This window comes from Maniola hyperantus, chromosome 2 (genome assembly GCF_902806685.2).
Source record: "Maniola hyperantus chromosome 2, iAphHyp1.2, whole genome shotgun sequence".
Lineage (NCBI taxonomy): Eukaryota > Metazoa > Arthropoda > Insecta > Lepidoptera > Nymphalidae > Maniola > Maniola hyperantus.
This window is the reverse complement of record NC_048537.1, coordinates 5,976,329-6,048,417: the sequence shown is the minus strand read 5'-3', so window position 1 is coordinate 6,048,417 and position 72,089 is coordinate 5,976,329. Positions and strand designations below refer to the sequence as shown.

Sequence of the window (72,089 nt, the reverse complement as noted above, 5' to 3'; positions counted from 1 at the left end):
GTAAATATTCAATTTGCTTATTCAATTTTCGTAAGTATCTACCTATTATCTTATTCTTCGCGGTACATCAAAGCTTAGCTGACTACCCATTAGTTCATTGAGAAGGCTTTACGTATCATACTCTAAGAGGAAGTTTGTTCCGCAGTTCAGAGTTTGTGCGGATGCCGGCCGAAGTTGAAATTAGATGTGAGTACAATCACATAATACGTATTTTGTCTACATCAGGGTTGCCTCTTTCCGAAATACACTTATCATTAGAGGTCAATATCAGAGTTTATAAATGCTCAGTAATTGTTCAGCTCACTCTTGATAAATGTCAGGGTTCTCTACCCGAAGGTTACTAATGGAACCCTGTTACACTACCTACGCCTCCGTAGTCCGTCCGTCTGTCCGTCCGTCGCGTCCACCCATCTGTCTGTCAGCGGGTTATATTTCTTGCACCGTTACAAAGTGTGTATTTCTATTGCCGCTATAACAACAAATAATAACAATTTAATCGTCACCATCCAAAGTAAAAAAAAAATGTTACTTCATGTACGATGGTACGAAACCCTTTGTATGTGAGTCTGATTCGCACTTGACCGGTTTTTCTTTAGTGACGAGTCCTCATGCATAAAGTGACCCATCGAGGCTGAGCTCATATTGAGTTTATAAGTTCATACGGAATATACAACGTTAGTTTTAGTTGATTGAATTAATATAAATACAAACATTTCAAAAATATTTAATGAAAATTTAAGAAATTATAAGCTTGTTGTGTTGAGTCGTTATCCTCAAAAAACATGGTTACCCCAAGCTAGCGGCTGTGAGCGAACGGGACGGCTGGCGTCGATCGTGCGCGCTCTCGCTTGCGTGGCTCGAATCAGCTGGTACATGCGCATGCGATCATTCAACTAGGTGTTCAAACTTGCAGAGTTTTAAAACATTTTTGGTCAAAATATAACCCGTAGTAAAAATGATTGCAATCGATTCTGTTACTGATTCTGAACAAACTACTTTCAGGTTTTGCGTATACTAAAACTAAGGTTGTATATCCGCCTTTAAATGAAGCATTACTTATAGGTAAAGTAGGCATATTACTAGGGGGTAGGTATATTCTCTCATAATAAGCATCCCTAATGCCATAATATTATAAATATTTTATTGTCTGTCATGACTTTGCATGCGTAAATAATGCGTCTTTTGTTTTGCTTCAGAAAAAGTTTGCAGATTACGCTCATATAAATTAATTTATGTTTGTGTAAAAAGAGACGGAAAATATATCTCAATGATTACTTACTGGCTCTGAAGTCAACAGTAGAAGAAGCATGTGTAGTGTAAGATCTACAATAGGAGCTTGCTTCACAAAGTTACGAGTGTGTATTGTATATAGTGTGGCAACACATCAGTTGTGTTTATATAAATTGTGTTTTGCGGAGCCTCTTAAATTTGTGGTTTTCTATTATACAATACTATCCTGTGGGAGCTCTTTGATTTTCCGGAATAAAAAGTAGCCTATGTCACTCTCTAGCTCAAACTACCTACCTACTAGTGCAAAAAATCACGTCGATTCGTTGCTGCGTTTGTGACGTGATTGAAGGACAAACAAGTAAATAAAAATACACTTTCACATTTGCAATATGAGAAGTGATTATTTTTACCGATATCATTATTTTTTCATTAGATATTGAAGACTTTAGACTAAACTTAACAGGATTAGATAAGTTTCTTTCGTCCCAAAACATTCCCAGCTATTTGACTATTCTTTTCATATAAAAGAATAGTAAATATATATTTAGGCTGTAGGTGCTTGGTCGTTAATTTATATTTCACTTTATTATTATTGCAATTTCATATACAAAACAATACATCGGATATATAAGAAAAGCATACCTACTATGTGAATTATTTATTAAATCTATGGAAGTGCAAAATATTCATAAATGGCTTAGAATGAGAGTTATAAAATATTCGAGAGAATGTAGCATGAGGGGCGAAAATGGGAAATGCAAATTGGTTGTTGAGCTTTCCCTTACACGTATAAGCCTATAAGCTCTTGAAAAATAGCATTATCTTTTTTACTTCCCTTGTGTGTAATGAAATGTGCTTTACATTAAATTATGACAACCATACTCCTCTAAAGAAAGCTCATGGCCATCCATACGTACTATTTACACTACGTCACTTTACTTAAGTATCATTAATTTACGCGCAACGCCCACTGACGGAGTAGAGTGGCGCCGAGGCACGGCTTTTTAGGATTCCATACCCGAAGGTTGCCAACGGCTACCTATTAGTAAGCTTCCGCTGTCCGTCCGTCTGTCTATCAGTCTGCTGTATCTCATAAAGCGTTATAGTTAGAGAACAAATTTTTTTTACAGAATATCTATGCATTTTTATTGCCGCTACAACAACAAATAATAAAATTTTCAAAATGGCTGCCATCAAAATTTAAATAATTTAAAAAGTGTTATTTCTTGTACGATAGTACGGAGCCCTTCATGTGCGAGTCCGACTCGCACTTGACTGATTTGGCTGGAGACGACGACATAAGAGGAGTTAAGTTAACTTAACGTGTACCTAATAAAAGTATAGCAGGTAATTGTTCCGCCACGGAAGATCAGTAACGTTTCCGCGCAATGGAGCGCTAACCAATAGTTCCTAAACACTACATTTAACAACTACCTAGTCAAGGTAAACGTCGAAATTTCCCACAACACTGCTTAGGCAGCATGTTTCCGTAGTGAGGGTCGTTGAACCATAGAATTAGCCCAATGTTTGCGGTCGAAATAACACTACCTCCCCAAACGAAATATTATGTGCAGGGACGTTAAATGTTTATACTTAGTCAGTAATAATATGAAGTATGAACCTTTAATGCGGTTCAGTATTACCTAATGAGCACGACCAATCAAGTGCAAATTCATTGGGTAAAGAGTGTTACACATACCTTTTAGTTAAGATTTCACAAACGACGCGCGCACAGACAGACAGACAAAAATTCCAAAAAAAAATTGTTTTGGGGTCTATATCGATAAGAATGTTTCCTCTGATTAAAATTTTCAAAATATATTTCATGTACAGAAATCGTTCAGTTAATTAGGTCGCAAAAGCTAATAGTTGTCATAACCGGTTTAAAATTTACATATTGTTACAAGTGTAAATTTTAAACTTTACATTAGTAACATGTAAATTTTAAATGTTACAAATAGCCAGGACTGAGGCTTTGGGTCATTAGAACCGATACAACATTATAAACAATGTTGTTGTACACGGTTTGCCTGTATTTATTAGGTATTATAATTATAATAATTATAGATAGCGCGGGAGCAGTACCCATGGCCCGCTCACGGTATAAACTAAACCAGGCCCAGGCCTTATTGTTACATAAAGTATTCATAATAAATACAGGCACTAGTGACGTACGAGTAGGTACTCATACTCTCAAAATTTAAGCATTGAAGCTGAACCTCTCGAGACGAATGCGTGACACATGCAGTGGTACTACGTGTTGTGTGCGAATGTTTACTCGGCGTACAGTGTGCTAAAATAATATGTACAACCTGTCGGAAATATCTGAGAACCTGGCTTAGTGACGTCATGCAACGCACTTGCGTTGGCACCGGTACTGGATAGGCGAAAACGGGCGAGCTAGGGGAAGCGCATTCTAGCGAGGTGCGCAGATATTTCCAACGAGTTGTACCTAAGTAGCTTTTATTGAGAATTCTGAGGTTTCATACAATTGCTTTTCTAATAGAAAGCTTTAAAGTAGTTAGCGGTCGTCAAGCTTCTCTTCGACAACGATAATACGTTACGAGAAGTGTATTCAGCGGGGTAATTCGCTAACTCAGTGTTCAATGATGAATGACCGAGTGCATGTCCATGATGAGCCATCGAGCTCATTTGATATTTACATTCAATCCATTGAAGGTTTTCTACGAAAAGTCATTTTACTCTTACTCTGTGAAGCAGCAATGTAGAACCAACCATTGTCAAATGAGCTCGGTGGGAACACTGAGTTAGCGAATCAGCATGCGGGGCGAGGAAGGTCACCCTACGATGGACCGACCAAATTAAGTCCGCTGTGGGAGGTCCCTTTCAAATGATAGTAGCCAGCCTGCGCCCAGCTTTTGTTTGTATTGAAATACTTATGTTCTGTAAACGATTTTATGACAGTGACTGTACAGATTCGTAATTTTTGTAAAAGCGAAGCTCACTCATTGCGGACTCGCACCCTCACCCTTTTGTTGTCACAAGTAGTTGCCTACAGGTATATACTAGCACTCGTAAGTATAAATACGTGGGAGGAATGGAATCGTAAAAAATAAAAATTGTATTTTATATTCTTTACTCTATGTTATCCTTTTATTGCATGAAATCAACTCCTTGTAGCTTTTAAATAGTACAGATACTTCCGGTTAAGTAGCTTAGATAATTATTAACAAATAATCTTTTAATAACTGGGGCGTACTCTGAAATTGAATGAATATTCTGGAAAGGAGAAATTAGTCACAGTCGGCGTTTCATGATTGCTGTTACAAGTACCTACCTATTTAGAACTAAGTATTAGCTTTAGGCGAAATCGAAATCGCGAATCCCCAAAGAATTTCCTAATAGTAAAAAGTGTTAGGTACCTACCTAATAACTATTAGTATGTCCGTCAACAGCATGTAAACTATCTTTATTCTTTGTGTCATAATCGTTTCAGCCATAGTGCCAAAAAGTTTTACAAAGCCAAAAAAGGCTCATCTTTTTTATTTATTCCCGATTCCTTTAGCAATTACAATATTATAAATGGATAAATGTAAGAATAGGACTCTGTTATGACATAAATTCTAGTCATTGTAAAATAAAAACCTTTTTTTTAAATTGGAAACATCAGAGAAAAAAAAATTAAAATAATCCACGATATTATAAAAATCATTCTTTGAAACATTGTGCGGTTCTATCGTGAAAATTTAACAGACAGGTTAAGAGAGCTGCAGACAGCTGACACAGTCTTACATAAGTATAAAGTTAAAACAATAAACACTAGTATAAACGTTGCTAAACAGTATAACAATATTATGAAAATGCCAACTATCGTCCTCTAATCTAATTTCAACTTGGAAAAGCGCCCGCACGTAGCCTGCGGAATAAACTTTCTCATACTCGTATATGATGCGGTACCGGTAAGTCTTCTCGATGAACTACTAAGAATTAAGCAGTCGGCTAAGCTCTGAGATATCGCCACGAATAGATAATACGTCAAATAATAATGTTAAGTAACATGTAGATATACAAACATGCAATAAATAAACTCTCATTTCTTCTCGTAAGCTATTTACATAAGTAATTGTTCAAAGGTTTCTTATTTTATCCAGCCTTTATAGATGGGCATAAACCATTTCTAAATATTAAGTAAGTACCCAGTTTAAAGTTATGGAAGATAATATATTTTTAGAAAATGGCTATGTTTTTACAGAAATTAAGTCTTAGTTGCATTTATTTAGCCTTGCATTAAAAAAGTAAGTAAGTTTCCGAAATGATGCCCACGACTTTTGTCCGCGTAGATTAAGGTTTTTAAAACATCCGTGGGAACTTTTTCTTCTGGGATAAAAAGTAGCATATTACTCTACTCCAGACTCAAAGACTAAGTATATTCAATATTCATGCTTAAAACACTTAAATACGTTGATCTGTCGCTGTGTAATTCAAAGACGAAGGCAAGAATATTGGTTTACCAACCCACAGGACCCACTTGGTTTTCCGGGGAAAAAGTAGCCTATCTCACTCTCCAGGTTTTTAATTATAACCAACCAGCACAAAATCACGTCCATCCGTTGCTCTGTTGCGACGTGATTGAAGGAAAAACAAACACACTTTTGCATTTATAATATGGGCAGTGATTTTCCAACTTAATAATGGCAGGAATTATTATAATTTTAATGTATCGAATCCACTGCTGCTAAACATGTACGACGTGCGTTATTGATATTTAAAAGTTTTTTCTTTCAATATAAACCATGTATAAAAACAGTTTTAATTTCCCCTGAGCCGGCGGAAGAGCGCGGGCCTGAGCCAGCAATTTGCCGCGCCCCGTCTCATTATGAATATCGTTGTTCTACTAGCATGGTCCTGACTTTTTCTGACTCAACATAGAGCAGTAATATTAAAATATTTGCCAAATGTACAAATTTTTTTATTTAAATTTGTTTTAGCTCAAAAAAATACATCTTGCTACAGTGGCGATACTCTGTCTCGAAAACCGTAAAAACAGTCAAGTGCGTTTCGGACCACCGTACAAGTTAAAACACTATGTACCTACTTATATTTTTTTAATTTTAATAACGGCCATTTTGAAATTCGCCATCTTGGTTTCTTTTTATTTGTTGTAATATCAGCAAAAGAAATACTCACGTTGTGATCAACTCTCTACCTATTGCTCATGAGATGCAGCCCACTGACAGACAGAGAACAGACGGACTTATGGAGGCTTAGTAATAAGCACGTTGACACGCTTAAGATATGGAAACCTAACAAAGATTTGCAGACAAAGAATGTGATAACTAGATAAGGTGACTGACTGGCTGACTGACTGACTAACTGACCGAACTATCAACGCACAGCTCAAACCGCTGGACATGTCGGGCTGAAATTTGGCATGCAGGTAGCTATTATGACGTAGACATCGGCTAAGAAAGGATTTTTGACAATTTAAGCCTTAAGAGTTACCCCCTTAGGGGTTAAATTTACAAAAAATAGGGATTTGTTTGTGTAGTCCACGCGGACGAAATCGCGAGCATAAGCTGGTATGACATACAACCTTCCAGAGTAGAAATAATAATATACTAAAAATAGCTTGAAAATTCTTAAACGCAGATAAACGAAGATTATAGCTGTTAATAGCAAAAATAGAAAAACTTGACCAAATAAACACGTTTTATAACAAAGTGATAAAAAGACTGCGCTGAAAAGCCAGACAGCTATAAATCAAGAGATAATATCGAAAAGTTAAGGCGCCAGGTCTTACAGAAAATCTCTAGGAAACCCAGCTCTTCGTCCCGTCGTGTTTCCAGGCACATTTAATATAGCTTTAATATTCTCTCTGATGCGAATATACTATATTATAAAAAGCATTCCTAGTATTTACTTTGGTCTGAATCTCTACAAACATTTTATTTATGAAAAAAAATCTAAGACTAGATTGTATCTGTTGTAAGCGTATTTATTGGCGAGGAAAATAAAAATAGTAAAAGAAAAGTGTAGTAATATTTGAAAGGTAAAAATGTTTTGTGATTAAAATATGAAACTCGTACTAACAAAATATTATCCGTACTAATATTATAAATGCAAAAATATCTCTGTTTGTCTGCTAGCTTTTGACGGTCCATCCGTTTAACCGATTTTGACGAAATCTGGTACAGAGATAGATTACATCCCGGCAAAAAGATATAACCTTTATCCGTTCTCGAGATGTACTTACGCACTTTTTTCCCAGAAAATGAATGAGTTCCCACGGGATTTTCAAATAACCTTATACACAGCCGCAGGCATCACCTGTTTTGACAGAGATAGCTTGAATCCTGGACACAGCTATAGGCTTTTTTATCCTGGAAAATCGAAGAGTTCCCACAGGATTTTAACAAAACCTGAATCCACGCAGACTTGCAGTATCTCACTTTTGCGTAGTAGGTAGCTATAACGTGTCTAATCGACTAAGCAATAATGGTTCAAATACATAGTACACCGCGTACACCTACGTACAATATGATACATTGTACGTAGGTGTACGCGTACTTATCTCCTTTGTATTGCCCTTTTATGAAGTTTCCTAAGCCGCAAGCGTGAAAGGCAACCCGCTTTAATGATAGATGGCTCGACTTTCTCATGGTAATATTAGCATGATAAATAACGTGTCCTTATTGAATAGGAGGGCCTTTTTTGGGAATTTGTATAATTCTAACTTCGTGACGAGCGTCGTTATTTCTTCAGACAACTCACTGAAATTCAACTTATCTATCATCATCATGATCAACCCATCGCCGGCTCACAACAGAGCACGGGTCTCCTCTCAGAGTGAGAAGGGTTTTGGCTATAGTCTACCACGCCAGCCATGTGCGGATTTGTAGACTTCACACACTTTATGGAGAATTCTCAGGTATGCAGGTTTCCTCACGATGTTTTCCTTCACCGTAAAAGCAAGTGATATTTTATTGTTTAAAACGCACATACCTACCTAGCTCCGAAAAGTTAGAGGTACGTGCCCGGGATCGAACACCCGACCTCCAATTAGAAAGCGGACGTCCTAACCGCTAGGCTATCGCAACTTATCTACTTATAGGTCTATTTTATTTGAAATTCCAATACAGAAATGTTTTTGAAATATTATACAAACTTACACTAAGACGTACTACTTTAATCCAAATCTACATTTTTCTACCCGACATCGACATCAGCTAGTATTGCAAACACTGTACTGCAGAGTCAGTAAATTTAAATTAAGTGAAAATAACCCTTAAAGGAAATGAATAAATGCAGAATTAACATTGCTGGCTCACAGACTCCCTTTAGCAAATTTATTCTCACAGCCATTACTGACTACAATCCATATCCGAGAGCTTGCTAATGGTTATGAATAAAAATTTATCGCCTACAAAATGACCCTTTATACTGTTAAGCTCTATCTCAATTAAAACGCTATTATGCACTTGATTTGTGGGCGCAGTGGACGCCGTGTGGTACGAACCATTTTCATAATAATATCGAGGTACTTACGCTTAAACTACCTATTCTAATTTTCTTTTGAATCCTTACGAGTCAAGTAAAATAAATTTTTATGAAGCGAAAATAATACTTAATTACAATTGTATTAATATATATTATACTAAAATATAATTCAGGGTATCTCACTCATACCTGTCGCGAAAAGTATATATAAATAAAATAGTAACATCAATAATTACAACAGTAAATTACTATTGACTAAAGTTTCTAAGCTTCCAATATTGTTTTATTGTATTCCCGTTTCAAAATTGCATAGTTTAAAAAAATTGTGTTAATTGGCCTTATTGGCATTGTATTCTAGATATCCCCTAACAAAAACGAAATTTACTGAAAAATTCAGTTTCACACTTGATCCTAAAGTTGGGTGCACATTAACTCGACAGTGCGATCGCTTCTTTTTGGCAGCTGAAATGGCTAATTTCGAACAGTTCAGGCTTTCATCAAGACATGATTGTAGATTTATTTCGTGATTTCACGAGATAATTTAGTGTAAATACTAATTCATCAATATCTTTACTCATGTGGCTGGAGCTAGTTCAGGTAGGACCTATCCGAACGAAATAATTTACGCAAAACGCTAAACTTTGAGCTCCTTTTTTAGAAATAATCCTTGGATTATTTCTAAAAAAGGCCAATATGCGCCCAGCCTTAGAAACTAAAAAAAAACATCCAAAGCTCCACATTTTACACTAAAAGCCGACACGCGGTCGCATGCGATTTTACGTGTATATCCGATTTAGAGCAATTATAGCCGCGTAGGCTTTTTGGTATTTCGGCCTTTTCATCGGCCGAGTCCTGCATACAAGTAGGTAGATGTATGGTATGGTATAGACTAGAATAGAGTATAGACAATAGTGTAGTGCATGTTCGCTCAATGCACTGTAACTGTGGCAGCACACGCTTATCTTAATTGCTTCCCCGGATACGATCAGCCGCGAAATAATCTACAGCGGCTAGAATTGCCGTGACACTTTTTATGGATTCGAGCTATAAAGTCAATGCTCGATTGCATTAAAAGGTCCAATGTAATTTTGTTGGTTTTATTGATGCACATGATGCTGCTAGTTCGTCCGCATGAATTTAGGTTTTTGAAATTCCTGTAAATACCTACCTGTTCTTTATTTTCCCAGGATATTATAAATAAAAGCAAAATCTTTATTTGCAAAAAATATTTGCAAACGACCGAGACAGTGCTCTACAAATCTGCTGTCTCCTTCTAAAGATCGATGTTCATCACTTTTGGCTGCATACTGTAGATATATAGGCACCAGGTTAGCGTGAGACCCAGACCTGCCGAGGGAGTCCCACCCCAGCCCGAGAGCACCGCCGAACCGAGCGTCGCGGCCATCAAAGCCGTGGCGTTCGAGGCGCTCGAAGACGTCTTCCACGCCATCAATAATGGCAGGGAAGACCCGCTCCTGCGCATCCTGGAGGGACTGCGTCGACTCGCAGCCTTCACCGGTGAGGCCCAGCCGACCAGGGACGCCAGACAGGAAGAAGATGAGACACACGCCACATAGATGCCCCGGAGCGCGTCCTCCGCACACGTCGACCACCTTGCTGAGCTTCCCACAAGCGGGTTCCACCCGGCAAGGACGGACCACGACGGCGTGAGGACCGCTCTCAGCTCTCTCTTCCTCACCGAGGGAGAAAGCCCGTAGGCCCATGGGCCAACCCAAGGACCCTGGCGTGGTCACGCTAGGCGGCAGATCCCACACGCAGGAGGCCATCGCCTCGGACGTGTCTCTCCCGCGCCCTTGCGGGCGCGCGAGCTCACTAGGTACTGTCGGGGGCTGTGGACCCCACCCCGATTGCCATCTCAACCTGGCGCACACTATAACTATTCCTAGGTACAAGCTCGAAAAATAATATTATGAACAGGTGACATTTGTTTCTATTGTACCTTTGTTTCTATTTAATAAAAGGCCTGTTAATGTAAGCACTAAAGCAACAGTGTTAATGAAGCCTTTCAGAATATTATTCACCCGTTTTTATCCCTCGATCACCTTAATGGGGTATGATTACGCCAAAGTGGCGCGGGAGGTGACGGTAGCGACAGTGTGTCGCCTCACCATTTACTATAGATCGTTTTATATTTTATGAATACGAATTTTTACATCATTTATGAAAGACTGCGCTCGATACTACTCGATACCTACGGAGGAGAAAATAGCTTAGCTTTCGTTGCGCATTTAGCTCGAACTAAAAGAAAATGGGCGCGTAAAGAAAAACATCACAAGGAAACCTGCATGCCTGAAAGTTCATCATAATGTTTCCAAAGGTGTGTGAAGTTTGCCTGTCTGCACTTGGCCAATAGTGGCCCGACGGATGGGTTGTAATAATTATTAATATACTATATTGTATGCATATTAATTACCTAATAGCTACCTCACCAACATATTATTACCCTTATTATAAATGTGAAAGTGTGTTTGTTTGATGGTTTGTTAGTTTATTGGTTTGTTGGTTTGTCCTTCAATCACGTCGCAACAGTGCAACGGATTGACGTGATTTTTTGCATGAGTATAGATAAAGACCTGGATAGTGAAATAGGCTACTTTTTAACCCGGGAAATCAAAGAGTTCCCACCGAATTTTTAAAAACCTTATTCCACGCGGATGAAGTCGCGAGCATCAGCTAGTAAAATATGAAGGACAAATAATAATAAATTTAATTATTTTGTAAAAATAAGCAAATCATCTGTATAGGCTTTTAAAAGGTCTATAGTTTTGACCTTAAGGCTTAAAATACTATTGCAAACTCTATTTCAATAAAATTAAAACTGTATTATGCAGTGAATACCCGCGCGCCATGTGGTTGGAACGGCTTTCATGAAATATAGCGTTAATCGTCAGTGGATCGATATCATGAATTGTAAGTGAAGGTTCTCTTTACATAAAGTCATATGAAAATATCATAACAGTAGCTACTAGCTACATATCTTACAAGGAAAGTAGGCAATCACTACCCCATATTATAAATAAAAAGGTATGTTTGTTTGCTCATTCTTCAGTCACGCCGCAACAGAGCAACGGGTGGAACTGATTTCTGGCGAGGATATAATTAAAGACCTGGAGAGTGACACAGGCTATTTTTTATCGCAGTCAAGGGCTAACTTGTATGGGAATAAATAAAAAAACTGGAAAATCAAAGACTACTCTCGGGATTTTTAAAAACCTAAATCACGCTGACGAAATTGCAGGCATGATAGATAGATAGAGTTACACAAAACATCATCATCCCATAATTTTGATGCCTCAATCTCAAAGTCTATGCACCGCGCTGGTACTGGTACTCTAAGCTGTATAAGTAATGTATGAACTGTATCAAAAACTAAATCCGTGGATTTAGGTTTTTGAAAATCCGTAAAAAAATGTCCGTCTCCGGGATGTAAGCTATCTTTGTACCCGACAAAATCGGTTAAATGGATGGGCCGTGAAAGAGAAACATACAGAAAGACAGACACACGCTTTCGTATTTAATTTTAGGTATAATATTAGTATGGGTGGATTGGTTATATATATTTTCAGAACCTAAAAACAACTAGTGGCAATGGCCTGAAAAGATGCCCACTACAAACATAACAATAATTGTACTCTACGCATATTATAACTTCAAGATTTACGTACCTAATTGGCATAGCGATAGCACTAATTTTAATGATGCCTTTTTATGCTTAGGCATAATAATTTATCCTCCCTTTTCATATTTTCGCAGTAGGCTCGTTATGGGCGTGATTACACTTAAGTGGCACTGGAGCGGTAGATGTTAAAAAATATGTATTCGGCTTAGTTAATAAAGTCTATGCTATAAACTGTAGTAGCCCCTAAATAAATTTAGAATTAAAAAATATATTTATCGTTAAATTAGATTAACGGTTCAGAAAAAACCAACATTCCATAAAGCCAAAATTCTACAGGTGTAAATAGCGGCGAACACGTCATTCTGAATTGAATATTTACTACCTATCTAGTTACTTATGTAACATTAAAATTAACATTTTCTAAAAATATCGCATCCGTAATACTACTTGAAAATTTTATCCCTATATTTCGTACCATACAATTGATGCACATTTTAAGATGAAGTAAGTATATTCCAATTTCCAATATGAAATTCAAATTTTTGTCACGACTAGAAAATTTATCTAAGGACGTGAAGTTATACACATAGTCGTATATCGTATCGTACAAAATAGTCGATGAATTTTATGGCACCGAATATTTGTTCACAACTACGTCCATGTACGAAGTCCTCAATTATATTATCTTATTATCTCCAATAACTTATTATCTCCAACAATATTATTTTGTTAACTTTTCTCTCTAATAATTTCATCGCCGATATTAATTAAAGCCGAGTTCATAGAAACAGTTGGAACAATAACAAGCAATAGCGAAAAGAGTTTGATAGGATCACAATTTTGAAGAAGGAGATTAAAAACTGCATAAACGCTCGGTTAAAATTATAATACGTTATCTATCTTTTTGTGGGGCCTAAGGCTCAAGGCACACTGTGACAGAGTCAAAGCGACGCGATGTGAAGCGTCAAATCCGCCGAGACCACAGCGTGTCACTAATAGTCTATCAAAATATTGATGCGCGAATAAGCGCCGCGTTACCACACGCGTTTCCCGCAATACGCGTTGAGCCTAAAAAGTTCCCAAAAGTTACAGGCAAAGAGGTATTTCACTTGCGTCGATTTTATTAAATTTGGAAAAGTTTCGCCATCTCATTTTACCCTTTGGTTACCCACACGAAAAATCCGATCCGCTGACTTCTGGTGGAATACATTCTGAAGACAAACAACGTTATTAAACAGTAAGTTTTACAAAGTTAGATAAAGTTAAAGATAAATGGAGAAACTGGATGATTGACATATCAACCTACAGCTGCAGCACACGAGTAGATGTACTCGTGTGGCTGCAGCTCTAACAGCTGGGTCTAGAAACTTGAGATTTTATATTTACCTAGATTCTCTCTGTAATATGGACGCCCACTAAGATAGGATTTTCAGAAACTCCACATGAGCGAAGCGCAGGCGCGTCAGCAAGAAAATATTTTTAAATCCTTTTTCCACGATGGTAATATTTTGTAAACAAAATATTTTTGTTTTTGCCAATATTGGATAGAGATATTAAATGTGAGGCAAAAATCGCCGTTAAATAAGAAAATGGAAAGATTACAACCGATTAAAGCGTACGGTCTATGTAAGAAGACAATGTAAGAGACAATATACCTAAAGGTTTTATGCCCAAGCTAATGTCTCCCCAGAGCTCGCCTCACATTAATAAGGAAGACTTGCCTTAGCTGTTTTTGTGCTAATAATCGACATATTGTGATAAGGTCTTATAATGCTGATTGTAACTCTTTAATACGAATAGCGAGCTAATGAGCAGAAGGTAACTTGAGGTTGTGACTCTGTAGTACAAAAGGAACTACGTCATTCCACCTCTCAAAACCGGCCAAGTGCGAGTCGGGCTCGCGCAACGAGGGTTCCGTACTACAGTCGTATTTTTTCGACATTTTGCAAGATAATTCAAAAGTATGACGCATAAAAATAAATAAAAATCTGTTTTAGAATGCACAAGTGAAGCTCTTTCATATGGTACCCCATTTGATATAGTTATCTCACTTCTAAAATTGAAAATACTAATTATTAGTTCATGACCACAATTTTTTTTTTTTTTTGTGTGATGTAACCACAAATTCACTGTTTTCAGATTTTCCCCCGAATGTCTGCTATAAGACCTACCTATCTGCCAAATTTTATGATTCTAGGCCAACGGAAAGTACCCTGTAGGTTTTTTGACAGACCGACAGACAGACAGACAGACAGACCGACAACAAAGTGATCCTATAAGCGTTCCGTTTTTCCTTTTGAGGTACGGAACTCTAAAAATTACCTCATCATACATTTCATACTTTTCAGGAAACACTGCAATTGAAAGCTATTAGTTACACTATTTATTACTTGTGCGGGGCACATTACGTGCAGTTGACAAATAATTCAATTGCGTGTACATTATTTTGTACAATTAATATTGATATAAAATTGTAAATAACTTAAATCTTTTAAAGCCCCGTTATCCAAGGCCGCGGATACATCTGTAAGTTTTACTGACGTAAGTAGCTTACGTGATTAATTGACGAGACTACTAAGGTTTACATTAGTGGATATTTCGTTATAAGCTACTGACGTGAGTAAAGCTTACAGGTGTATTAGCGGCCTTAGACTTATACCGAAAACATTATCACGCGTAAAATTTAACTCCTCACGCGCCATTTTAAATTTTGTGTCCATGTCAAAAGTACGATTCACAGTCCTTATTTTCCAGGTGAACCGTACTTTTGACGTGACAGTTGACCCATAGAGTTAAAATAGCGTGTGAGGAGTCATTTTGTACGGACTATACTTAGTATGGTTCTTACTGCAACACCTATATCTACAGAATATAAAAATATGTTAAGAAAAGCGAAAAGGTTTACCTATGTCGAGATTAATTTGCCCTCTGAGCGCACCTCCCATTAATTAGGTCAACCACAGCAGCTTTGGGGGGGGGGTGTTTGTGGTGACGATTGATGTATGTCCCGTCCCGACTGAGGCCTCCTTATTATAAATGCTAAAGTGTGTTTGTTTGTTAGTTTGTAGGTTTGTCCTTCAATCACGTCGAAACGGTGCAACGGATTGACGTGATTTTTCAGGGATATAAAGTCCTGAAAAGTGACAGGCTACTTTTTGTCCCGGAAAATCAAAGAGTTCAAACGGGATTTTTCAAAGACCTTAGCTTTTCCTAAGCTTTAGCATTAGCTAAGCTTGGGCTTACTTAAGAGGTAAACTAAAACAAATGCAGAAACTTCTCGGCTTAAATCGTAACCGACGCACTTTGATCTTTTGCCGGCACACATATGTTGATAGGAATGAGTAGCCACAGCCGAAGCATCCCAGCGTTTAGAATGATTAATAACCAGTTACGAAAAGTATAGGTAAAACTAATTTACTGGTTACGGAACACTGATTTTTTTAGCAGGCCTGACCGAAATCTAGGGCTCCATCTACGGTAACTCTTTATCTTTCACTGGTGCAAATCGTGTATTCACTCTTTATCTGGGATAGTGATATTTCGCGAAACTATCAACTTGAGACGACAAGACGTGTTTAAAACAATGGTTTGAATTTAAAATCGTACATTATGAGCTGCTGCTAACCTTAGAGTTTGTTTAAAAAAAAATTATTACACCTAAGATATAATGTACTTATGTAAACTTAATAACACCTCCCATTTCTCCTCCAGGCTGCTCTTTGTGTCTGTCTAGGTCGGTTTTACTAAAATATTTTTTATCTTATGCTCGTAACCACCACTGGCCCCTATTTCCTCTTCCATTTCATTCATTCACTCGCTTTTAGGCACCTCGGTGTGAATATCACCGCTCAACAGACAGACGTGCCATTGTTCAGCATTTCACATTTTTTTCACATTTTTTATCATTGTTAAAAATAAAATGACAAAAAAGCAAAACATTTTTGTGCCCCTTACCTCACTACATATTTTGTAAAAGGTTATAAACGAGCTTTTGACTGTATCTCATTTTAAAGCCATTTATAACTTGACGCGCCGAATATACGAGGATATTATTAATCGAATAAAAATAATCATCAGCACGTAACTTATTTTTCCTAAAAGGTTTTGCCAGTCAATAAATTTAGATTCGGAGATTTTTGGATTTCCATTTCAAATGAGAGTCGATTTTCCCAAAAAGGAAGAATAGAAAGGACGATATCTTTGCTGTATTTACATGAACATTTGATTCGTTCGTGACGTCATTTACGTATAACGCGTAAAGTTTAACTTAGCACGCGCATTTTAACATTTGCCAAATTTTATGTCAAAAGTGCGATTTTAGTCATTATTTTAAAGGTGAACCGTACTTTTTACGTCATGACAGTTGACCCGTAGAGTTAAAATGGCGCGTGAGAAGTCATTTTCTACGGACTATACAGAATTGGTTTTAAACGGCAGGGCGTCCAAATAATCATGAATTTTCACATGTATTTACTTACGAATCGTTTTAATATAATTGCGCAAACAAACAGAATTCTACATTTTCATACTCCATGAATAATTATTATTAAGTAATAAATATATCTTTATCACAATATAGAGTTATTAATCAAAAAGCTCAACGTATTCCAGCATTTTCAAGCAGTTACTTATTATTTCTTGTTGGAAAGTGCTATAATTTTAAAGATTTTTGTAAAGGTATAATATGAAACATTGATCGACTTTGTTACATACATATGTAGCATATGTAGCAAAGTCGATCAATGATCCAAATAAAGATATCAAGCAGCCAGTTATAGTCTCAACAAATGTAGGTCCAAGCTTATGAATACTTAAAAGGTGAGCCATATAAGCAGCGTGCACACTGAAAGGAATAATTGGAATGCTGCCCGTAATAATTTACGAATCCTGTGGAACGTTGAAAAGTATTTGCGAAACGGGGGATGTTCAAAACATCGTGAATTCACCCGTTGAAACAATGGTCGCGCGTAAAGAAAAATAAGTTTCACGGATCGTGCGAGCTTTGGAGCTCTTCGTGTGAGTGAGGGCTTATTGTGATGGAGACATGCGCGGTGTGTGGCCCTGAGAGGGACTTCGCATAGTGACGGCCGGCGTCACGGGGAACGCTCGCCGGGAGCGCGTTCTCCTACCGATCGCCACCACGTTCTAACTTACGTAAGTTAAGGAGAATAATAAATCAACATCATCAACTACCGATGCTAATTATAGGACACAGTTGGACACTTGTGACATGAGTATAAACCAATTATAACAGGATTGATGATAGCGCGCGGGTAAAGTTGTGGAGTGAGCAATCATAAGTGGGTGCTAGATCAGTGTTTAGTTTATTTGACATTTGGGTGTTAAATTGAATAGCTCCGGCTTTTCCACGCAAATCTCATGTAAGTACTAGCTGAATACTGACCCGCCCGGCTTTGCTCGAGTGGATTTTTAAAATCGGTGAGGAGGTTGACTTTACCAACAGCCTGAAATATTTATTGTATTTCGTTATTTTTACCCGAAAGCCCAAATACTAATATCCATGGTTATGACATAGTACACTCTGGTTATGATTTGAAAAATGGCAGAGATTTACACAAACTTCCACCCCCTATCTAACCCCTTTAGGGGTGGAGTTTCCAAAAATCCTTTATTAGCGAGTGTCGACGTCGTAGACACTAGACACACTAAAAGGTAGACTCTACGTCGTAAAATAAACCTACCAGTAAAAATTTCAAGTTCTTAACCCCAGTGGTTTAGATTGTGCGTTGATAGATAAGAGTCAGTCAGTTAGTCACCTATGTCATTGTAGGTTGTGCACAAAAGACACGTTTGATAAAGCTGGGCGGGCTTTGAAAGTTTTTATAAATAGAATTGACAACTTATGCGGCAATAAGCCATCAATAATAAGCAATTGATCAGAGGGAAAAGCTTTACTTACATTATCCTGCTGATTCGCTAAGCTCATTTATAGAATATCTAAACCGTAGGTATGTAATTACAGGAACGGAGATTAAAGTCTTGAATCGTAATTCGTAGTTTTTATTCGTAGTCCATTTTCGTAAGTAGGTAGGTAGTCATTAAGATCGGGGCCCTTTCAATTAATCAATAAAGGTTTTTGTTATCTCCAAATCAATTTGAAACTACTAGATGATGCCCGCGACTTCGTCCGCGTGGATTTAGGTTTTTACAAATCCCGTAGTAACTCTTTGATTTTCCGGGATAAAAAGTAGCCAATGTCCTTCCCCGGGATGCATGCTACATCTCTACCAAATTTCGTCAAAATCGGTTAAACGGAAGGGCCGTGAAAGGCTAGCAGACAGACAGACAAACAGACACACTTTCGCATTTATAATATTAGTATGGATTATCGATGCTAATAATCGTAATCATCTATACCAATATTATGAAGATGTAAAGTTTGTAAGTTTGTTTGTAGGAAGTAATCTCTGGAACTACAGAACCGATTTTGAAAGTTCTTTCACCAATAGAAAGCTACATTATTTGTGAGTGACATAGGCTATATTTTTTAAATTAGAGTTCCCTACGAAAATTGTAATAAGCTATCCGTGCGAAGTCGGGGCGGGTCGATAGTAATAAATAATCCAAATTCCGGACGGCTTAATGTTTTTCGAGGCGCTTTAAATTCGGTCACCAATCGCTTGAATCAACATTGTAAGTAGGTATATTCAGCCCAATCGCCTGACTTAATCAGACGTTTGGGCTGAATATACCTACTTACAAGCGCATATTATGCGCTTCCGGATTTAGGCCACACACCCGTTTAATCATAATAATAATTATACCATGAAATTATATTATAGGAGCACCGTACCTACTGCGTGTACTGCGCTCAAATTAATTACACGAGTGCCTTAAATTTTTAATAGCCTGTGATTACAAATTTGTTGAGCCTTATTATGTGCTACCAGTATTTATGAGCAAAATTTAAGGTAGTGAAGTAAGTAGACTTTTATTTGGTAAATAAATTGATGATTCAAGGAATCACTACATACTTAGACTAATTTACATTAACAGCTTAGAGGACTGCCATCTATGCGAATGGTCATGCGTATATATCTCATACGTTGGAATACTATCGTACATATATTATTCTAGTAAAGGTTCTTTCTATTTAGTTGAAAACAGTTCAGTCAATTTAAGTCACAAAATAGGGGTAAGGTTACATTTATTCGCATAGAGTTAAAATTTTATACGAATGTTCGGAACACCATTATAAAATGACTAGCTGATCCCCGCGGCTTCGCCCGCGTAGATTTAGGTTTTTAAAGATCCCGTATAGCCTATGTCACTCAGGAATAATGTAGCTTTCTACTGGTGAAAGAATTTTTAAAATCGGTTCAGTAGTTCTACAGATTACCCCCTACAAACAAACTTAACGACATTACCTCTTTATATAATACAACGGGCCGTGCAGCAGAAATCGTAATATTTTAATTTCACCATAACTTCAAAACCAAACGTCCAATTTTAATCATTCAAAGACCAAATATTATCTCCATAAACTGTTCTTAGTGATGAAATCATTTATTTTGATAAGGATTAATAGCATGAGTAAAATAAACGCGTTTAAATGTAGTCCAAAAAAAATTCAAGATTTTTAAATAAAAAAATGGTTGCTGTGCCTCACTCGACATAGATGGGTATAGTGTATCGCGGACTTTTTTGTAGATATTTATAAGATCTACAATTAATTAGAACATTTTATGGTTCTATCTTTTATAGTTTAGGCAGCGTACGCAAAATAAGTAACTTTTCTGGTTGATTTTTTACACCTTGTGTCCGAAAAACCCAAATATCTTACGGAACCCTATTTTTTTCCAAAATAAAATATAGCCTATGTTACTCGTGGATAATGTAGCTTTCGAATGGTGAAAGAATTTTTAAAATCGGTCCAGTAGTTTTTGAGCCTATTCAGTACAAACAAACAAACAAACAAACAAACAAACAAACAAACAAAGTTTTCCTCTTTATAATATTATAAGTGTAGAAGTGTAGATATGTGGAAAATCCCCATCGATCCGACATTATGTAAAAAAAGATATTCAAGGTCAGATTTCACAAATATGGGTTTTTGCGTTTTTCAGCCTTACAACTTACAACGGTAAGTTTTATCATAAAAATATATTAAACCAAATTGTAGATCATGCAATCTAAATTAATAAAAATCAATGTTTGTATGTTTGTGTTCTATATACTTTGTAAACCTTCGTCAGATTGTGATGAAGCTTTGGTAGGGTAATCTGAACAATCTGAAGACGCCCGTGAAGGTTTCACAAAAAAATCGTATTTTTAAAAAAATCCTGATGCTGCAGTGTTACTGCCCGCTTAGTTATGCAGATTCTGGAACTATTTACAGTGAATTATTATTGTAGGTACTATGCAACGACTTCCTGATTAGACTCCAAGTCCCAACTCTTCAACCCTGATGATGCAGGGTATAGCAATTGTAACCTATAGGTATTCAGGAACTATGTTGCTGGTGAAATATAATTTTAGGTACCAAACATAGCCTGCATCATTGAACTCCAAGTCCCAACTCCTCCATCCTGATGATATAAGGTCGCCAAGTTTTGTCGAGTTCATTCATAAGTGCTTCCATCCATGGCATCCCCCATTACAGGACCTAGTCAAGATACTTGATATTGGCCTTTTTCATTCGATTATGCGATTACAAGATATCCCTTGACTGAAATCTCACCTGGTGGTAATTAATTGATGCAGTATAAGGGAGTAGTGGGCTAACTAGGAAGAGGTATTGCAGTTTTATTAAACCCACACTCTTCATCGGCTTCCAGCTAAACATGAATGTGGGTTAATGATTTTTTTTGTCATACTCGTATGTAACATAATAAATGCAGAAAGTGAGTCGTTTCAGGAAAGTAAAGCCGGATGGTTAAGCAAGAAGTACTGCGGTAAATTTGTTTCGGGCTCTCCTGAGCGAATTTACTGCACAACTTAGTCCATTAGTGTTTCAAGAACGTACGGTTTTTAACTCGGCCTTGAAAACTTCGTTAATGGCTGCGGCAAAATGTTTTTCGGATTAAAATTTTGTACCAACATTGTAGTTAAACTTTAATGATATCCCACGGGCATCTACTCGAAAAATTTCAGACGGAGTTGGAAGTTGCTGGAATAAAATAAAATGATTTAGATGAAAATGTTTCATTTTAAACAGAAATGAAATGAAAATACTTGTGAATGAATTCACGCGAATCGTAAATATTTTAAGCGAGTGTGACATTATTTAAAATTCTCTCGTTGGATTTTCAACTTCATTGTTTTTTTTTTAAATATTCGTGAAGCATTTATGCTATTCATGATTTGGTTTGGAGCATACTTAGTACTTATTTATGTTACAGATTGGTATGGGAGAATGTAACTCATTTTGTATCACCGAGTAGAAATCCATAGGCACCTGAACTCAAACAAGAAAATCATAAATCTGATTTAAATTTATTGAACTACTAGCTGACGCCCGCGACATACTCTGCTTATATTTAAGTTTTAAAAATTCCATGGGAGCTCTTCGATTTTTCAGGATAAAAAGTAGTAGTAGCCTATGTCACTCTCCAGGTCTTTAGCTAAATCCATGCAAAAAATCACGTCGATGCGTTGCTCCATTGCGACGTGACTGAAGGACAAACTAACAAACCAAGAATCAAACACACTCTCGCATTTATAATATGGGTAGTGATATATAAAGGAATGGGATGGGAATCCAGTCATGATGTTTTAGTACCTAGCCTACAAAACTTATTGACTTTTACTGCAATTAACTTAAAAATAGTTTGTCGATATTACCTACTAATATTCCCCTTTCCTCTCCAATTAAGCGTCAGGCTTGTGCCAGGAGTAGGTACGACAATAGTGCAACGGGCGGGGTTTGAACCGTCGACCTTTCGGTTTTCAGTCCACTCCTATACCGGTTGAGCTATTGAGGCTCTGAGGCGTTGTATCTAATGTGACTCGTACCTACGCCGCCTTTTGTACGTTGATAGTACTATGCCAGAAACATTTATGCAAGTGCTGACATGTACCTACCTACAAAGTTAATCGGTTGAACCATACTCGAACGCATAGGTGACGAACAGACATAGTCAAACATAACATCCTACTTACTAAGTAATATTATAAATGCGAAAGTATGTCTGTCTGTCTGCCTGTCTGCTAGCGTTTCACGGCCTAACAGTTCAACCGATTTTGATGAAATTTGGTACAAGGTTAACTTACATCCCGGTGTAGAACAGGCTACTTTTATCCTGGAAAATTAAAAAGTGCCCACGGGATTTCAAAAACCTAAATCTACGCATCGTCTAGTCTTTTATATAAACTGTAATAGTGACCGCGTTGCCTAACTATGGACCTCATAGGAAAGCTCAGAGTCACTCAGCGGGTGATGGAAGAGCTATGTTTGGAGTTTCTCTATATACCTAATAAACACAATCAAATTAGGAATGAGGAGATCTATATGAGAACCAGAGTAATTAATATAGCTCAGCGGATTGTGAAGCTGAAGTGGCAATGGGTGGGGCACTTGGTTCGGAAAACCGAAAGACATTGGGATCCTAAGGTGGTGGATTGACGACCTTGCACCGGAAGGCGCAGCGTTGGAAGACCCCCACTAGGTGGACGAGTCACAGGGAGCCGCTGGATCCAGGTAATCAGCTGGCAAGGCTGGCGTGAGATACCTACAAGATACCTGTGTCCAGCAGTGGATGTCTATTATTTGGTATGATATGGATGATGATACAAAATTATTTAATAATGTCGAAATTGAAGCAGAATTGCAGCAAGTACTTAAAATCACGTCTGGATAATAGCGCACTCGACACCGTGCGCATAAATGAGTATCTCTTACAAAGCTGGAGCTTAGCGCTTAGTCTACACCTGCAGAATATTACAAACTTAGCACGATGACACTTGGAAGAAGAAACACAAAGTTAAGGTATTAGCATAATAATATATAGGTCAAGTAAAGATCAGCGCGAGAAATGCGCCATTCCAACCGTCCGTCGGCGTCGCAAGCCACTTTCATTTTTTGTATGCAAGCGAGAGTGCCAAAAGTTTTGCGCAGTGCGTCGCTTCCTCTAACTGAATATGTATGGAGTTGAACTTGCCAATTCAAATTCGGCTAGGTACTTCATTCACCACGTCGCGGGATTATTGAATTTTTTATTGAGGAAGAGCATACAAAAAACTGGCTGAACGTGAGCCGCAAATAACCCACTTTTGTTTATTGTATTTTCCACTTTTAGATATTGAACATGAAACCCGTATTTTGTATAAATGAAAGAAATAAAAGATTTAGGGATGTAGGTACTTATATAAAACTTACAGGTGTAATCGTAGCCTTAGATCGTGGTGGTTAGAAACGGGGTTTTCTAATATCAGTAAATCTGCTGTTTGACAAAATAATAATAATAATATATTATGGTAAACTAGATGAAGCCCGCGACTTCGTCTGCGTAGATTTACGTTTTAAAAATCCCGTGGGAACTGTTTAATTTTCCGGGATAAAAAGTAGCCTATGTACTTCCCCGGGATACAAACTATCTCTGTACCAAATTTCGTCAAAATCGGTTGAACGGTTGAGCCGTGAAAATCTGGCAGACAGACAGACAGACAGACACACTTTCGCATTTATAATATTAGTATGGATGGCAAACACAAGGTTATTACGGTACTCGGTAGTAGATAGCTCACTCATTAATATATTTATGGGAGAGAAATCTAAGAGAAGTAGGTATTTTGTAAGCGTTTCCAATTATTACAAAGCGCACGCGTAGTTCAAATACTTATTATCGACATGTCGCGCATAATTTTGTAACTACATGATTACGAAACGAAACTGGAGACGAAAATAAATGAATCAACCTTAAAAAATTTAACAAACTTGAATATTATATTTTATGATTATAAAAGCTCTTACTTTACTATGAGTAAACTCAATTAAAATCAAATAAAAGTTGAAAGATATTTCAAAATTACTTTTCTACCAAAGTACGCTAGAAAGTTTTTCTTGCTCACCCTTTTTCATCTGTTATTTACGCCGGCCGCTCGACCGTTACATTTTACACTTGGTGAAACTCTAAAAACTCTGCTGGTAACTTCACCGGAACGATTCTTCGAAGTTTCTGGAACTTTTTGCCTGTTCAGCAAAAAACACAATTAGGAATGTAAATAGCAGAGGGTTTCCTGAAATTATTTGCACAGAAAATGTTAGTATGATGCTTACAAGTATTATTATTTAAATATGTAGGGTCCTGTAGTTAGGATTGCCCAGCACAGCGCCAACATCGGCTTTAGGACGATAAAGATGGTTAAAAAGTGTTTAAAATTTTTTGCTGCCACCCATTCTGACCGAAACTACACAAAGTTGCTCTGGTGTCTGTTTTGAAAAAACAAAATATACACTAGCTTATGCCCGCGACTTCGTCCGCGTAGACTACACAAATTTCAAACCCCTATTTCACCCCTTTAGGAGTTGAACTTTCAAAAATCCTTTCTTAACAGATGCCTACGTCATGATAGCTATCTGCATACCAAATATCAGTCCGATCCGTCCAGTAGTTTGAGCTGTGCATTGGTAGATCAGTCAGTCAATCAGTCATCTTTTCTTTTTATAATTATATTTAGACTAAGAAATAATTTATTCTACACTCACTAAAATAAACAGTAATTTAAATAGTTTTCTTGCTTGGTTTACGGTAAGCTCTTTTATCTACGAATCTATCTTATGCGCTTTCTTAAAAGATTTTCTCCAATAACAATATTGGGAGATAAAGGGGAAGCTCTAGTGTAACTTTTCAAGTTAAACTAACTGAAAGTCTGTCAAGAATGGCGGGGTTTTTTTTTTGCGCACCAACTTGAAAAGTTACCCTTGTTTCCCTAGAGCTTCTGGTATCATCCCATAGTTTATATATATTCGTTGCCCAATCACGTTGAAAATGCTAAATAAAAATTTAGGTTTTGCGCGTCTGCAGCCAACAAGCCATACTAAACAAACCAATAAATAACGCGTCGACGCGAAAAATTTTGCTTTGAATGGTTAGTACTGCAACAATTTTAAAACATTTTGAGAATTTTACGCCAACACAGCTTTCAATTTTTGTTTTATTTATACTTTTGCCATCATCGTTTCATTTTAACTTTTGATTTAAAAAGTAAAGCAAATTTATTCAAACTGGAACATATATTTTGCTTGAAAAGTTATTTAACATACCAAGAAAACATATTTTGTTGGATCCATTTATTAATTATTGCATTATCGATGAATTTATAAAATGACTAATTTTAGAAGTTGCAGTTGCTATTACTCAATTTTTAATACTATTTTATGTTTTGCATTGAGCTGACTAAGAGACAGAATAACTGAATAATGCATAGTCCCAAAATAATATAGTGCATCATTATTTTGATAAGTTTTTGAAGTTCCGTAAAAAAGTGACTGCGTCACTCTTTACCCTTGTAAACCTATGATCAACTACTTTTACTTTTACCCTACAAACAGAAAGGGAGCTCATGATTCACTAGTAGGCTAATAATAAAATTATGTTTAATAACTAAGACCAGCCATACACGGCAGCTTAAAGCAGTCAGGATGGACTGCTTCAAGCTGCGACTGCATATTGAACTACAGACTTCTACGTACGTACATACACGAACCGCTCAAGAAGTTGCAACTGCTTCGGGCGGTTGGGCGGTCAAGCAGTCGTCTGGCATACACTGACTGCTCAAGCTGTCGACCGCTCTCGCGCAGTTACCTCCGCCCGCGCTCCTCATTCCACGTCGCGCACTCTTCCCGCCCGCATTGAAATTGCTTGAAGCTTGAAGCTGCCATCGAGCAGTTAAGCTAACTGCTCGATGGCAGCTTCAAGCTGTTGACTCTCCCTCTGACTGCAAGAGCAGTCCGTGTATGGCCGGCTTTAAGTAAGGGGGGAATATCATTTGTCAAAATTACGTACCATACATAGGTACCTTATAATATATGCTGAGTATATGACAGGTCGTCGAGATGGCAATCGGGGTGGAGACGCCCCGCACACCCGCACAGCCCCTGTGCTAACCCGGTGCGGGATAGCGCGGGTGATGTGCGAGTGTGCACGGCATCCCGCCGCCCCATACCCCGTCTGCCATCTTGACCTGTCGCGTACTATGTAAGTACAAAATATGTTTATTCTGTAATTCAGGTTTGAATTTATTCTTGTGGGTGGGGTGTGCCGGTGTTTGTATGTTGCGGCAACACCTATCGCCAACGGTTTTAAGCGTAACCTGAACAACGCAGTCAGCATGTAAAAAATAAACAAAAAAGCCATTCGGAAAACACATTTCTTTTACACTAAATGCATTTTACCGCTTGAAAACCGAGTAAAACGTTTTATGTATGGTTCACTTCGCGAGCTTAAGTTTTTCCACATTATTTGTGTTATCTGTTCGGCCATTATGCTTTGCACCAGCCAAAATAGCATTGAAGTTTGTTAAAACCTTTTTAAACTGGGAACATTATCATCATCATGATCAACCCATCACCGGCTCACTACAGAGCACGGGTCTCCTCTCAGAGTGGTTTTGGCCATAGTCTACCACGCTGGCCATGTGCGGATTGGTAGACTTCACACACCTTTGAGAATATTATGGAGAACTCTCAGGCATGCAGGTTTACTCACGGTGTTTTCCTTCACCGTTAAAGCAAGTGATATATTTTAAATGCTTATAACTCACATAACTCTGGAAAGTTACAGGTGCGTTCCCGGGATCTTCGGAGTTATGTGCGTACGTAACTCCGAAAAGTTAGAGGTGCGTGCCCGAGATCGAACCCCCTCCGAACGACCTCCGATTAGAAGGCGGACATCCTAACCACTAGGCTATCACAGCTTACTGGGCACATATCTGACAGAGTTACATTTATGTAAGCGTTGGTTTTGCCATAATATCTAATACTATATCATACCCACGACTTCATCCGCGTGGATTAGGGTTTCAATTATCCCGTGGGAACTTTTTGATTTCGCGGGATAAAAAGTAGCGTATGTCACTCTCCAGGCCATCCATACAAAAAATCAAATCAACACATTGCTCCGTTGCGGCGTGATTGAAGAACAAACCAACAAACACACTTTCGCATTTATAATACTAGTGGTATTTATGGCTGGATAAAGTATTTTTTATTCAAATATGTGCGTATTTCCTGCCTTCAATGACAGGAAGATAAACGGATGTTGCAAAAATAGTCCCCTTATACCCTTTCTATACGCGATCTCTAAAAGGACACTAAATCTCGTTGCTATTGACAAATGACGCTCCTTGTTACAATATCGTATCGCTTCCAGGGCTCGTCGTATTTTATATTCTGTTCCATTTTGATGTCATTCGATCGTATATACGAGTACCCTATTTCATGGTATAATGGTGAATAATGTACGCTTTGGTGTGCTATTGAACATTTCCTTATTTTATGGTTTGTTTCCTCAAATTTTCATGGTGTTCTATTTGGATCTCTGTTTTTATTCCTACTTTATGCTTTTATATCTGCAGCTAGCTAATGTCCGTAACTTAGTCCGCTAGAATTTAGGTCTTTATAAAATCCCTGGAAATTCTTTAGTTTTCCGGGATAAAAAGTAGTCTGTCAATCAACAGGTTTTTGACTATAACACCATCTATATCCATGCAAAAAATTACGTTGATCCATTGCTCCTTTGTTGCGTGTTTAAAGAATAAATCAACATTCAAAAACACGTTTGCATCTATAAGAGGGCTAGTGATTTTTCAATCTACTATAACAGTCTACTTGCAGAGGAATATTTTAATAGTGAAAAATACTGCTCTATTAATCTTTGAAATATGTCTGGTCTTCCCACATATTCGCATAATTTGGCTCCATGGGGAATAGATCGTAAATCACCTCGTGAACCATAGCTTTCGGACAAAAGTCTGTATGTACCTAGATATGATCATGAGGGTCATACACATTATTTCCTAGAATTTATGTAGAGGTACAGCACATACCCATACATATATGTATAAAGTTTGGTAAGGACTCTGAATTATAAGCATCAGGGGGTTTCCAGAGAAAAAAAACTTGAGAATACAATCATGTGAGGCCATCGATATAAATGACGTCAGGCCTTCACAAAAATACTTAATACAAATATCAGTCCAGCCAGATTTGACGGCAAATATTAAAACTGGTAAAAAAGGTAAAGTAAAGTAAATTTCATCAACATGATTATAAGAATTTTCTTTTTCTTTAAACCTCCTTAGCGTGCTATTTCATGCTTCGATTTAGATTATTTCTATAAGTTAGTTATGCCGTCTAGACAGTGAAGTACCGAGGACAATTTGCCAAATATCCTCCGTTTCCCACAAAAGCGGCTATACTCAACTCTCCGGAAATGATGAGCAGAAAGGCATTAAATCTGTCTGAGGCGTTCGATTTGCATTGAGAAAATTGCATTTTCGAATCGGCGGCGACAAGGCGGCGTCTAAAAATGTTTGTAAAAGCTTCCGAAAGCTTTGCTTTCCTCGTAAAACTTAGGTACTTTGTAATATGAAAATCCATTGATGGAAAAATCGCATAACGATTTTGTTACTACTTACTACATCAAACCTCAATAATGTGGCTAATTCTGTTGTACAAAATTCTCTAAACTGCAGGGTGCTCACAGGTGCTCTCCTTTCTTACAGAGAACATTATCAAAGGGATATCAATATATTTTTCAGACCATACATTTCATTTCATTTTAATTTAGACATTGTTTACAACATAGATTAATTGGATTAATAATTATTGGTTTCGCTACGCTCTACGTTTACAACTTACAACAGAATTAGTCACAACAACGTGGCTATAAAAAAGTTTTCAAAGTATTGAAAATAGATTTCATTAAAAAAAACTGCATAATTACTGGCCATCAAGTTTCTGTCATCAATTTCACAAAAAACAAAATTTCCTGTAAGACGTGTAAAATTAATATTAATTTCTCATGTTGTGATTTTCTTTTAGCCTGCTTGTTTGAAAATTTTTAAGTAGCTATTTAAATATTATGTAAATAAATTAAAAGTAAGAAAAACTGTAAAAGGAAAATTTAAAAAATGGCATATTGCTTCGATGACTTGGGGGACTACGCCGTAACACCAATGCTCGTGTCACCCTGCGGCTCAGAGAAATGTTGCCAACCACCACCACTGTGTTATCCTTGCCTACCCCGCTGTCCAAAAGGACAAGTTGTGTACTATTGCGAGAAACCACAAAGTATACAAAGGAAGTCTTCAAAAAACTGTGACAGTTGTTGTCATGAAACACCAAAAGCCGAATCGTATTGTAAGCGTAGATGCTTGTCGCCTTCAAGAGAGGACTGCTGTCCTTCATGCAACAATCCATGCAAACCAATCAAAACAAAATATGTTATACCATGCTACCGTTATGAAGACGGACGAATTGTAAGTTTAAAATTATTCTACATAGCTGTATACACGCCATAATATTTAATTAGTCCTTTCTAATTACAACAACAAACTTAATGAACGGTCAAATTAGATGGATTCGAACTAAATTTAAATCATACAATGATCCTGGAACCAACTTATTTTATGCTTGTAAAAATCGTATTTGTGGTTGGTTTCAGGAACAGTACGTTCCGACGCGACACGGTAGGCTTCCTATTACGGCATACCGTAGAAATGGTATGCAAGACCAAATCCATGGGTACAGAGGGGCACAACGATATTTGTGCGCTGGCAGTATAGGCAGTGACTACCGTGTTTATACTGCAGTGGAACCCATCCGCAGGATATACCCAAAAGTTACACAGGAAATGTTACCCGTTAAAAGGAAAAAAGACAAAAAGTGAATTCGGAATATAAATATTGTAACAATTATATATTTTTTACTATACCATTGTATCTTAAAATAAATCTTGCCTCTGACTACATACTTTTGAGCCAAAAGAATTGATGATTCGGCAGGTAAATCCCCTACCATCCAGTGCGTTAAAGCGGAACGGCCTTCAAGATCAGCAATTTTTAGAAAGCAGTGGAATATCACATATACGCAAATGTTGGAGAAATGCCACATGGAGCGATACTCCATTTATTTTACCCGTCAAACCTATGAAGAAACTTCCTAGTATTGTCTCTAAGAAGCGGTGATCTGATCCGGTGCGTTAATTAATCAATTTTGTCAATAAAGGACATCAGTGGCAGCGACTAATGAATAATGAAATAAGGAAAGGGTTACCCATGCCATTCAAACTTCAAACGGCATTACTTTTCGATGTTTTTAATATAATTTTTATGGGTATTAATTATATTTGAAGACAAGATATGCAACATTAAAAGACGAATGTCAATTTCAGGTACAAAAATTACCGGCGTCTGCATTCAAGCGAAATGGTATGCAAGACCAAGAACATTCTAAGTTATTGGGCACCGCAAACTTTCTTAAACGATGTCCTCGTGACGTAGCGATAGAATGTGAAGTTAGTCCTGTTCCACTGAAAGTAAGAGATCCTATCAAAGTACCTGAATACAACAATCCAATGGAGTGCTGTTCGCTAAAGAAGGAACCTATTGAAGTTTCTTTAGAAGATGTTTTGTATGACTGATACAAATTAAAATTAACACTTATAAAATAAAATGTACGTGTCGTTGAAAATTCATTATACCTACTTGTTCAAATGTTATTAAAACCAGTTGTTTATATTATGAAGAAAGCTGTGACGTCTATAGGCTGTAGTCTCGTTTGATTAAGTTAATATAAATAACATGACTATTTTTCTCTAAATTGAAGTACATAATTTCACCAAATATGCAGATATTATGGTTTTAACTAAGCTGATATCTTGTTCCATGGTTGTAATCGAGAACGTCACAAGGTGGATTTAGACCAAATGAGCGAATGCTTGCTCTATCTCCAAACTATCTTTTTCTTTGGATAAACAGACACAGCGCAATGTGTGTCTCTATTTATCCAAAGATAATTTTACATAGTGGGGATAGTACGAGCATTCACTCGTTTGGTCTAAATCTGGTGTGGTAGTTTTATCATCATTATTAACCGATAGACGTCCACTGCTGAGAGTGTGCTGTGACGTCACTATTCTAGCAACCTTGGGACCACTCCAAGCATAGCTTTCTCTACTTTCTTATGTGGCAGTTTAATTAAGCCCACTTTTAAGCCTTCAGTGTTCAAAATGGTGCTAGGAAGGTCACCAAAAATTTTCTTTTAAATAATTTGTAAGCAAAAAAGTAATAATTTGTATTTGTTGCAGGTTAATCAGCCTACAGTTCTAATGCGCCGCGCATGTGAGGTTGCCGTGGGCGCTCGGCCGAGGCGGAAACCTTTCGCAGTTTCTTCAGTTTGCATAGATCCTGACCAAGAAGTTCATCGTTACCACAGTCAAGATGATCGGGTACATCTTCATAGTTAGTTTATTTATTACTTAGTTTCAAAGAAAACAAATTTTGTCTTTAAGGTCCATTCAAAATTAACTTTTTGTCAAAAGTTCGCGCGTTAGGAATTTCGCCAAATAATTTTTTGTTCATATTTAAAACTAGCTTTTTCTTACAGCTTCGTGTGGATTTAAAATCCCCTAAGATTCTGTGAGTTTTTGCCCCAGTTTGAGCTGTACTTCTACTTCTTCTTTACTCTAGATCTAGGTACTAATATTTTAGTCTAAAAATATTTAAACATACTTGCCAAAGCTAAACTTTTAAATTATTACAAAACCCTAAAATATAAAGATCATAAGATTCTTCGAGATACAAAGTACACGGTAAACATAATATTTGTGAAGAAATTTTTAAGTTAAGTCTAACGTTTTTAATTTTCATACAAAAGCAACAATTCTCTTGAAAATTAATATTCACCTATATCAGGCCGGCACCTGAATTTATTCCCACGCAATATCCTTTGATGCAGCCAAAGCAAAAAGCCGAACGAATGCCGCCACTGATGCCCAGAAGAATTTCAATATTATAAAATCACTTCAGACCTGGAGAAAATGGAACTAATATTAACTATGAAATCAATTTCGATATCTTTCCCTCCAATAAAGATTTCAGCTTTAAAGTAGATATTATAATCTCCTTTTTTTCTTCCTTGAAAGATATTATAAGTAATGAAGTACTTAATACCTTTCTTGACACAATTGTTTTTTAAATGCTCTCTTCTTCCAAAATCTTTAATTAATGGTGACAATATACTACGATTCATTTGATGTACATTAACCCTTTTTATTTAAACATGCAGAATTAAAAGGTGAAATATAAATTAAATGTAATCGTAGCTAAACGTTCGTAGCGTTCCCTTTCTCGGACAAATTACTCACGATTTGACATTACCGCGAGGCTGATTGCTTAGTGTTTTTTACACCGATCGTCCGTCAGACCGCAGTGCTTATTCATTGGTTGCGGCGAGGGTTTAGATGGATTTATTTTCTACTGAAGCTAAAAATACGACCCTTCGTGATTTTCTCTTATTTTCTGGTTGATATTATGTCGGGAGCTGGCGGCATTTATAGCGTAATAACCTCTTAACATATTTGATGTTTTGCGTCGCGCCCTTGCTATTTTTTTCATCAAATAAGACTTGATAAATAAAATATTCAAGCTCACACTTCAATCGGTTTAAAACAAAATAATAACATTAAAACTTTTTAATTAATTAACTTTTTAATTATTTAAATTTTTAATTAAATATACACGTACACCTGCCGTTTTATTTTATAATGCTTACAAAATGAGTTCTCATGCACCATTTTAACTTTATGTGTCATGTGAAAAGTATGATTTTAGTCCTTATTTCAAAGATAAACCGTAGGTACCTTCGACATGACAGTTGACACATACAGTTAATATGGCGTGTGAGAACTCATTATGTACGGACTATAACGATTGATAAAATCAGTTTTATTTTTAAGCAAAAGGTCACTTTAGTACCACGAAATTTAAATTTAGAAAATCTTTGAAAGTCTAAAATTTTCCGTCAACCTAGCAGCATGTTTAGGTCCCTTATTTTAACCCAACTTTTACAGGGCCTGTTTCACAACCACCAGATAAACCTTGTTTTGAAAGTTTTTGTATTGGGAATCGGTGTATCTGAATATTTTTACTTTTTAGTAAATGAAGAAACTAGAGCTATAAATTCCCTTATATTTTTGACCACAATTTTTAAATAAAGAAACTAGAGTGATAAATTCTAGGAGCTTAGAAAATTGGAAAGCAAGATTACACTTCCTTGATAAATTAACGGAAAAAGCAGTAAAACGAAAGAATTTGGACTTAAGATTTTAATTACAAAGTTAATTAGTTTACGTGATTCCAGTTGGATAACTTTGATTTTTATGCAAATATAAGTCGTTTATTTACTTTAAATATCTCAGAGAACGTACCTTAAGATTGTTTTATTGAAAGTAATTGACGTATTTTAACAAATTAATAAAAAAATGATGAAAATAAATCCTGAAACTTTTGGGGTTTTATTCGCTGTTGTAATTTTCTTCATAGTAATAGTCTTATGGAAAGCCCGCACGCTGAAATTTGACCGTGCGATTTTTCTCGCATAATTCTGTGACCTATGAAAATTGAATGAAAATGGTGTGAAACCACACGCATTCCTGAAAAAAAAAACCGGCCAAGTACGAGTCAGACTTAGCACCGAGGGTCCCGTACTACAGTCGTCTGTCCGTCTGTCTGTCTGTCTGTCTGCTAGCTTTTCACGTCCCATCCGTTTAACCGATTTTGATGAAATATATAGAGATAGCTTTCATCCCGGGGAAGGACATAGGCTACTCTTGATCCCGGAAAATTAAAGAGTTCCCACGGGATTTTTAAAAACCTAAATCCACGCGGACGAGGTCCTGATACTTGTTAATATTAGTAGCTTATCGGTTTCTACAAGATATTCTTATCAGTGAACAACAAAGCATAGAATTCGTGCAAGGGGCATCAAATTCGTAAAAAGGTGTAACTTCAACGAATTAAATTTATATATAAATATAAATCGCAATCTGCTTATGATTGCAGCAGTCGTTGCAGTTGTTGGCCAACTCACAGTGGCGTCAGTTACGCTATAATGGAGCATACAGAGTATAATATTTTCTATGCTTTTTCGTTCCCTGATTAGATTAGACTATTTGAGACAATGCTTGACTTAACATACCAGTGGACTAAAAGTGTTTATTTTTTCCATTAGGGTAATTGTTGCTACTACTTCGAGAAAAAGAATACATGCCACTCTACCCAGTCTAGTCCGCAATGTGGGGACTTTGTCCCCGCTACACCGGCGGTGGTGCCACCTCGGGGCTGTTATTTCCAATGTGTTTAATTCCTTTTTTTCTTCATTTAGTTAGGGGCTTTTATACATGTTTACAGGAATTAATCCTAACATTCTGTGATCATTTTTGGTACCTAATGAAAACTAAATATTTTTTGAAACATCCGTTATGATTTAATAAATAAACAAATTTACTATTTTCTGTTGTTTGTTTTGTAGTTGTAAAATATCTAGTTAATTATTTATTTGACGATTACGAAAGGTAATTAACTGTTTTTAGGGTTCCATACCCCAAAAGGAAAAAAATAACAGTTATAGGATCACTTCGTTGTCTGTCTGTCTGTCGTGTCTGTCAAGAAACCTACAGGGTACCTTCCGTTGACCTAGAATCATATGAAATTTGGCAGGTAGGTAGTTCTTATAACACAAGTACCTAAAGGGAAAAAGCCGAAAACCATGAATTTGTGGTTACATAACAAAAAAATTAAAATGTGTTCATGAACAAATAATCAGTATTTACTTTACCACGTGGTAAAATGAAATGATGACGTGGTCATATGAAATGGCTTTAGCTGTACCTACATTCTAAAACAGATTTTTATTAATTTTTATGCATTTTTATTTAACGTGCAAATTATGACTGTAGTACGGAACCCTCGGTGCGCGAGTCTGACTCGCACTTAGCCGGTTTTTAGGTGGCCACTAAAAGTCAAACCATAATCTTGCTATAGGTTCACGCAAGAGTAGTTCTCAAGCATGTCTCACCAGCGACACCAGTGGACAACACCACTGGGATGTCTTTTAGAATTATTATTTTTTGGTAACGACACTACCACCGACTAGTGAAGGTCTATTTTTGAAAATATTTATCCTTACTACGGTGGTCTCGTTACCAAAAAATAATTTAAATGATATCCCAGTGGTGTCGCCCAAAGGTGTCTGATAAGATATGCCCCCAAGTCTCAGCTCACAGGTTTAATCTGTGCAGGAACGTAGCGAGTCTAATGGTCTAATACCTATTCTTAAATGATACTAATGAGGAAACCTATGCAGCTGTTGTGCAACATAATTATGAACATAACGATTGCCTTAGGCGCATCGCCCAAGACGACTTTTTGTAGTGATACGCGCACATCTTGAACGCGATTCAAAATAGCAATATAGAATCGTGACGAACGCTGGCAAAAGTACACGGGCCAGCGACGCATCGCTATTCGCTACTGTATTGCGGCCATATTGCGACAGGTTGCGACCTTTTTGCACCTGTATCGCTGCTGTATCAATGCAAAAAGTCGCAGCAGTTGAAATCTGCAGTGACCCCTAGCACCTTAGCTTAGCTTCATAATAATCTGAGCCATAAACATATTATCTATTTTATTAAAACTCTACGCACACACACATTTTGTATCAGGTCGCATTATTTTGATGAAACTAATAATTTTGATCGATTTTATCAAAATATTGGTTTCATTAAATATACCTACCTACCTATATTACTGCTCACTAAAGAATTTCAATCGAAAATAGGGTTTTTGATCCAAATTATGCAGGATTTTTATTAAAACTCTGCGTAAATATCGTATATTAAACGCGCTTACGACACGAGCTATGTTTCATTGTAAAACAGCCATGACCGAACCATTCCTTTCCGGAGTTCGGTTGCTTTGTGGAATTTGGCCAGCGAGGTATTGATTTTGTCGGAGAGACGATAAAATAGTGCAAAGTGCACACTCGCAGCCAGCGATCTTTATCTTCTACAATTTCGTTTCACGCTTTCAAGTTCGGTGCTTTCTCGGAAATACGTTCAGATTTAGTTACGTAATTTTAAAACGTTTGTGGTTCTTGTACTTACCTATTTTCTTATTTCACAGAACTGTTCTTTTGAACAAAATAATTATAAGATTAGAACGTTTTCAAATAAGCTGCAGTTTCGAAGACCTTTTTGACGCAATGATCACTGTGGCCCTGTCCTGTTATAAGACTACAGTAATCAGAGTGGTCTTTGTGTTGTGGGAGGCTGCGGGTTCGATTCCTGGTCAGCTCAATTGGGGAATTCATAATTTCTAAAGTGAGAGGTCTAATATTATGGGTGACTACGACCATAGTTAGTTACCATCTCTGTATGTGTAATAGAATAAGTACAGAAAGAAATTTTTTCAAGAATATTAATAACTAGATGATGCCCGCGACTTCGTCCGTGTTGTTTAAGGTTTTTAAAAATCACCATAGGAACTCTTTGATCTTCTGGCAAAAGTAGTAAAAAGTAGCCTAAGTCCTTTCCCGGGATTAAAGCTATCGCTATACCAAATATTGTCAAAATCGGTTGAGCGCATGGGCCGTGAAAGGCTAGCAGACAGACAGACAGACATACAAGCTTTCGCATTTATAATATTAGTATAGAAGTATGGATGGATATACTGGATGATGCCCACGACTTGGGTTTAGGTTTTTAACATCCCGTGGGAACTCTTTGATTTTCGGGTAAAAGTAGCCTTTGTCCGTCCCCGTGATGCAAGCTATCTCAGTACCTAGTTACCTAATTTAGTCAAAATCGGTTAATCGTATGAGTTGTGAAAAGGTACACACTTTCGCATTATAATACGAGTAGGTATACAGTACGCAGTCTGTATAAAGTAGGATCTAACTCTAAAAAGAAATAAATTGTGCCTAAGAGTAAAACTTGAATAGTTACACTCGAAGCCCTGTGCCCTGAGCTATGAGGGTAATTTTGCAAGTTATTTGTGCGTAAATCTTTCATCATAGACGGAAAGGGGATGAAAAAAAATCCGTTCCTTTCCCGTCCATACTAATAACTAGAGTAAGGTAGGTACGCACCATTATCGAAGTTACACTATAGAGCCTCAGAAGGTTTATAATGTGATATCATTACCCATATCATAAATGCAAAAGTGTGTTTGTTTGTTGGTTTATCCTTCAATCACGTCGCAACTTAGCAAACAACGTATCGGCGTGTTTTTTTTGCATGGGTAATACTAATTAGTAGTACCTGGAAAGTGGTATAGGCTACTTTTTATCCAGGAATTAAAGAGTTAAAGCTAAATTAAATTAAAGAGTTCCTACGGGATTTTTATAAATTTAAATCCACGTGAACGAAGTGGCGGGCATCAGCTGGTTCTTAATAATTTCCAGCGAAATTTTACATGAATAGCAAAATAAATAAACAAATATTGTTTCAGGCAACTCTCCGCATGGAATTCGAAACAAAATTACCAGGAAAACAGAGGATCGGAGAGACCCGCAATAAAACCTTTATAAACTAGGAGCGTTGTGAAATAACAATAAAAACTACAGTGTTTGTGCAATCATGCAAATCGGGGCGCGGTCGTTCGTTATTGTTTTTGTTTGTCCGTGAGTTTGGGGAGTGTGGGGGCCAATGAGAAGGCGCGGTGGATGCCCGCGCGCACCATGCGGGCCGTAGCGGTGCTGCTCGCCGCCGCGTGCGCCGCCGTCTCTGCGCAAATCGCTTGGACACCCATCTTTCTAGATGGCAGCAGTAAGTAAACTTCTATTCGGATACAAGTAAAGAAAGAAAAAAAATATTAAAACTGTTCTACACATCACATGTTAAGAGTCGGTTAACCATAATGCCTCAAGCAGAAGAAGCGCCTTATGTGGCACAACCCGAAAAAGGTCATAATGCTGTATGCCTTGATACACGAGAGCATATAGCAGCGCTGATTTTCAGCTGGGAACCTGAACCGGGTGACGTGACGTCATGGAACTAGGTAACTTATACTACACAATACTAGCAATAACATTAGTAACACTATTATACTTGACTTAACTAGTAGTTGACTGCGATAGAAGCCTAATGGATATGACGTCGATCTCCTATTCAGAGGGTTCAGGGTTCGATACCAGGCACACACCTCTAACTTTTCGGAGCTATGTGTGTTTTACTTTTAAGTAATTAAATATCACCTGCTAATGGTGAAGGAAACATCTTGAGGAAACCTGTATGTCTGAGAGTTCTACGTGATGTTCTCCCAGAAATGCTGATGATATCAGCAGAGTTTGGTGCTGACATGGCCTCTATGCTCGTGAATTGCATTATGTTTTGAAAAATCTGCGCCTTCTTTGGTTCCTGCAGCCATTTGCCTGTGTCCTTTATAAGCATCGTCGTCATGATCCATTACACGTCTCCTAACATAGACAACTCCGACATAGGTCTTTTGTTCTTCCACACTCCATGGTCTTGCATTGCCAGAATGTAGCGGCTCCCTACGATTTGTCTGTTCACCTAGCGGGGTGCCTGGTAGAGATTGCTCTGATCAATAAGGCCGCCTTTGCATACAATTGTTTTTGTTTTGTTTTTAGTTTCTTTGTTTTTGTCTTGTTTATCTAATATTTTGTGTGCAATAAAGTATCTAAAAGTAAATCTATCTATCTAGTGGGGAATTTGCCAATACTACGCTTTCTGTTACGAGATCGCCATTCCAGCGCTTGGGATCTCAACGTTTAGCAGTTCTTTGCATTATGGGTTACACACATTGCTTCCCTAGAAAAAAGCTATTTTTCACAGGTCAAGTGGACCTTTGGACGCAGTCATCATCAGGCTGCACGTGTCCCGGCGGGAGCGAAGACTGCGCGTGCTGCGTGCGGGACGGAGCATGCCCGTGCGGTGATATCGCACCTACGAGATGCGCTCAGTGTGGCTTGGAACAGTACTGCTCTAACAGTAGGTCTTTTCATTAATTAATTTCCATTTTCTTGCCAAAATCACGTGCACGGCACGGCAGCCGACGTCACGTCGTATTGCCTTGACCAAAAATGCAGCTTATAATGACATTGTATGAAGTAATGCGAAAACCGTACTGCGCCTATAATAATGCGCTCTTTTCAAATCATAAATAGTTACAATATTTTCAATTTAGGTAACAATTCCCTACACTATGTAAGTTAGTACTTGTGGGGAACTCAATGCTTAGCTGGTTGTATCCACTTTGCAATTTTGACGTAATGTTTGACTTATATATTAACCGACTCGCCGTCTACTTTTCTTTGATCAACTTTCATTTACTACTTAACAGAATTTGTATAAATAAGCATTTTAGCTTCGTTTCTTTTTTGTAGTGTGCAACATAACAATAGACTCCCGGGTCCTCAAGAATAAATCAGGCAAAACATTCGGCCAGATCAAGTCTCCATCGATAGAGGGTCCCGGTGCATGTTCTTACGTCCTTCAGCCTGACGCTGGACAGCGGGTGGAGATCCAGCTCTACCGGCTCGTCTCCGTCGGTAGATTTAATGGTTCAAGGTAAAAGTTTCTACCTACTGCAATAATTATGCCAAATGGTAGGTAGGTGATGATGCAGCGTAAGGTGAAGTGCGGCTGCCTAGTAGGTGACTATTCACTCTTCTTTTGAAGGTACTAATTTTATATGTTAATATTTTTTATTTTATACGAACTAACATTTATAGTATAGGTACGTACCAACACATACAACAATAGGTAAAACAACATAGAATATGTACAATTGAGGTATATAGTTCATTTACAAGCGGGAAATCCAATATGACTATATAATATGAATATAAAACTCAAAATACATTGCTCCAAATAAGATTATAAAGTAAGGTAGATACAATGAAACTTTACTTAAAAATAGGAATAAAAAAATTGGATTATCAAGACAGTATTTACCTACACGTCAATAATGAAAAACTAGGTAGGTAATGTGGTTAGTAGGGAATTATCTAGGTACCTAATAAATATTTGCTAGATTTGTTTTCGATGAGAAATTTGATTGCACGAAACATTCTAAACTCGTTAGATAATTACTAATGTGAAGTTTTGTTAATATTATTGAACAAAACTAACACAATATCACAATGTATCTTTAGACTGTGATAATAATATGTAGGAAGACGAACAGTGGCCCTGGTGGATCAACTTAGATTTCTCATACATATGAAACGTAAAACTTAAGACTTGAAAATAGTTTAGATAAACGGTTCAACCCAGTTAAGCTTTGGCGCACAGTTTACGTTATTGTATGGAATAAATCTACAGTATATAGAGGGAACCGAAATTCAATAGGTCACCTAACCTCTCCCAGCCTCAGCCCCGACTAAGTAGGTACCTATACCAAATTATCATCACTTGAATGAAAACAATTATCTTACGTCTCTTAATTAACGGCTCTCTACCAATACAACATAGTCTAAATATACATATAATAGGGAAAGGTGACTGACTGACTGACTGACTGACAGATCTATCAACGCACAGCTCAAACTATTGGACAGATCGGGCTGAAGTATGCAGATAGCTTTTATGACGTAGGAATCCGCTAAAAAAGGGCTTTTGAAAATTCTAAGGCAGTGAAATAGGGGTTTGAAATATATGAAGTCCACGCGGACGAAGTTGCGAGCATAAGCTAGTAAATAAATAAAACTCAAATTCACAGCTGTTAGATCATAAATTATTATAGTTTATATTATATATTATACTAATATATTATATAAACTATTAAACTAAATAATGTGACTCTTAGAATCGCGATATCTCAGAATTGGTAACTCTTAGGAAAAAAATCATAAACCATTTTTGTAGAAATTTTTAAAATCTACAACTTTGGTCTGAGATTTATTTTGATAAAACTTACCGTTTTCCAGAAAAATCCAAAAACCTCAAATTTTAACCTTGGACCCCGAATAACTTTTGTAGCACACAGGATCGATGGGGATTTTTAAAAATTTATTTGTAATGGTAAACCCCAGCTCTCCACCAATATCTCTCTGTGGGAATTATTGTTATTTTAAATGTCTAAATTGACCGGATTAGATATACTGCTATGTAACAATACCATTATGATTTGTAATAATATCTTTAATATTTATTACTATGTAATAATATCATTATGATTATTACCACCGATGATTTTTGAGGTCCGCAATCCATTACCAACATTGTGTTGACATAGATTTCGTAATCCATTACCCGTCATTTGTGGTTTTTGAATAAATTATTGAATTGTTGAATTGACTCGTTCAAATGTTAATAATCGAAATGTTTTCACGGGTAAATACCTATATGTATAACAAAATTCACAATTCAACATCATACTTAATTATAATATGACCTAAGTCTCAACCGTGTTTCTGTACCTTTAAATTATCTTCTAAATATAAAAAAGGAAAACGTGACTGACTGTCTGACTGACTGATCTATCAACGCACAGCTCAAGCTACTAGATAGATCGGGCTGAAATTTGGCATGCAGATAGCTATTATGACGTAAGCATCCACTAAGAAAGGATTTTGGAAAATTCAACCCCTAAGGGGGTGAAATAGAGGTTTGAAAGTTGTGTAGTCCATGCAGACGAAGTCTGCTGCATAAGCTACTAACATATTAGTTATTTATTTATTCCTAAACTAGCGTATGCTCTCATTCTGAGAGGAGACCTGAGCTCAGTAGTGGGTTGGCGTATGTCATGATGATTTGTAAAACAAGTAATTGAAAAGTTTAAAAAAAAACCTAACTGTGGTTTTCTTCATTTTCAGCCCTCGCATAAAAGTGCATGAAATCCGCTATTTTGTATCGAAATATACAAATTGTATACATTTTTGTATTCGTCTTTTAATACCCCACTCGAGGGCTTTGAAAAAAAAATTCAGCCCGCACATTAAAGCGCATAAAGTCCGCCATTTTGAGTTTTTAAGTTAGGTACCCAGTGATATTTGCGCCATCAAGACGAATCTAATGACGTATCATTTATCAAAATCGATTGAGCCGTTAAGCAGTTACAAGCGGACATACATACACACAGGTCAAACATACATATATAACCTTCCTTTGGACTTCGCCGGAGTCGAGTAAATAGGCTTTAGCCTCTCTACCATAGTCCATACTACATAGTGTACTGTACATAGATGTAAACTAGGTACCTATAAGTGGAGTTGAACCCAGTCAGAAAAAAAAATTACATTATTTTATTTAAAAAACATAAATTTCGATTTATAGAGCCAAAAATTTCCTGTAATGCCTAATAATTATAAAGTAGAACTCCATGCCCTCTGTTGACCTTTTCTGGATGGTAAATAAAAATCAATAAAATAAAATATTGATCTAGTTGTATAGGTGGATGGCTGCAGCTGGGCGATGGAAGTGCTGTCCAAGACGCCACGGGCACTGCGCAGACCAGGTTGTGTGGAACCAACGAGCGGTATACCCCACCTGTTGTGCTCTTCGCCGATCACGGAGCTTCGGTACTAGATTTTAGGTAAATATTTCAATTGTAGTTGAAAAAATATATAATTATATTAAATTAGCTGACACGCCCCGGCTTCGCTCGGGTGGCGTTAAGAAAATTGAGGGGGAGGTTGAATTAAATTTTTTTCTCCTTAAGAACCATCCTCGTACTTCAAGGAATATTATAAAAAAAGAATTAGCGAAATCGGTTCAGCGGTTCTCGAGATTTGCTATGAGCAACACATTTGGTGATTCATTTTTCTATTATAGATTTTCTTTACATACTTAACAGATTATGTAGAATATTAGTTGGCAATTAAGTATACCTTGGATACTAGGATTTTGATTATCCTAATTACATGGTTATCCATATGATTAGGATAATGATATAGATATTTGCGTGAAAGTTTCCGATAAATAAATTATTTATTTTAGAATGTAGTAAATAATGTAGTTAATAATATAGTTATAGTTATTATACTTAATACCTACCATCAACGTACAAGAAACTACAGTAGGTACGCGGCAGAAAATATCGACCTTTAGAAAGAGGTTTCGGCCTTCGGATTTGTAGAGCGTTGTCTCTATTGTCTCGGTCACTTATACCTATGTGACGTTTTGTCGATCTCAACGACAGAGACAATGCTCTACAAAACCGCCGTCTCTTTCTAAAGGTCGATGTACATTATTTTCTGCCGCGTAGTGGCAAGCAAGTCGTATTGCAATGCATGCCGGGAATCAGCTAGTTTAAAATACTATTATCTGTAGATGCATACTTAGCTGATATTATGTTATTTTTGTGTTACCGAAATATTTATGTTTATTTGTGTTCGCAAAGTAATAATCTGTAATGGGTATTATTTTATGTTAATTATTAAGTGGGCACTTATGTACGTTCTGTTTATCATTCACCAAATTCTGCCGCTTCATGATTTAAAATACACACATATACACAATTAATATTGAATGTTGCTATTTAACCGAAAATCCGGACATGTAGTTCTGTGGTGGCGTTGAATCCGTATTAAATGGTGTGTTCGTTCATTAGTCGAGGTATTTAAATGAGCGTTAGGTCCATGCTACAACGGACTAGATATCATATTTGGAGTGTGCCTAATATAACATGAACTCATCTAAACGATCAACAAAAGCTAACAGCGAATTAGTACCTAGTAATTTTATTGCAAACTAGCTAAACTAAGCCATTCTAGTAGGTATTTACCTATCTATTTTTTTTTTACAATCCTTTCTTAGTTGGTGGTAGGTACTGTTGGAATGAAGTTGGTTTCCATAATATATATGGAACTACAAACTTAATTCGCTATAATCTACCAAAAGCAAAACAGACAAATCTATAGTACACGACAGGTCGAAATGGCAATCGGGGAGGGAACGCCCTGTACATCCGCACAAGCCCCGCGCTAACCCCTGCCTCATACCCCGATTGCCATCTCAACCTGTAGCGGAATATATTATGGTACCTAGTCCTAGTACTTGCATCTGCATTCGATATACACAACCCGCTCTCGCACTACTCAGGAGATGTAGACTTCACAATGCACAATTGCAACAGTTGTACATTTATACATCTTGTAAGGATTCTCTGCTTCTTTAACTGTGGGAGGGCGGTGCACATCGAATGCTGCACGTTGTACCTACTATAGAGATTTGTCTGTTTTGGTGGATTCTAGCGAATCAAGGTTGCGGTTCCTTGTACATTGTTTAGAAGGGATCGACGTAAAGAAAACCTTTATGTAAAATCTCAGATCACAAGTGTAGAGGCCCAATATCAACACGTTTTACAAATTCCGAGAAGCACTTGTCATACAAAGATATAATGTAACAATTGCCCTGGCATTGGCATTTATCTGAGCCTGAAATTGGACTTTGTCCTGCTTATACAGATAGAGATAATGCTTTTAACATATTTTGTAGAGACAGATAGCTCTCTGAGAACATGACACTAATAATTATGTACCTAATACAGTACGATGATATAGCTTATGTCCGTAAACGTATTGTGTACAGTGTATCAAACGAAATTCTCCGTAACAGTATTTCATCTGCCCTTGTACGGAAGGATTAGTAATGCTCGGTTCGGAATTGTGGTTATTCGACAAAGGGGACATAGAATTTGTGATCTACGACGCTCACAGCACAGTGTCCTATTGGGAATACAGACCGTTTTCGGGCTTTGTTTGACCGATTTCTAAAGTCCTCCGAAACGTGCGCGGTGACGCAGACGGCAGAATATACTTAGTTCAGACGCAATTATTGACATTTCACATTTGGTTCTTAGGCTCAAAGCCATAACAACAGGCACTAAATCAGTGAAATCCCGGCTAGGAGACCACTACCTTGGTACTAAGTTTACTCAGCGCCCAACCCGGGTAAAGAGACATGCCTCGAGGTCTATATAGCTATACTCCCAACTGGCCCTCAGCCAAACCGCTCTCACTTTTTTTTATTCATTATTGGCAATCACACCACAATCACATTTGATGGAAAGTGATGATGTGGCATTTTCTTTTTCACATTAATATGTTTTTGTTTTGTCACCAGGATAACAGATAAAACAATCAGGTCACAATTTCTCGCATTCTTCAGTTTTACTTCTCTAAGCAACACACAAGGCGTGGGGTTTCATCCGAGAGGCGGCTCTAGAATTCCACATACAGGTAAGATTACTCAATAGATTAATTTGAATTAATTTGAAAGATCAACAACTCAACTCCCATCGGTGGTGTTCCCACTAGATTACAACATGGGGTTATTCAAGGGGCGGACCAACAAATTCCTAAAAGGCCGGCAACGCATCGGCGCGGCGGTTCCTCTGGTGCTGCAAATGTTAATGGGCGGTGGTAATCACTTAACATCAGGTGACCCGCCTACTCGTTTGCTCGCTATCTCTATTTTCATATTGAAAGTTTCGTAATGTTAACAGTATTTATTGGCAGCCAAGATTTATTCATAATCCTGCAAGAGTACTGGACAAGGTTCGACCCTCGTCACAGTCTCTTTAGATTGAGTGTCCCATGAAGATACGAGTGGATTTGAAATTTCCTTTCTCATCCAAACGTACAAATATATGAATTTTCAATTTGTTACTCCTAACATTAATATACTCAGGAGACTTATTACACATCACTGCATACGTAATTTACAAAATGTGTAATATTTGTCAGAGGTTCCCTTAGGATTGTCTGGGAAATACCGTTGAAAGCTTATTTCATTCCCGTTACCTTTACTCGTATATATTGATGATGGAAGTAATAAATATAATAATTATAATACATAAAGATAATCCATATCCATATTAATATTATAAATGTGAAAGTGTGCTTGTCTGTCCGTCCGTTTGTATGTCTGTCTGTATATCTATCTGTCTTCTATAGCTTTTCACGGCCCACCCGTTTAACCGATTTAGATATTTGGTACAGAGATAGCTAGAATCCCGGGAATGACATAGGCTACTTTTGATCCCGAAAATAAAAGAGTTCCCACGGGATTTTTAAAAACCTTAATCCACGCGGACGAAATTGTGGGCATCATCTATCATTATAATTTATAGGTATAATATATTTCGTACACAGAAGTCGGACGAACTATTATAAAGCATGTACTTATAAAAAAAATGGAGTTGCAATATTAAACAAATATTATATTATTGTTATATTTTTATAGAAATATATATTTAAGCTGTGATGATAGCCTAGTGGTTAGCACGTCCACCTTCTAATCAGAGGTTGGGGGTTCGATCCCGGGCACGCACCTCTAACTTTTTGGAGTTATGTGCGTTTTAAATAATTATATATCACTTGTTTTAACGGTGAAGGAAAACATCGTGAGTAAACCTGCATGCCTGAGAGTTCTCCATAATGTTATCAAAGGTGTGTGAAGTCTACCAATCCGCACATACCCAGCGTGGTAGACTTTGGCCAAAACCCTTCTCACTCTGAGAGGAGACCCGTGCTCTGTAGTGAGCCGGTGATGGGTTGATCATGATGATAATGATTACATATTTAGGTACAGTATTTATGACGTTGAGGCTACAAGTTGGCCAAAAATGAGCATTTGTTTTTGAAAATTCCGCTCACAACTTTTTAGCTGTGCTACGCAAATATATCTAATATTTCCCCGTTGTTCCCAGACTGTGATTGGCTGTATCAAGACGTGTCATGTCGTGGGTCCGGTACATGCGTGTTGGCAAGTCCGGGCTATCCCGGCTTGTACCCACCACACCGTCGATGCCGCTACCTCTTTGCGACTAATTCAGTTCATACGCGAGTCAAGATCATCTTTACCTCTATTATGCTGCCAAGAAAGTGAGTACCTTCTATTTTATACGAATTTCCAAAACCAGACTGTAATATTATCAGACGGACAGGCAGACAGTCAACGAAGTGATCTATAGGGTTCCTTTTTCCTTTTGAGGTACGAAACCCTAAAAAGAAATTTCAGCCTGCGTGTTTGAGGAACTTTCTCAGATATATCTTTAGAGACGTGAAAATCACGTTTTTACTTGGTTTGTCGATTGTATTGATATCAGTACCTAGCCTTATTATAAATGCCAAAGTGTGTTTGCTTGTTGGTTTATTGGTTTGTTGGTTTGTCCTTCAATCACGTCGCAACGGCGCAACGGATTGACGTGATTTTTTGAATGGGTATAAATAAAGACCTGGAGAGTGACATAGGCTACTTTTTAACCGACTTCCAAAAAGGAGGTGGTTCTCAATTCGGCCGGTTTCTTCTTTTTTTAAATTTATTTTTAACGTAGGGATGTAGGTACACCGATTTTTTTAATACCGAAAAGTCAAAGTGTTCCCCGGGAGTTTTATAAACATAATTCCACGCGAACGGAGTCACGGTCATCAGCAAGTTTTTAAATAAACTCAAACAGATTTTAATTATTGAATTGACCTGCCATTAAATCTACATTAAACACTGCAGAGCCGGTCGTATTTACCCGGCGAGAATACCTTTTGTTGAATTTCCACTTGTAATTATATTCAAAGAGTGTTGTTAGTGGAACGTTGGCTTTGTTTCTCGTTCTTGTGAGCTCAGCTGGTGCCTTCAGCCTTGGTACAATTTCCACATTATTTTTCCTGGTACTAAGTGTCGAGCTAATCTAAGTTTGTAGCTAGTTGCTTGTGTAACGTACCTCTTTTGTACTTGATACATTACGTTAATAATTATCCGTCTAATTATTTTTCCCTTATATCTTACATCCGGCTTTTTTCACGTGTTTAGTCGAACGTTAGCTAGTTTCGAACCCATCCGAACCCATTGGGTGTGAGATATGTATAATGGAGATCACTCACGATAGTTTAAACACTATTTTTCGTTTGTAAGTTGTAACGTGGTGCGATTTTTTAATAACTATTTCATTTGTATTGTGAACATTCAATTTATTGTGATGACAATATCATGATATTATAATAGTCATTATCATCATCAATCCATCGCCGCCGGTTCATTGCTAAGCACATGTATTCTTTCAGAACTATTAGGCTATGACATTAGGTGATAAAAATCTTTGTGGGTTATGTTTACTTCCATAAATCGTAAAAAAATACTTAAATCAATACCCATATTATAAATGCGAAAGTGTATTTGTTTGTTGGTTTGTCCTTCAGTCACGTCGCAGCGGAGCAATGGATTGACATGATTTTTTGCATAGGTATAGTTGAAGACCAGGAAAGTGACATAGGCTACTTTTTATCCTGGAAAGTCAAAGAGTTCCCACGGGATTTTTAAAAACATCAGCTAGTACCTAATATATTTTTCGTCAAATGTTCAACGGAAACTTACAAGAAGCATCATTAAAAAAACCTCAGGAGAAATAATATTCTGTATCAACACCAGTTGAAATACTTTCGTCTAGCGCCCGCGTGAAAATTCGTACGAAACGTTCCTGTAGTTAAAAAATCTCTATTCCATTTCTCTCGTTAGATCACGTACCTACTATTTAATAAATACTGGGAAATTATTGTACCTAATAAGATAAGAATTTTCACGAAACCCATTCAAGAAATATAGGGAAATTCGTGCAAGATTGTACCTACGAAATGATTGTTATATGCAGGCTTCCATGCTTGCAGTTACGTATTAATAATATAATATATTGTATAAGTCCCGCAAATTGCTATTGCGCTGGAACCATGTCTTATTAACATCGAAATCACGTCATTTTGACGTCAGCTGAAATAAAAATATACCATCAGCTCGAAACTTCAGTCTAGTGCTGATGTGACTAAAATGGCGGCCACGTCCTTTAGCAATTTGCGGGACTTATGGCCATCTTCAGTTGTCACTTGTCATGCTGCTTACAAGCAAGATGTTTGCGCTAAATTATCACACAGTCGCTTAAAGCATTTCTTACATTAAAATGATTTGTTAATGCTGGCTTGTCTAACTCACAGCTGCATTGTAGCGCAACGGATGTATTAATAATAGTCTACAGTGATTGAGTTTACACTCAGACAGTGTATTGTTGAGCTTCTTGAGCGAGCATAATTTTTTAAATTTCAAACGCTACCAACTCTATTTATCTTAAGTAGTAGTTGTTAAGATTTTCCCTCGTAATTATCTTCAAAGAGATTTCTTAGTAAAGCGTTGGCTTTGTTTGCCTTTCTTGCGGACGTGTTTTCTGCTTAAATAGAGCGTCTGCTGAGTGCTGACTGACTGATCTATCAACGCACAGCTAAAACTACTAAACGGATCGTGCTGAAATGTGATAAGCAGATAGCTATTATAACGTAGACATCCGCTAAGAAAGGACTTCTGAAAATTCAATCCCTAAAGGGGTAAAACAGGGTTTTGAAATTTGTGTAGTCCACTTATATTAGTTCTTTGTTTTCTATGATCTGTTCGTTACTTTCCTTTGTTAATATTATATGAGCAAATATAAATATTTGTCGGAAATCTGTATGTACATATTTACGTACGGAACATAACACAGGTATAACAGATAGGAAGGTTAATATTTTCATAACGCAAACTAGAGAGAACATTAGTTATTATTATACGCTTGTATAACAAATTCAGTAATAAACTATTTATTTTTGCATCGTCAATTTTGTGTTCTAGAAAATAAATTAATTTATCAATTACTAGCTGATCCCCGCGGCTTCGCCCGCGTAGATTTAGGTTTTTAAAGATCCCGTATAGCCTATGTCACTCAGGAATAATGTAGCTTTCTACTGGTGAAAGAATTTTTAAAATCGGTTCAGTAGTTCTAAAGATTACCCCCTACAAACAAACTTAACGACATTACCTCTTTATATAATACAACGGGCCGTGCAGCAGAAATCGTAATATTTTAATTTCGCCATAACATCAAAACCAAACGTCCAATTTTAATCATTCAAAGATCAAATATTATCTCCATAAACTGTTCTTAGTGATGAAATCATTTATTTTGATAAGGATTAATAGCATGAGTAAAATAAACGCGTTTAAATGTAGTCCAAAAAAAATTCAAGATTTTTAAATAAAAAAATGGTTGCTGTGCCTCACTCGACATAGATGGGTATAGTGTGTCGCGGACTTTTTTGTAGATATTTATAAGATCTACAATTAATTAGAACATTTTATGGTTCTATCTTTTATAGTTTAGGCAGCGTACGCAAAATAAGTAACTTTTCTGGTTGATTTTTTACACCTTGTGTCCGAAAAACCCAAATATCTTACGGAACCCTATTTTTTTCCAAAATAAAATATAGCCTATGTTACTCGTGGATAATGTAGCTTTCGAATGGTGAAAGAATTTTTAAAATCGGTCCAGTAGTTTTTGAGCCTATTCAGTACAAACAAACAAACAAACAAACAAAGTTTTCCTCTTTATAATATTAGTGTAGATAAGGCTGTAATAATTATTGTGGAACCAACTCTCTTCGGCGGTGCTCTTATAGATCAACAAATCCCTCAAAACGAGCTTATCCTACGCGCTAAAAACGTTAATCTGAAACCGCTGTACCTAACGTTCGCACCTTACTAGAGTCGGGCCTAGTGTGCGTTTCAGGCAACCCTGGTAACAGGCCACCATTTTTTGAAACACGTAGGTGTCAAAAGAATATAATATAGCCAACATCAGTAGTCTTTGTTGTATTTAATGCCCCGGCGAACTTAAATTTTTCTCTCCGTAAGAGCCATCCCCGTACTTCAAGGAATATTATGAAAAAAGAATTAGCGAAATCGGTTCAGCTGTTCTCAAGATTTGCAATCAAAAATGAATCACATTCAGTGATTCATTTTTATATATAGAGATTAGATGTGTCACATACACACAAGTGTACGAATTTGTCTTCCTTTTTTGAAATACAATCCCATGCGCTTTCCCTATCTTGAGTTTTAAAATATCTTTTGCTTTCTGGCTTTTGAACGTAGACTGTAGAGTCATGTTGAGTTTCACTGAAATAAAAGGGGCATCATTAAAAGTACGTCGGGACACCCATTCTATTTCAATTCTAGACTCAGTATTTTTATCAAGCGCCCGCATGTGAATTCGTATGTTTTGAAAGGCCATTGAACAATCGTTCCTGCAAATAAAAGAACCTCCCCGTGGCCGTATCTCTGTTTCACTCGCGCGGACACGCTCGCTGGAAAATGTGGACAAAACCAACGTATTGTAAACCAAATGTAAATTCTTTTTCAAACCCTCGTAGTTTTAAGTTAAATAAATAAATAAAAATCTTTTTTATTCAAATAAACTTTTACAAGTACTTTCGAATAGTCGGATGCATCTACCACTGGTTCGGAATGCCTTTCCTACCGAGAAGAACGTAGTTAACGAAAATAGTATTGAAGAGCGAGACCAATAATTAATCTATGATTGAAATAATCAAAAGCGATTGTAAGAACCAAAGTGAATAAATAATTTTTGACTTTGGCTTAGTTTTAAATATATTGCAAATGAGTTTTAAAAAATTCAGTCCAGAATATGATAGAAAGAAATAAAAGTCAAAACAAAGATTATTTTATTACGAACAGGGTGGTATAGGGTTGTCGGTGTGCGGGGTGTGCTCTCCCGGATTGCCATCTCGACCTGTCGCGTACTATAGGTATGTCATTGGATTTAGGTGGCATAAGACCGTATCGTGTGGAAGTCTCCACAAGAGAGCTATGTCCAGCAGTGGATATCTATCGGTTGATGAGGATGACGATGGTAGCGACTCTTTTCCAATAACCACATATTAGTAGGGGTTTTCTTGATATACTTAATATGCGGTGGAACTGCCAGATGCTTCCGCAAAAAACCGTCCTGTAACCTAGTTACATTTACGAGTATCTATATATTTAACTCTAGTTTAATTATGCTTAAGGCGAATGACGATGGTAGGTACCTACTACATTAAACCAATTAGAAAGAAAATGAATTCAAATTGCAACCTAGATTCGTATAAATAAAATTTTATTTCAAGATATGAATAGTCACGTTTTTAATGATGAACCGTGTCCTATATTTGCAGGCACACCTATTCATATTGAATTAGGTATACATTAAGTAGATTTGGGGGTTTCTTTTTCTTGAAATATAATACGTAATAATGTTTATAAGCTCAGCAGGTGGGCCTAAAAATGAACATGAGTAAGACGAAAATCATCTCTAATGCTTATGTCCCGCCCCACCCAGTAATTGTTGGGAGCTCTACACTCGAAATTGTAGACGAGTATGTATACCTAGGTCACACAATCCAGTTAGTTAGGTCCAATTTCGAGAAAGAGGTCAGCCGCCGTATCCAACTCGGCTGGACAGCGTTCAGGGAGCTTCGAGATGTTTTCTTGTCTAAAATTCCTCAGTGCTTGAAGAGCAAAGTCTTCGAACAGTGCATGTTGCCAGTGATAACATATGGATCCGATACATGGTCGCTACCTATGGGCCTCATAAGAAAGCTCTGAGTCACTCAGCAGGCGATGGAGAGAGCTATGCTTGGAGTTTCTCTACGTGATTAAATAAAAAATGAGGAAATCCGTCGGCGTAGCGTTGTTGAGACAGTCAGTGATTCAGGACTTTTTTTTAAATATAATACTCGCTGATGCCCGCAATTTCCTTTGCGGAATAAAAGTAGCCGATGTTACTCTCCTGGTCTTTAACTATAACATCCATGCAAAAAAACTCACCGAGCCGAGGTAGGGCAGTTGCAGCAGTGATTCAAGACACAAACCAAAAACATTTTCGCATTTATAATATGGGTAGGTAATGATATAGATTAGTCCAAGTAAAAGTATTAAAGATGGGCGTTATTGGCTATTTACGGCAACGGTTAATCAACAGTTACTTAGTTTCAATACCGATATTGTTAACCGTTGCCGAATATCGGTATCAGAGTTGTGTTTCAACTAATTTAATATGCGCAACGCGCAGCGGTTTCCGTAGTAGTAACTAAGCTAGCTGCCGTATCAATACCGTCTGTATAGCTAGCGCGCGCATATTCACTAAAATAAAACCAATTTTACTTTCATGAATATCGTGAAGTAATCACAACCTTAAGTTCATAGCAGTAAAGTTTAATTTGATCATTGACATAGGTCAAACTATAGTGGACGCCTGCACGAATAGTTTGCCACAGTCCAGTTAACCAAAAACATTTCATGAAGATTGATAAACCAAAGAGGACCTTATCTCTATTACTCTAAGGCTAACTGTATTTAGAATGATAGATCAAAGTGTAATGGACAAGTACTTGTACAGTTAAGCCTTAGCGTAATAGAGATAATGTCGGCTTTGGTTTACCAAGTTCTTAGTTACTAATCCGGTAGCCAATAACCGCTCCTTCTCAGCTTTCAGTGAAAGAAAGAAAGAGAAGGCATAATTATTGCGTTTCTAGTTACCAAAAAACCAAACAATGCATTGTCAGTTGCCAGTTGGCAGTGTTGCGTTGTCAGGTGGTTCGTCATAGATGATAACTGAAAACCGTTGCTAGCTACGACAATAACGCTACGGTACGCTATAGGCACGGCAGCGGTTTTCAGTTAAGTTAAGCTATAGCGGACACATGTCTAAAAAGTATACCGTTTTCAGCAAATTTATTAACTCCACGCTACGTACTAGTAACTACATAGTAAGTAGTTACTACTACTTACTATGTAGTAAGAACTAGTACTACTATACATATTACTACATAGTAGTACTACTTACTACTATGTAGTAATATGTGTGTTGGGTCTATTTTTTTGGAAAGTTATAATTGCATATGAGTTATAACTTTCCAAAAAAATAGACCCAACTAAAATCGTCGCTCCAAGTCGTTAGCACGCTTCTATTCAGCGCATTCGCACTGCCCTGGTGCAGTTGGACAATTGATAATTATCACCTCTTTGCAGCCATTGTGCCACGGACTATTTAACGTTGCGGGCTGGCAGTTCGCCCTCCGCGCCGCTGCTGGCGTCGCTCTGTTCTGAGAGAATCGCCACGTTGGAACATCCCGGCCCAAACCTATTGTTGGAATTCAAGTACGTAATCGGTTCAATTCAAGATTTATCACTTTTGACAGCATTTCCGGATTTTCCGATACAATGTTATGGAATGAGTCAAATCAAAACATTTTTTATTGGTACCTTTGTAGCATTCTAGGGTATAATATTTTTATTACGTTTTTGTTTTAGTTTATAAATAGTTTGAGTTATTATTTACAAAACAGAAAACAATTTACGATCCAAATTTCGTATTTTGTGTGTTCAGTTAGATAAATGGAATCCACTCTTAGCAATTTTTAGCTTATCATAATATTTAACACGTTTTGCGTTTTAAATTGACAAATAATATGAATAGCACCGGTTTTGAATGATTAGGTGCTCCGAGCGCGCGATATTATAAATTACTTAAATGCACTGATATTGATCCACGACTAAATTAGGACGTATATTGATCGGAACTTCAGACCCAATCATAATAAAGCCAATAGAAACTTTGCAAAGAATATTACACACAGCTATATTTCTGACCTACTTTTTGAGTTGGAAACAGAGTATTAATAATTGTGTGAACTTTAGGGCAGTAATAAATCTCTTCTACGATAATAACAATTACAGGATCCTTTTTTTAACAACTTAGCTAATGAAGGTATAATAGGTATCTACGTAAAGTGGCAATTGTTTACGTTACGTTTCTAGTTCATTATTTATTAATCAATAAAGAAACTTTGTTTAAGTAAAACGTTGCTACGTAAAAGGAACAACAGCACATTTGAGAAAATAATACTTTCACGTAAACTTTGTAGTTTTCTAACAAAAAGTTCTTTCGCGTCGCTTCTCTCCTGGTAATGGTCTTTTTAAATTGTCTTATGCTTCAGTTATAAAAGGTACCTTTTAAGGTAAGAAACCGGCCAAGTGCGAGACAGGCTCGTGCATCGTGGGTTCCGTAATACAGTCGTCATTTTTCGTCATTTTGCATGATAAATCAAAAACTTTTATGCATAAAAATAAATAAAAATCTGTTTTAGAATGTACAGGTAAAGCCCTTTCATATGATAACCCCCTTATACTATAGTAATCTTACTTTCAAAGTTGAAAATACTAATTATGATTTGTTCAAAACACATTTTAATTTTTGTTTTCTTGTGATGTGACTACAAATTCACGGTTTTCAGATTTTTCCCATAATGTCTGATATAAGGCCTACCTACCTGCTAAATTTCATGATTCTAGGTCAACAGAACGTACACTGTAGGTTTCTTGACAGATTGACAGTCAGACAGACAACAAAGTGATCCTATAAGGGTTCCGTTTTTAGGTACGGAGCCCTCAAAAATGAACTCTCAAATCAGTTTCAACAGAATATAGACATTTGAATTTACTAAAAGTATTTTGAACTAAACGATGCCTATTTTAAATACAATTACTTCATAAAATTTTAGAAAACTGAAGGCCAACGTCTCATTAAAAACTCGCGTTCTTCATGCAATTAGGCCTAATTTGTGCAAAGCCTAATTTATAGCTATTTGTGCAAAAAAATTCGAGCTGTCTTAATGACTCTACCCTCCCTTTATTAGGGTAACAATAAATAAAAATGTTCTAAAACCTAAAGCTTTACCATTAGTAGGTATACTACTTCACGTGAACTCCTTTATATTTTAGCCGAAAAAGATCTTTCGGTTTGGTTCCTCCTGGTAATGTTCCTTTTAAATTGCCTCGTTGCAGTACTCTTACATGCAACCTCTTTCCTACTCCAATACTCTGGTTTACTTTTCTTGCAAGCATTGTAACAATGACAATAATATTTGTCTTAACAGATGAATGAAGAGAGAGACAAACTGGAGATTTTTGTTCACTCATTGTAATAATTTCTTCATCAATTTTTAAGGAGCATTTGCTCAGTTTTCCCCTATTTATTCGATGAACACATTTTGTTCAAGTTGGCTTATTGAAGCCTAATCTTTTACTTCATTAGTGTTTGCTAAATTACTTTGATAAATATACAGTAGCTAGTTTTCTGGAATTTTTAATTATTTTCACGCGTCACATAGTTCAAAGCTGTTTTCCGTTGTTTTACAATTTTCGTCAATATCTTTAAGATAAACACCGCTAAAAGAAGAATACTTTTAACTTAAATAACCCAAGATCTTTTGTGTCCATCTCAAAATAGCCACCCTCTTGCTACAGTATTCTTACAATCGTCTTTTAAAACTTCAATGCTCTGACCCAATTTGTTAGTTGGTCTGCTCACTCGCATCTTAAGTTGCAGCTTCATTGCAAAGCTGTTTCACCCTCTCTTATTAAATTGTTATCTGTTTTATCTTTTCACAGGTTTCGTTTATTAAAAGTATGAAATATAACTTTAGTGGCACATCTCAAACCGGCCAAGTGCGAGTCAGACTCGCGCACCGAGGGTTCCGTACTTGGGTATTTATTTCGACATTTTGCACGTTAAATCAAAAACTACTATGCATAAAAACTTTCAATTGATACCCCACTTGGTATAGTTATCTTATTCTGAAAATTAAAAATATTAGTTATTTATTTCTTAACATATTATTTTAATTTTTTCGTGTGTGATGTAACCACAAATCCACGGTTGTCGGATTTATTCCTTCACTTGTTCTATAAGACCTACATACCTGCCAAATTTAATGATTCATGACAGACAGACGGACAGGCGGACAGACGGGACAGACGGACAGACAGACGGACAGATACCGAAGTGATCCTATAAGGTATGGAATTCTAAAAATTAATGTTTCTCTGTCTATTTGCTACTTATGCGTTTGCGCGTCGTTCTGAATTGAGTTGAAACTTTGTCTAGGTTATATTATATACATCGACGGTCTAGGTAGTTTTTATTGGAACTTGCATTAAGGTTTCTGACATAATACCGCGCATAACATAATACAATGTGCGCGTCGCTTTGCATCCGGATGCCGGGCATTCGGGGGTTTTTGTATTATTTTCTGAACCTAAAAATAAACTAGCTAACATACGAAAATTTAATCAAGGTAATGACAGACTTCAATGTTAATAATGTAATGTATTTGGACGAGTTTAAGAAATAGAGGTTTTATTTCTTTATCTAGTTCTGGACCGCTTATTCCACCTTATGACTACAACGGATTCATTGCAAAGCTGGAATTCTTGGAGAAAATAGACACAAGTGGACCACCGCCAACAGTAGCAGCATCACCTCCTCTTGCGGCGCTTACACATTTAACACATGGTAAAACTTTTATTTTTAGGTTTGAATCTTGTGCCATTTTCATCATTAAATATACCACAGAACATTGAGAAACCGTTAGCATCCTTATGTGGCATCCAATCTACTCACCCGAAATGTTAATGCTCAACGTTTCTGATACGAACCGCTAAGATGTAGAATGCTCTTCCGGGGCGGCGTCCCTGTTTCCTGCCACGTATAATCTATATACCTTCAAAGCAAGGGTAAATAAGGATCTTCTAGGCAAGCTCGCTTCAACTTAGAAGACCTCATAATTGGTTTTTATTGAACACGAGCTTGTACCAAAAAATATCTCTAATGACAAGCCTGACCATTTCTAACTTTCAACAGTCAAATAAATCACCAGACCCTGTACTGTATTTACACAACAAAACACTAACTTACCTCTGTTGCCTCTGTCATTAAAGGGGAGAGAAATATTCTCGCAGAAAACGATGCAGCATCCAATGAGATATCGACCAATACAGGAGACCATATTGGATGCGGAGCCACAGTACGGGGTTATGGCGCGGGCGGAATCCGCTCGGGGCATTTCGATACCAGGACCACAGCGTGGCGATCGCAATGTGTTATACATTTAGTTGGAATTCCGACGGATGTGGTCCAAGTGTCACTATTTAATTATAATTTAAGGTATGTTTGCTTTTCTGTCGTCCATTAGACAATAAGTTTTGCTTCTGTATGAGGTAGATCCGTCAATCATGAGTGGCGAATGGTTGATAAACCAGAGATGTGTTATGCAACCATCAGTCATCGCAAGATGGTAGGTAGTGATTGTGGGAAAGCCCAAGAATCAATATAGGTAATATCTTGAAGTCATCATTCATAGAATGATGATTTTGCGGTATAATTGAATTTTTTTGTAGGTTACAAAGTTGTAGATCTCATATTGAGATCTTAGAAGGACTTCATGAATTTGGTGCAAGAGGAGAGAGAGGAGATAGATTTGAAAGAGGAGACAGAGCTCTGCTACGTGTGTGTGGCCCATCTGTAAGAGAAGCAAGGGACCCTTCTGGAAGATTCCTATTTCGTCAAGCAGTTACGTCGAAGGGGTCAAACTTGACGATATTAGTGAGGAGAGCAACATCACAAAGCGTTGATGAAGAAGAGTTTGTAGATGGAGCGTTCGCTTTTCACGATGGTAAGAAACTAAAAAATGCTCCAAACAATTTCAATGTACAAATGGAACACAGGTTTATCTGTACTTATTACTGAGAAGCGACCGCAGCATCGCTCTCGTGAGAATTTCACAAAATCTAGCCATATTTCTTGTCTATACTATAAAGGGATTATCTGAGCAAATTTTTAGCCTTCTAGGTCCAAGAGTTTGGGCCGGGCATTGATGATTGAGTCAGTGAGTGAGTCATGTTTTTTTAAATTTATTTGGTGGTGTAGTTTAATAAACAATTAGGTAAATCAACATGTAAAATCTTTTACGTTGCTGTTGAGGGATATGATGCCAAGTTCAATTCCTAATTTCTAAGATTCGTAATATAAATGCTTTCACCGCACTTTTATTAAACAAAGCCAGAATATAAACAAGGCGTAGAATTTAATCTGACATTCAGATTTTTGTTTTTCGGTACAGAACAGCACGAAGGCACAGCGTCACCGGATGCTACATGTGCGTCCACTCACTACGGCTTAGCATCTCCTGCTCACGGAGGAGTTTCCGCTCCTTCACACCATCACATATTTTGGAATATCGAGGAAAGGCTTATGTGCACGCATCGGTTTATACCTGCTTCTAATCAAAGCGTTACTATTGAGGTAATTATTCAAGTGAATAGTTTTTTTAATATGTGTTCGCTTTTTGACTTTCGATTATAAGACCTCACCTTATAGACCGATACTTGTTCGGCAGATATAGTTTGAGGCATCACAATAATTCAGAAAGAGCAAAACTTCATAAGAGAATATAATCTTCTTCTATGAGCTTGAAATCATAAACGAGTAGACTAAATTCCTTAGATTCAGCGCCTGGATCGTATGTGGAGTGCAGAACAACCCGGAAGCGTGGCAACAGGCGCGGGCGGTTGTCGGACTGCTTGCGGCGACGCGGGCTGCGAGTGCCGCGCGGCCACTCCTCTGCAGTACCACGACCACGTGGCTCTTGTAGCTGGGGACGGCACCCATTTGTCCTGCCTCTGTGGGGATTTTCAGGTAAAGTGCAAATAACCTAGTAACGTGGTGTGTCGCAACCGAAAAAAGTAAATTGAAATGGTGAAAGGGTGGGACCGGTGCAGTCGCCGAATCTTAGTAACTCACTCATAAAATAAGTTAACAGTTTAAAAAAATTACAGTCAAAACATTTTTAATGTATAAGTAGGTACTAAAATTAACTTATGTATGGGAAATATATGTAAATAGATATACCTATCTATAGCCAAAACCGACTATCCTGCTATATGCCATATGATAGTGAGTTCCAATGTCCACCTTTCAACTCCATAATCAGGCTCATGTCAGTGTGTTTTATTGTAGGTATGTTATACACTGTACACTTATACACTTAGGTATACACTGTAAAAGTACACTGACACGAGTCAGTGTACTTTTAAGAAAGCACACTTTTGCTTTCATTAGTAGATACAGTAATGAAAACAATGCAAATGAGTCCAAATTAGATAATCCTATCATATTATAATATTATATCAGAAAGTTACAATGTCTATCTCCAACTCCATTATCAGAGAAGTTTAATGGTATCTACCATAATCACCTATACTCGTCCAAACCACATGTATCTGCAAAATTTCAACTCAATCAGACATCGTTGTCTTGGTGATTCGAACAAAACATTTATGATGTACCTCATGTACCTGGAATCTTTTGTCTACTATGTGTTTTATTATTTCTATGAGAATTTACTTTGTATGGATTATGACCATGAAAATAAACCTGAGTGTGAAAATCCCTACAGGAGACCTATGTCCATCAATAAAGTATGTTTATCGGTAGACACGATGATCATAGAGAGTTGTATAACTCCGTATCCCTAGTTCACGTCCCTTACAGCTGCCCTCGCTAAACTATCCTACAAGCCGTGAAGACCTTTCGTAAGCTACACGATATTTCATGTACGAGTGAAAGTCAGTAATAAATTGATCGTGTTATTCGAGTTAACGCCAACACGAGGATGAGGCAACCCTTCTTCGACTGGCGTCCGGGTCGCGGTGCGATCCGCATAATTAAGTAAGAGGGTTACCATTAAGTATGTAATAGCAATAAAGCGCGAGCAGTCGCCCGACCGTAAGGGTGTTCTTTCACGGACCACCACACGACACAATTTGCGGTCACGATATGAACCAAATTGCAAACTGCTGTTCGTACGTTTTTCTGCGAGTTCAGTCCCCAGGTGGCATGCGACTGAATTGCAAAAATTGTTTCGTAAATCAGTCGGTGCATCGTAACAGTTCTTGCAATTCACGAAGACGAGTGAAGTTTGCTTGTGGTTACGTCGTTTACATGGACATTGCAAGTGTGCGTGCATGTCGGACCAATCAGTCGCGAGCAAGCACTTGCAAACGCACACATATAGTGTACCTTACTTATACCGATACGACGTAAACACAAGCGAGAGCCACTCGTCTTCATGAAATGTAAAAACTATAGATAGCAGCTTAATACTTGTTTCTTATATGTTAACTATAAGTAATATAAATCTAATGCAATATCACTGCAAAAAAATTATCACAACATAGTGGGACCGATGACAGCCAAATAGTCGGCCGCATACGCCATGTTGCATAGTACTTAAATGATTCATAGAAATGTGTAGCGCTAAGGGCCTGTTTCACAAATCACAATCGCCAATAAAATTTATTTGACAAATAAAAACGTTTTGTTAATCTTTGTGTTGATCAAAAAGACAAATTTATTCATCAGATAAAGTTTATTTGCTGGTTGTGTCACAGCCATTTAATTATTAAATTTTGTCTTGTCGTAAAGTACGTAATCCGTGGAAAAGCACCTTAAGGGTCTTTACATAACAGTAAATTTATCGCCAAATAATTTTCCATGTTTCCAGTCTTATCCATATTACATGTGCTAAGTAACATTGCCCGTAAACTTGGGTTACCGGGTTCAGTGACTTAATACCAGTCGTAAAGTGTTTCATATTATCTCTCTTGTGTAAACTTGACTCAGTCACTCGAACGGTCGTATAAGCGTGATCCGCTGGATTGCAAAGGTTTTACTTGATAACAAATTTACTGAAAAATACTCGTATTATGTAGCGTCTTATCTATATTAAGACTGTCACATAAACATCGGTTGTTGGATTCGATGCGTTGATACCGGTCGTAAACTGTTACATATTAATTAACTCACTTGTACATAAACTCGACCCAGTTGAACTACGATCCATTGAATGAAGAGAATTTTTGATAATATAAGTCAACTATTGTAGTTTTAACTTATAGATATAGAATCAGTTTGATAGATAAGCATCCAGGGCTCTCTCCATCACTTGTAACCCACTGAAAGACAATTCTTAATTCTTTCTTAATTCCTTTTTAAATTTATTGTTTGATAGGTAAAATAAGTCAAACTCAGCGAACTGATTGTTATAAGTACGTACCAAGCGTGGAATTATAGAATTTCGCGCATAATTTGAGTTAGATTTGGAAACATTTAGGAGCATTAAATGAAAATCTATCTTATGAAGCCATTTGTCATCAAAGCTATTATAGTCCGTACAAAATGACTTTTCATGCACCATTTTAACTCTATGGGCCAACTGTCTTGTCAAAAATACGATCCACCGATCCACCTTTTAAATAAGGACTAAAATCGTACTTTTGACATGACAATAATTGATTAATTGACATAATAATAATTGAAGTCAATTTGTAGGCATATTGCCTTTCACCTTTAGCTAACGTACCTAAATTATCTATATTTCATGCTCTACTTCACTTCGATTTTCTTCAACATCAATTTCAAGACGTGACCCGAAATAGCAATTAACTGATAACAAAATTTACTCAACCTAATTGGAGAACTCGATCAAAAGTAAAACGTTGAAAATACAATTAATGTTTCGAACGTTAGGTATAACTGAACAATATTACGAGTAAGTACGTCTTTTTCGACCTTTAATTATCATCATCTTAATAGGTAATTATAGCGACTGCTTAGTTATTGAAACACAGATTTGAGAGGCCACAGAATAATTAAGTCGGCCACCTATCCAGTTACCGACTTGAGTCAACGTTGCTTAATAATCGCAGTCGATTGACACGTCCCTCGATCGAATATTCGAGCCAAACGTAAACTTACGTACAGGATAGTTTCATACAGAAATTGTAACCCAAAAGCTTCACCGACATTTTTATGTTCTTAAAGCTAATATTTGCTTTTCCCAAAGGAATACGTAACGGTCCGTCCCTCTCTCTTTATTATAACTATGCAAAAAATCAAGTTATTAAGTTATCGGTGCGCGGTATTGGTTCCCCAAAATATCCGGGGTCTTATTATTATGAAAGTAATTCCATACTGATCGGTTTATATAAGAACACAGAATAATAAAATGATGTGTGTGTACCCAAAACTTCAAATAGGTATATAAGTACCTCTAACGGAGAATGACAAGCATGCTCTCTACGAAGTAAATTAGATTTGTATCCGAATTTTATTATTACTTCGTACATCCATGATTTGTGTATTTGTATAAATATAACGCGTATTCAGACCACTTCAAGCGGCGTAAGACCGTGGCGTGTCCTATAAATGTATGGCGTGTACCTTAAAAGGAAAAACGGAACCCTTGTAGGATCACTTGTCTGTCTGTCTGTCTGTCTGTCCGTCTGTCTGTCAAGAAACCTACAGGGTACTTCCTGTTGACCTAGAATCATGAAATTTGGCAGGTAGGTAGATCTTATAGCCGACATTTGGGGAAAAATCTAAAAACCGTGAATTTAGGGTTAGATCACACAAAAAAAAATTAAATTGTGGTCATGAACTAATAATTAGTATTTTCAACTTTCGAAGTGAGTGACTATATCAAGTGGGGTATCATATGAAAGGTCTTCACCTGTACATTCTAAAACAGATTTTTATTTATTTTTATGCATCATAGTTTTTGAATTATCGTGCAAAATGTCGAAAAAATAAGACTGTAGTACGGAACCCTCATTGCGCGAGCCTGACTCGCACTTGGCCGGTTTTTTGTGTTTAACATGTCAAAAGCACGGTTCACCTGTAAAATAAAGACTAAAATCATAGTTTTGACATGTGACACAAAAAGTTAAAATGGGGCGTGAGAAGTTTAATTTTACGCGTTATACGCACCTTGACAAATAACAATAAACGTTACAGTTTGGTCTACATAAAGAATTTTAAATTTTTCAACGATGAAGTAGGTACCTACGACGAAAGATATTAGATTTTTTTTTAAATAACAGCTTTGACTTTAGGATCTTTCTCATGAAGTATTACATCTACTTGGTACAGAGATAGCTTGCAACCTGAAGAACTACTTTGTATCCCGAAAAATCAAAAAAATACCACAGGGTTTTTAAAATCTCAATTCGCGCGGAGCAAAAGCAAGCGTGGAATATTTAATGAGACTAGATATTTTCTTGCCTATTAGGCTGCTTGGCTGCCTGTGGTAGTCCGGAGTTGGACTAGCCTGCGGTTGGAGTACTCTGTAGCGCACTACACGTACGCAAGTCGAGGATTTGATTATGCAGCCGCATACAGCTTTAACGACGACGCGATGTGCGGACAGCGCACTTACACGACGCACTCTGGTAAGTTAATACCACACGACTCACGAGTATATATTATAGACCAGAGGGGAAGCTTCACACTAGCTCACGCACACCACGACGTGCCTCGGACGCTCCGTTTGCGCCCAGTTCGATGGCAAACGGCAGCAACGGAGCGTCCGTGCCACGTCGTGGTGTGCGTGAGCTGCGCTATGAGTGAGTGACCCTACAGCCAGCCGCTAGTATGAAGCTTCCCCTCTGGTCTATATAATATCTACTTGTGTGGTTAATACTGCCTTTATTTATTTATATTACTAGAAAATAAACAGTTTTTCACCCACGCTAAGCTTCTACAGTTTTCTGGAAATGGCGATGGCGGTCTGTTTATTTTAATGTGCTTGACTGAATATTCTGCGAACAATAAAAAAAGCGAATACCCGGCGTGTGTTACTACGCTAAAAACCATCTTTGCATTATTGTATTGCTAATGAAACTGGTTTGGGGCACATCGGTCGAATTTCAAAGTCTCGGACGTGCTTAGGTAGAAATATTTTTTTGTATTTTATACATATATTAAGATTTAGCAAGTTTATTACTTACTAATAGACGTCACACTACTAGGTCACTTTATATAATTCTTATTGAAAGAAAGCAAATGATAAAAATGCGTAGATTTAACGCGCAGCACGCTCCAGCAAACGAACATATTTTGAAAAAATCAATTATTTGCCGATTCTTCTCGGTAAGAAGGGCACTTCGAATCAGTGGAATATTTAATTGACGTTTTAAAAGGAATTGTATAAGTTTTAAAAAAATTGAAATATTTCTATTTCTATACAGTCTCTTCATAGAGACTAAAGGGGATCGCCCACCGTGACCTCTTGCAGTGATACAGCTGCAAAAATGTCACGATATAGAAGCAATACATTAGCCCGTGTACTTTTGCCCACTATTCTGTACCACTACAGTTGCGATTTAGAATCACATTCAAGATACACTACACGCGGTTTTATCACTCCAAAAAGCCACCGTGGACGATGTCCTTTAGCGTCACCCGATAGCTACTGAGTACTGAGCCAGTAGGTTGATTTCGTAAAACCTGCATCAATCATTATCTCAATTGTTGTGATTGGCTGAATTTGTGCGATTCTTGTTGCAACAATACATTGTTGCTAATAGCGAACGAGCGAACCAATCAGGTGAACTTATATTTTAAATATTTGTAGATTTTGGCAGATAGGGACTATAATCTTTTTTCGCCCCTGTTATCCGATAAGAGATATGGTTAAAGCAAAGACGCATTATAAATCCCAGATAATGTGGCAATATCGTTCAGGCCATAGCAATATACTCGTAAAATTGGCATCTCTTCTAAAATGAACTCCAAAGATCCCCAATCGTGTAAAGGGAAAACAAACACTCCAATCTGAAATTCCCGAAGCGCCGCGAACGTTTGTTAAAACGCGTTGGATATTGTTCCCGTTAGTCAAGAGCGTGTCCGAGAAAATTACGCGCTACCCAGTTTCACGCCGCTTTTGGGTTGAAATTAAAAACCTTGAAAGAGATCGTAATGCTCCAATTGCGTTGTGTCTAAAAATGTCATGATTTTTGTTTTGAATTTTAATTTTCTGCTCTGAAACTGCTGCTTCGTACTCGAGAGCAGGTGTTACTGGTGTTACTCATATTTTGAAATCGTTTTGAATAGGAAAATTTTCATTTTTCAAACTTAAGTTTTATTAGTTGGCACCGCGTCGCGCGTCGTTACAATATTATCAAATCTTTCGTAGACTTTCGAAGCTACGTAATGGTTAGTTTTCTAATCTTTACCTTCCATACTAGGGATCCGTCCCGGCTTCGCACGGGTAGCTTAATACATTTTCTTTGAAAATAAAATATAGCCTTTGTTACTCAGGAATAATGTAGCTTTCTACTGGTGAAATAATTTTTAACGTTGGTTCAGTAGTTCCTGAGATTTTCACAAACTTTACCTCTTTATAATATTAGTACCTATAGATTATTTTTATGCGGCTACGAGATTCTGTGGAGAATAGTGGTTGGGTTTCGTACAGACAATTTTTACAAATATTGTTGTTTTTCTTTCCTTAGGAGAAATAACATCAAGAAATGTGACCGTAACTGGCAGTTTGAATGAATTTTTCTATCAACAATGCACCTGGGTCCTGGATTCGAATGTTGAACGGCAGCTGTACATAGATATTTCTTCCGAACAGGTAATCTAGACAATCCATCATAGCTTAAAGAGATACTATCTATAAGTATCATAACCCCACATAACCCCTTCGAACTTAAACGAGATTAAAACTTTAGACGGAAGTTAGTATTAAAGGTATTGAATCTCTTTTCGAAAGCGCGCCCAATGCTCGGTTATTACATAAAACTTCCGAATAAATTTCATATTGTAAAGCGAATATTCAAAATTGCGTTTCATTATTCCTTAGGATAAGTCGTGCAGCTCTTGGAATATTACGCTTCACGAATGGTCCGGAATGGGTGCACACAGCGATGGCGGGCTGGCTGCTTCCGCCGGCGATCTGCTTTATACCTTCTGTGCTCGACAGAAGAACCATACGTTTACTTTGCCGTGGAGACTTAACACAGTAGTTATAAGGTACGTTTATTTTTATTATCGTATGGATATTCGGAACGAATTTGTATTACTTTTCAAAAATTTCCACAGCACGAAATATTTCACGCTTGAATTTTAATCCTCTTTGGTAACTATATCAAAAGCCGAAACCGCGCCAGACCTTTTAAAATTGAATGCATACAATGTATTTTTTTTAGTGAATCGCATTTTCGTAAGAGCTTTTAATGGTGTACAGCACGGTATTTTGGCTAGGAAGAAATGTTTGTACCGCTTATTTGGGAAACTATTTAAGAATGGCCGTCCCTAAAATACCCCATCTAACCTTAATAAATCCGTAAAAGCACATGCTTTTAAAGAGGAGTATTTTCTCGGCGCAAAGATCTTTTTCTTTGTACATATTAGATGGAACCCGTAAGCGGGTACGTGGCGAGTTTCCGTAACGACATCTACCCGTAAATCCTGAATAACGATGTGTGAAAACATACCTTTGTCGATGAATTGGGAATTTTGTCTGTTACATTCTTTACATAATGCTCAAAGGTAGATATTTTCAATACCCGGGAAAAAATCCGGATTACTATTTGCAAAGGACAAAGTGTTACTGTCGCTGCGTGAATCCTATTTTGTGGATGTGTACATATAAGAGGGTTTTCATGAAACCACACCATACATTTATATTTGTATCTTTTTGTAGAAATAAGGAATGAGGCACCTAAAAATAAGTAAAGTTTAATTTTTTTTACTTACTTTAATTTCATTCTCTTTTCTCGCCACCTATCCTTTTAAATCTTGTGTTAACTTTATAAAGGCATCCATATCATAAAGGCGAAAGTGTGTTTGTTTGTTGGTTTGTCCGTCAGTCACGCCGCAACGGAGTAACAAATCGACGTGATTTTTTGCATGGATATAGCTAAAGACCTGGAAAATGACATAGGCTATTTTTTCCTTCTTCTTCTTTTTAAAAAGCTAAAATTGACGCGGGCGAAGGCGCGGGCATCAGCTAGTATGGCTATAATATTTTATCCAACTTGTTTGAAGCAAGAATTTCTCTTACAGATTAGTTGCACTATCTCGTCAGCAGCCGCTTTACACCATCCGCTGGAGGTCGCAAGTGGTGCGAGCCAACAATCGTCTAGGCCCGCCCACGCCCGTGCCCGCCGCCTCGGCCAAGGCTTCCCGCCCTGAGCACATCGTTACTACTTATCTATTATTCTCTTTACTTAGCGGATTTTTGGCGTCGAAATATTTTGTTATAAAATGACCGTGACTTTTATTAAATAAGAGGTTTTAAAAGTAACATTTTCTTTAAAGAACCCAAAGAAACAACCTTTGTATTCGTTCGACATTGTAGGCTTTACAGTGCAGGTACCCGCAACAATTACTCGGTTAGCTTGGCCTCATTCACCTCGTCCCACCTTGAGTTAATGCCTTCTTTATTATTCTCTTTACTTTGTGGACTTCGGGAAGGTACAAGGTATTTTATAAAGTGCTGGCAATGTTTTGGTTTCGTGAAAACTCATTTTAGGCAAACAATGTGGTGGTTTATGTTTGATCGTTTCGTCTGTCTGTCTGTGGCATCGTAGCGCTTAGGACCGTACTAGATACGATTTTAGTATCTATCAGTGATCGACGATTTTGCGACTACATCGACTGTGTTTTTTTAAAAATTCTACTACAAGTTAGCCCTTGATTGCGATTTTACCTGGTGGTAAGTGATGATGTAGTCTAAGATGGAAGCGAACTAACTTGATAAGGGGCATGGCTTTTACGAAAACCAAATCCCTAATCGGTTTCTACACGGCATCGTGCCGGAACGCTAAATTGCTTGGTGGTACGGCTTTGCAAGTAGGGTGGTAACTGGTAACTAGCCTCCCACCAGACGAAACATAACAAATATTTCTATTAATTTTGCGTTATCATCGCGGTTGGAAAACCAACCGTCAGTCAATTTATGTTAGTAAATTTCAAATGAAGTGGTGATAATATTTTTATTTCGTATAAAAACTGATTGTATAATACACATTCCCCGTTTTAGGTATGTATACTACATACCATAGTATGTAGGTAACAAAAGTTTGCCAGTTTCACACTAGGCAACGACTGCATGCGCCAGCCACAACGTTCCAACTCCAAGTTAATTACTTCTTTATTATTCTCTTGGATATAGGTACTTGAAGAAAAAGTTTCGCTTATAATGTTGGCACTTGGCAGCAAGGTCTTTTGAGTGAATGTTATCTTTTTTATTTAACAAAAACAACACTTGCACATTTAATAAAATTGTTTCAAGTGCGACTCTATTTATAAATTATAAAGAAGTTTTTCCATGGACCACCGCACGACACGACAAAAACGACTACAATATAATATTTATACTCAGGCAATGACAAAACACATCACAACGTACGTTTTGAACATATTTTTGGGGATCGTCTGTGTGTCGCTATTGTTATGAGATATAGCCACTGTCACAAACAAGGTATAAACTTGATGAGAACGTACCACATGACTCGTGCAATGACAAAGAAATTAATAAATCTCCTTGTCATTGCTGGAATCGTTATTCATACGTTTAATATACGAAAGACAGCAGGATTGTATCGTGTGCTGCGTATTGTGACTCCAAATCGTGTTGCACGGTAGTTCGTGTGTCTTAGTGGAAAAATATTATGTTCGTCTAAACTAAAGACTAATATCTAATCGGCTATACTATAGTGATGACTGTTTATGTGTAACTTAGTGATAATAAAATAGTAAATAGAGTATGTACAGTTGTGATGTTGAAGGAGTGTACATATTTTCTACTAAAATCATTGTGATAGATGATAGATAACTATCGATCTATGAACATTGAACGTGAATTTGATGAAATATTGTAAGGAAAATCGTATTTCAATTAGCATTTTTGTCAAACAAAAACCTCAGGGAAGTATTTTTAAAGTAAGAAATTACCTACCAATAATGATTTAAATTATTTATATTGCTGAATGATGTTGTTGTTTTCTTTTTTTATATATAGGTAGTCACACCTAAATTGTGCTATACGATATGCCACAAATGTCAATTAGAAATAATGGTAATTAATCGAAATTAAAGTTTGTACTTTAAGTGACATAAGATTAAATTTTTCAAATTGGACTCACAGATAAATAAAATAATGAAAAACATCCACATAAATTGTTAGTATAATTTAATAAGATTTAACTGCTTTTTATGAAATTAAGTAAAATCCAAAATGACGATATTGTAAAATAAGCAGGTCTATAATAGTGCTTGTGCACTGGTTCGATTCGACTTCGAGAAAATATTTTTGTTTAGTGTTGAAGTAGTACTACTGCAACTATGTTAAATCAGACTAGTGAACAAGCCCTCTTATTCGGTAAGCACTTTTAGGGTATTTGACATTCTAAATTGTACACATAGAAATAATTGCAATCTTTTATGTAATTAATAAGAAAAACATTTCTCTTGGAAAAAATTGTAATTCGATGATTAAATTTTACCATAATACATTGGAATCATATAATGACAGAAATTAAAAAATAGATATTTAAATTAAATAGATATTCTTTAGTCTACCGATGCTATTTCTAAACATTCCAGCCCCCCAATTGTGTAAGAATAACCATTTCATGGCTATCGCAATCGTCAAGAATTCTGCCCTTTGATTGGCTGTGAAAAAATGTAAACAGCGACTCAACCAATCAAAGGGCAGAATTTCTTGACGATTGCGATAGCCATGAAATGGTTATTCTTACACAATTGGGGGGCTGATCTAACTAGTATAAAAATTATAACTATTTCATATTATCAAATCGAGTTTTTCTTTACTTGTCAAATACTCTAATTCCATACTTTTCATAAGTAGAAATCAATAGGTACTATAAAATATGCGACCGTAACAACAAGTCCATTGCCTTGAATTTTGACTGTATGAACATCCATAATAATTTTAAAACTGCGTGAAAACACAATACATTTATTAATATATATTTAAATGCTCATTAATTATATTAGTAAGTCATGGACTGACTACAAATTTAAAACCCTTTATTTACGTATGATTTATAAGATAGTGCAATGAAGACTGGTTCATTTTACACAATGGTATAGGTACTTATTCGGTTCTAAAGTCTTACTACATTCTTTTATTATCTCTAAACTAAATCGAGAAGTCTAAACGTATGCTATTTTAGGGTTCCGTACCTCAAATGAAAAAGGAACCTGTTAGCTCAGTCAGAGTTTATTTTTGGCGCTATCTACTGTGAAACTACCTTATTTAATTCACTCACTCACAATACTTATTAGAATTTGTGTCGAACTCAATAGTTAATTTATGCTTGGAACCACTTAATCTTAGACACTGTACATTTCTTGTAATTTTAAAAAAAAAGTAGGTGTACATAGTAAACACTCTAGTTGTACTGAACGAATGCTAATTTAATAGATTCAATTAATGTAATAAAATGATGTTTGTTACACCGAAATAGAGAAATCAAAAAGTAATCTGTGTTTTATTTTCAGATAACCACTTTTATTACCTACTTCAAGAATACTACCAATTGTTTCTTTTTAATTCCTGTTAATTTCAAGTACTCGTAGGTATCTATAATTTGATACCCGGTAATGAAGAACTTGACAGAAAATATTGCAATCGAACTTTAGAGAGTAGATACCATACATCGAGCTAGCTTGTAGGTAGTATTGTAGCACTTCTGTGTGCTTAGCATGAGATTTTATATTTCACTAATGTTTATGGAATTCAAGAGTCGAAACACATCAGTCTTAAAGTAAAATGGACCTTATTTGCCTTGTTTTAAAACTCAAGTTTGGCTACATATCTATAGCCATCGCTTCAAGTGGAAAAATTGTGAAATTAAAATGAGTGGTACCTACTGAATTTTTGCAAAAGGTGTAACAACGTCCATTTTACTATAAAGTTTTTGTGTTTTAACGCTCGAACTCTATCAACGTCAGTGAGATGTAAAATCTCATATTAATCCCACTGAACAGACTTGAAAACGATGTTGATATCAATTACAAATGATTTCGGGCTCCCGATTTATTATGGAAATCTAGCTCCTTTAAATAATTTGATTAGCATAATTGCTTTTATTAAATTAAACAACACAATTCGGAATAGAATTTATAATCGGATTCATTATAAAACTCATTACGTTAATTGAATAATATTAGAATTTCATATTAGAAATTAGGTAGTGTTTTGCCGATAAATGGCCGATAGTAAATTTTATCGTTAACTAGATGGTGCCTGCGACTTCGT

At 36.9% G+C, this 72,089-nt stretch overlaps 2 protein-coding genes across 5 annotated transcripts; both read left to right on the top strand.

Moving 5' to 3' along the window:
* The first annotated feature begins 17,488 nt into the window (after positions 1-17,488).
* LOC117987336 (uncharacterized) lies at positions 17,489-71,307 on the top strand. 2 transcript variants are annotated; one of them, XM_069503043.1, is made up of 17 exons: positions 17,489-17,709; positions 37,802-38,118; positions 39,148-39,303; positions 39,699-39,882; positions 42,701-42,850; positions 45,382-45,497; positions 46,970-47,144; positions 54,145-54,273; positions 57,330-57,469; positions 57,916-58,120; positions 58,354-58,628; positions 59,076-59,257; positions 59,459-59,650; positions 64,083-64,242; positions 66,307-66,431; positions 66,660-66,829; positions 67,865-71,307. In XM_069503043.1, exons 2-17 carry the CDS (start codon positions 38,016-38,018, stop codon positions 68,067-68,069), a joined length of 2,667 nt encoding a protein of 888 aa, XP_069359144.1. In that variant the 5' UTR covers positions 17,489-17,709; positions 37,802-38,015; the 3' UTR covers positions 68,070-71,307. The 2 variants fall into 2 exon arrangements, with proteins under 2 accessions (XP_069359144.1, XP_069359141.1); XM_069503040.1 differs by having other exon boundaries at positions 57,895-58,120.
* LOC138403299 (keratin-associated protein 9-1-like) lies at positions 29,330-34,692 on the top strand. Of its 3 annotated transcripts, none has more exons than XM_069503299.1 (3): positions 29,330-29,770; positions 31,600-31,740; positions 34,524-34,692. In XM_069503299.1, exons 1-3 carry the CDS (start codon positions 29,423-29,425, stop codon positions 34,653-34,655), a joined length of 621 nt encoding a protein of 206 aa, XP_069359400.1. In that variant the 5' UTR covers positions 29,330-29,422; the 3' UTR covers positions 34,656-34,692. The 3 variants fall into 3 exon arrangements, with proteins under 3 accessions (XP_069359400.1, XP_069359402.1, XP_069359404.1); XM_069503301.1 differs by lacking the exon at positions 34,524-34,692 and adding an exon at positions 30,685-30,966 and having other exon boundaries at positions 31,600-31,664; XM_069503303.1 differs by lacking the exons at positions 31,600-31,740; positions 34,524-34,692 and adding exons at positions 30,296-30,487; positions 30,685-30,761.
* Positions 71,308-72,089: the final 782 nt, after the last annotated feature.

Coding starts and splice junctions, on each gene's coding strand:
- LOC138403299 (XM_069503299.1), top strand. CDS start 29,423: ATGGCATATTGCTTCGATGACTTGGGGGACTACGCCGTAACACCAATG. Junction 29,771..31,599: donor GTTATGAAGACGGACGAATT/GTAAGTTTAAAA, acceptor TATTTGTTGCAG/GTTAATCAGCCTACAGTTCT. Junction 31,741..34,523: donor ACCACAGTCAAGATGATCGG/GTACATCTTCAT, acceptor TTTTTCCATTAG/GGTAATTGTTGCTACTACTT.
- LOC117987336 (XM_069503040.1), top strand. CDS start 38,016: ATGCCCGCGCGCACCATGCGGGCCGTAGCGGTGCTGCTCGCCGCCGCG. Junction 58,121..58,353: donor CTATTTAATTATAATTTAAG/GTATGTTTGCTT, acceptor ATTTTTTTGTAG/GTTACAAAGTTGTAGATCTC. Junction 66,432..66,659: donor TAGATATTTCTTCCGAACAG/GTAATCTAGACA, acceptor ATTATTCCTTAG/GATAAGTCGTGCAGCTCTTG.